The sequence below is a fragment of the Pyrus communis genome, chromosome 12 (assembly GCF_963583255.1).
Source record: "Pyrus communis chromosome 12, drPyrComm1.1, whole genome shotgun sequence".
NCBI lineage: Eukaryota > Viridiplantae > Streptophyta > Magnoliopsida > Rosales > Rosaceae > Pyrus > Pyrus communis.
In genome coordinates this window covers 3536657-3607962 of record NC_084814.1, presented here as the reverse complement: position 1 = coordinate 3607962, position 71306 = coordinate 3536657, and the positions used below count along the sequence as shown (strand labels likewise).

The following is a 71306-nucleotide window of genomic DNA, read 5'->3' as shown; positions in this document are numbered from 1 at the left end:
TTGAGTTAATGTTAAACTTCCATTAAGTATAAAATAAGATTTTGTGGTATCAACTAGTGTAAATATTTTAAATTAAAGATCAAATTTATTCATTACATTCTTATATGGTCAAGGAGTGTAGCTATAAAAAATCATTAAAGTCGGAGTGAAAATAACCGTTAAATTGTGATTTTTCATTTATAACCGTCGAAAACTTTTGTTCCGTTACGTAATCTCTGAATTTGTTATTTACGATTTTTTACAAATGCAATCTCGGAGTGTGTACAAATAAGTTTGATGGTTGGATCATTGAAAAAAGTTTCGTAAAATGCATATCACATCAAAACGGTAGATTAAACAAACACTTAGAGTTAATATTATACTTCTATTAAGTATAAAATAAGATTTTGTGGTATCCACCAATGTAAATATTTTAAATTGAAGATCGAATTTGTTCATTTGATTCTTATAGGATCAAGGAGTGTAGTTGTAAAAAAAAATCATCAAAATCGGAGCTAAAATAACCATTAAATTCGTTTATACCCGTCAAAAATTTTTGTTTTGTTACCTAATCTCTAGAAAAAAAAAATTTTGCAATTTTTTACCTATGCGATCTTGTAATATCTGTAAACAAGTTTGACGGTTAGATCATTGAAACTAGTTTCATAGAATGCATATCTCCGTTAAATTTGCCTAAATTTTGAAGTGGGAAAAGTAATTTGTGCTAAATTTTTATTTATGTTTTTCAAGTATTGATTAGACAATATTTAGTTTGTGTGATGACATTTTCATTGTACAATTATCTTTTTGTTTTTTTATCACATATTTTACATGGATTATTATCCATTAAACCAAACAATCATTCATGTAATTTTTAAAAACATATTCTATTTAAATACATATTATTTTTTTAAATCGTAACAAAATTTTTTAGGGGGAATTTAAAATTTTGGGAGGGAATATTTTTACTAACCAACAGTAATGAAAATTTTCTGTCGGTTTTTATTTTAAAAAAAAATGTTCTGTCGATTTTAACAGACAGTAATGAAAATTTTCCAAAATAAAAACCCTCCATCTCTTCCTTTCGCCGGTCCGTTCTCCTTTCCCCCCTTCATTCCCTCTTTTCTCCTCTCCTCATTTCCTTCTCCTTCTCGTTTCAATCACCATGGATGAACAATTCGAGAAGCAACATTCTGAAACCAGTATGTTTTAAATTATTTGTATTACGTTCAATTTGTGTTTTAAATAGAAATTATAAACTTCTTAACTTTCTTAAATAAAAATATCAAAGCATGAGAAAATCCCGCATACAAAGGAAGCTGTTGTATGAGCCCAAATACAAACACAGGAAGAAAGGTAGCAATATAAAGGAGAGACCTTGTCAATTCCTCATCGAGATGAATCAAGAGCACAACTGTAGCAGTGAACGAGAGCATGGTCGTCACTAGCGAGAAGAAAAGAAAGGCAAATCCTAAAAGCAGCCTGAGCGGAAGAGATTGATGGAAGTTTTTGTACTTAAACTGAGATGTCAAGATCGAGAGAAACGTGACAAGATAATACAATGAGCTGATGAGCGAGACAAGGTCTATGATGATGAAGGTGGTGAAGAATGGAAAGTGTCGAAGAATAGGAGCACCGCATGAACTGTAACCCCAAGGAGTAGTGTAGGCGGTCGCACAACTTGCACAAATTTCCTGTTTGTCTTTTCTTTTCTTTTTCAAATATATTTATCTATCTTTCCAATCCCTTTCTTGTTGTTGGGGGTCAAACTTCTGCCTAACTACATATATTCAGGTTAGCTACAAAACAAGAAACAAACTTGAAGAATTGAAGAATATGGTGTACCTTAGAGGAACGTTGCACATCCCAAAGTTGGAAAATGCAATGAATGCAGGGGAGGCCAACTTGAAAGGGAAAGAAATGATTCAGAAAGTGGTTTATATATTTTTTTTATCATTAATATATTTTCTGTCAGTTTTATCCGACAAATAATGCTCTTATTTATTCATTATTAATAAATTCTCTGTCGATTATATCCGACACAAGTTCTGTCGGTTTTAAAGTATTTTCAATCGGAAAATTCATTTCCTGATTCTATCGCTATTATATTCGCCACTGCATCTATTCTCTATCGGTTTTAGAGTATTTTTTGTCGGTATTATCCGACAAAGAATGCTCTTATTTATTCATTATTAATATATTCTCTGTTGGTTATGTCCGAGATAATTTATGTTGGTTTTAGAGTATTTTCTGTCGGAAAATTCATTTCCTGACGTTGGCAATTCCGTCGCTTATTATATTCGCCACTACATTCATTTTCTCTCGGATTTTGCTTAATATCCGACAGTAATATTGTAAGATCCCACATTGCCCAGGGGTGTGGATCTTGTAAGCCTTATATGTATATTCTCATCTCTACCTAGCACAAGACCTTTTGGGAGCTCACTGGCTTCGGGTTCTATCAGAACTCCGAAGTTAAGCGAGTTCGGGTGAGAGCATTCCCAGGATGGGTGACCCACTAGGAAGTTCTCGTGTGAGTTCCCAGAAACAAAAATGTGAGGGCGTGGTCGGGGCCCAAAGCGAACAATATTGTGCTACGGTGGAGTCGAGATCGGGATGTGGTGAGGGCATGGGCCGGGATGTGACAAATATACGTTTCTTGTCGGTTATCATAGAGACACTAATAAATGGTTTCATAGTAGTGATATGTAAATGAGAGGTGGTAAGTTCAATTCTCATGGCAAGTGAGTTTAATACCCAAAAAATGATGACTTACTCATTGTATGGCTTAACCTTAATTTTCGATCCCTTGGCTAAAAATATCATTGTATACATACCAAGTGTGTATTAGTCACTGTATTTGCCTAGTTGAATTTTGGTTTGTTACGTTGCTTTCATAACATATAAACATACGAAGGTGATAACAAGAAGGTATAATACTTGAAGGGAGTATTTCAAGAATCAAATAACAAGATAGAAAAGGATTTAGTTTATACATAGGATTGTTTATTGTCACTTCCCAATTTGTTAACTACACGTCAATTACTAAAACACCTCACGAATACTTTTTAAACTACACATTGACTCAATACAACCACTTAAGTTGTCCAGACTACTCATTCACAAAATGGTCATCAAAAACTCGTCTTTTTCTTTAGTACTAAAAGAAAATGCTCAAATAACTTTTTATTTGTTTATTCTCTTCTGCACATCTATGGTTTTGTCAATTTAGGATTTAGGTTTTTGTGAATTTTTGGGTATTAGGTTTCATAATGGCCTTAAAAAGGAAAAAAAAAGAGAGAGAAAATTATATATCCTCTATAGTTTTTCTATATCGTTTATATTAAACATTTGTGCCTTTTTAAAATTTGATTAAAGTGCTTTGACCAATAGCGTGACGACCCGTCCCGGAATTTATGGAACATAATGGCATTTTGGTAATTTCTCTTTGTTGGGCTAGATATTTTGAAGTGTGCTTTTGGGTCTTAAAAGGTGAGCCAGGTGGGGCCTACTCTGATTTTGGTCCTCCAGTCTCTCTTTTCCCTTGCCTACCACGTGTCTATTCTCTCCCCGTAAAGTCCTCTCTCTCTCACCTCTCTCCTAACTCGCTCTCACTTTTCTCCCTTCTTTCTCGGCAAGCATCGAGATGGTGCCATGGGAAAACCCCACTTGAAAACCACCACAGCCTCGGCAATGCCCTTAACTCACCACTTGGACCTCGTCACCTTGAACCCTGGACAAAGACTTGGGAATCGATCGTGGCAATGGCCACATTTCATGATCTTTGATGAGTTTCCATCACCTCCAATGTGGGTGAGCTTCTATAACACTTTAAACCTTTTCATTTTTTCCTCATAGTTCATTTTTGATAGTATTTGTGTGTTAAAACTACGAAGAACCACCTTGGAGAGCTTTTCGCAGATTTCGTTGAGAACCTGTGGGTTTCAGACAGTTTTCCGGCCAACTCCGGCCACCACACGTCTTGAAATTAGTATGAATCTCTTCCTTGTTCCTTGGGCTTCAATTTGGTATATTGCATAATGTATTTTGATTAAGTTTTGGGGCTGAATGGAACTTGGAAAGCTCCGGCTTTCCTCTTCATCCAAACCAGCCAACCCGGCCTGAAAATAGGTCAAACCTGACCCGCAAAACCCAGCCCAAACCTTAGGCCTATGTAACCAAGCCCAATTCACTTAGCCCAGGCCCAACCCACCTAAACCTAACCCAAGTCCAAATCAATATTGGCCCAAAACCCTCGGCCTAACCCAGAACCCTGGCTAGTGAGTGGGCGCATGTGAGCACTTGTCTTGGGTGACGCGTGGAGCACATGTGCCTTCACCGGAGATACAGTGCTCCACCGCCGTCCATGGCGCCAACTTTTTTGGGACCTAAATTAGCGTGTGATCATCCAGGTCGCCATCCCATGGCGGTCCGTAAAGGCACGTACGGCGACGCATGGGGGTACCCAAGGTCCCCTTTTATATTTTTCGACGTCCTAAATCCGTTTATGACATTTGTTTCTATATATGGCTTCGGTCGGGTGATCTAGTTGCCTATGGGTGAATTATACTTATATTTGGCTTCTGCCGGAAGATACTCATATTGGCTTCAGCCGAACGTGTGTATATGGCTTCGGCCGAGCATGTGTAGGTGGCTTCGGTCGAAAGAGTTTTGTATGCCTTTGGGCAAATGAAGAGTTCTATATGCCTTCGGGCGGGAGATGATACCACTACTAGCCACATTATATACAGTATATGTTTTATGAAGTTTTATGGCATGCTAGGGTTTCTGGAAAACCTATTTTATTACGCTATATGAGTTTTCATAAACTTTGGGTGTTAGTACGTTGTTGAATAACTATGTTATTATTACTTATATATCAACTTAGTCCACTTATGTTTTGTTTTGCGCCCTCTCAAGACTTAGAATCGAGGCGTACAATCATGTATCCTAATATGGCTTCGTCACCTTCGGATGTCGGCCAGCACGTGCCTACCCTAGTGTTTGGAGAATATCAGGGTCGGGCATGTCACATAGCCACCTCAAGCCAAATTACATGTCATTATTATATTTTTTTTAAATTAAAATAATTTTTAAATTTATTTTATTTGCATGATGCACTTTTCCTTATTTGGTAGAGATATAAGTAGTAATTAAAATTTTCTCTTCTCCATAAAATCAGTGATCCTTGTCGTTGAAATTTGATACGATATAAGCTACTGTAACTTTTAAAGTGTATCTCTATTTGTAGCCGTTGAATCAAATTTCAACGGTACGATTCCCGGATGGTGAAATGCCCTTCTCTGTCAAACGATTCAATCTCTCCTCCTCTCGCCTAGCAGCTCACCAGCAACTCACTCTTTTCAATCGACTCTTGCGCAAGTTCCGCTACATCCAATAATGGGTCCCACTCTCCTCCTCTATGGAGACACCTCCTTAACTCCTTCGTCTTCTTCACCAGCTCAGCAATCCTCGATTACCATTTTGACAGCTCTACAGGGTTTGCCCGTTTTGGAGCTTGCTATAATTCTCTTCAATTTGGTACCCTTTGTTGGGTTTCTTTGCAATAACCCATTTATTGGGGAGGACAATTTAGTCATTTTAAGTTTTACAAAAATCTTATTTTTGTTATATTGTTGTGCATGCACATGCTTTTTTGTCCTAAAATTAAGAAAATAACTCATTTCTATCAATTTCCCAAAAAAAAAAAAAAAATCCGGCTGTCATTTTATAAACATAACAAAATGTGCAGGTAGGCGGATGCGAGTTTGGAAGTACTATTCCAGTGGAGGCGGGGACGAAGAATCCCCTTAAAGTAGACGGTTACGGAGGAAAAATCACCAATGGAGGTGGCACCACCGGCCCCGCTACGCCCTATTGCCATCCCTATTTCACGTTGCTTAGAACGAATATAGGTTACAACTAAACCAAGATTTTAAGACATGGAGGCCAAATGCAGAGAGTGACCGGAATGGATACAGGAATTTTTCAGATCACACACTGCAAACGAATACTTGGGGAATTTGAACGACTCCAAAGAATTATATTGCCACCCTCTCCTTTCCATGATAAACAGGAACAACCAAGGTCCTGAAAACATTATTCCATTTCCTCAAGTTTCCTCATGACACTTGGAATATCTAATCCAAACGGAAAATGATCCAAGCAAATATCTAAAGACTGCATAGAAATGACAAACCGGCATTGCCACTGTAACATATATAAATCAAAATCAATTACTCTACTGCAGAATCATATTGGAATAGAAACACCACAACACAGAAAGACTGAACCTGCTCGATGTTAATTCCCCAAATGACTTGAACTTGGGTCCTCAATAACGCTCTGCTACCTAAACAGAATTCGATCTCCATGGAAGACTGCTAGATATTCATATCCACCCGCCGCTATTCCACATTTGGTAACGCTAAACCAAGATACAACAGCAAATTCAAAGTTGCTGTGGCAGCCAGAAAAATTAACTTCTACCTTTCCTCGTCAAATACCAAACTTGGCTTAAGTTTTACATCTAACAAAGGGTCTGTACATGAAGCTCAGTCTACAGATGGCGTCAAGGACATTATTCTCAAAGGATTAATTCCTATAAACACTATCACATAAATCATGACCTTTACGATAAGCCCACAAAATTGTGCAACGCACAAACATTCAAAGGAGTAGCAAAGATGCATTTCATGAAAACTCACAGTAGCTATACATATACAACCTAACAACGGAATATGCAGAGGTTATTCTATCCTTCACAGATCAACAATTAATCACCTTACAAGAAGAGTGCCTTAAACAAGAAACTAATAACTAACTGAACAAATAACCAAAAGAAAGAAAAAAGGCAGAGTGGAAACCTTCCGCCAACTTTGCAGATATAATGGAATCAAAACATAACTTGGGGGCAAACTATAAGTTTGACAAACAGAAAACAAGCTGTTTTTCTTTTTCTTACCATTCTAAAACTTTCTATTTCCACATGGGGCAGTAAAGTAATCAATCTCATAATTATTTATCTATAAACACTTCAAGATAAAAGTCATAAATTGTTCCTATGTTTGCATAGGAAAAGTCCTAAAAAAAGTTACTCTAATCTCCAAAGAGAATATGTTTGTGAGGTATTTGGATATCACCCAGAAGAATCCAGAACACATCATGTCAAATGCATATCCAGATCCTTAAAGGCACCCTTCTGAGAAGTATGCATCCTGCATCAATCTCCTCAAACTAACCGACACCTAGAGCTTTAGTTCACCAATCTTCTCGGAAACAGGATACAGAGAATTAAGAGACAGACAGATAACTTCTCCTATAATAGGCTAGAAATATGGTAGGAATACTCAGCTTAGAGAAGCAAAGGATGGGTCATGGAATTGGCCAGGGTAATGAGTGCTAGAGAAACCAGTCGCACTGAAAAGAATTAACCCTATTATCGTTAATTTCTCAACTGTGCTGTCATATAGCCCATTTGGGCAGAACTGTAGAGCGGGGTGAAGCATGGATTTCAAGCAAAGGAAGTAAGCCAATTGGAGAACAATTGGATATACTTTTGATATATTTTTGCAAAGGATTTAATATGTTTGCTGTTGACTACAGAAACTCAATCGCATTCCAACTTTTCCATTTCACTTATAAACCACTATTATGTTATCAATCAATGTGGCTTTGCACTTGCCCGGTAACAGTAATGTCTCTTTTTGTATTTGAAAGAGGGTAACCAGAGAGGCGAAATGACATAAGATTGTTCCTGTGCAACCTAGTCGCTTTGCTAGACCCAATCTCTTCTTAGCTACGTCGCACTGTGGGAAACGCTCACAATTCTGAACTTTGGACAGCTAGCAAACACGTGTAGGAATCCTAGACACAACGAGCATATGGTGCTTCTACAATTGGATATTCTATTAGCCTATCAACTGATGGAAAACATGAAAATTTTACGAGCCAGCACATGGTGCTTATACAACACAGTTAAAAGTCAGAACTAACATGAGTAGAAGCCACCAGGGGAATTAGTGTCAAACCTATAAACTATTTATATATATAAACGACATGGTATATTTGGGCAAGACAACGGGAAGCCATTACTGATAACAACACACCAAAACAACACGAGGGTCAATCCCTCCTCTATTGACATGCAAAATCAATACACAGACTGACTGTTAGCGAATAGAAACAGATCCAACATAGAAACTTATTTCAACCTGGATCCACTTTGTTTCAACAACCAGCTGATAATTCTTCTCTATTTCCTAACCCTATAACTCATAAATCAAAGAAATAATCAGAACCCTACTGCATTCTGATTCTAGCATTCTACATTATCCAAAAACAACTAAATCTTACGTCAATACAATACTATACGTATGCTTTTTAGAGTTCAACACTCTGAAGTCGACACGAAACCTTAAAAGGCAACCTGGAATAGCACTTATTACTAGTAAAATCAAAGCACCAAGATACGCTATATGCACTGAGTCTTAAATGAACCTTCCAAAACATACGACAAAACACTACACGCCTAATAATAATTAATAAAAAGCGGCGCATATATGACAACAAGTTTGATCAGAAAGTAACAGAATAAATCGAATCAACTGAAAATGTTTCTTGCCAACAAACAAAGTAAAACATAGGGCAACAACCATTTCTTTTACCCTGTTTGTCCAATAAAACCCACATTTCTAATAAAAAGGAAGAGTTTAATAACTAAAAACTTCAGGCACTTTCCAATTCTCAGCTAGCATGATAAAGACCATGGATCACTAGCCAAATACAGAAATAAAAATGTATTGATATAAAAGACGCTCTAAACCTAAATTCCAACTTTCCAAGTTATGGTTTATGAAAAGGCACTTTTCATGAGAGATTTCCATCTATTATGTCTCCTTTTTCCCATTTTTGGATTATGAGGATTCCAACATACACAACGAAACATGGATTATACATAAAGTTACTGATAAAATTTGAGGTACAAAGTACCTTAATGCAATTCATTCAAGCCATATTAAATAACAGAAGAATAAATTACTTCAAGAACAGGGGGAAAAGTATCACAATTTCAATAAATTCAACAGAGACCAAAAAGCATAAAAGAATAAAAATGAAAAAATCATTAACAAAAGGACCAAAATCCATTAACTAAAAGGTGCCTATGGCACAAACCATAACAGTTTCTAGGAAAGGAAAGACTTTAAAGCCTCAGATTACATCTTGACTTTCCTAAAAAGGCTAAAACCTCAGCACAGTATTTCGAGAAGTACCTTCTCCGCAGCATTGGTGGATGGAATATACACGATAGACGCTGAACGTCATGTCATCTTGTTGTCAAGAAGTTAAAGCTAAAACCAAGAACCAACCTACTCAGTTCAGCATTGTACCCCAACTGCTATCTAAACCTAATGTGCAACCACCGGACGAAGAGGCCACACCGCCCTTAAACTTGATTTGGGTTCTCCGGACAACTCTCAACATCTTCTACGTTAAGGTCACCCGCATCATCCCCATCACAACTTACAATTTTCTCACTTCATCGTCGCAACTAAGAACCTCGTAACTATCCAAACCAGTGCTCTCCACCCCATCTTTCTCTCTCTTTTGCACAATGTCACAAAAGAAGTCCGTCAACAGAGTCTCATAGCCAGGCATCTTGGCGTACCCAGGAAAGTAATTAATGTCGATTATCAAGTAGCGGTTGCCAAACCTTGCATCCCGGATCACATCAAAGTTAAACAAGTTCAACTTCATTGCCTGCTGCAAGCCTCTTGCAATATCAGTGATGAAACTCTGCGGGGGCATCTCAGTATCGTCCAGCTGCATCATTTTGTAATACTTGTCATCAGTCCTCTCATTGTTTGCAAGATTCGATATCTGCGAGAACGACATCAAGCCATCCAAGCTCCCTAATTTCTCTTCTTCGGAAACATCCGGAAGCGACTTACGCTTCACGCATTTCACATACTCTCCAACCACATACACCTTGAATATGACGCCGCCATGGTTCACAAACTCTTGAAGCACAATTGGGGGCTTGAGGTTGTCGAGACCGTCATGGTTGAAAACCAAGGCCATTTTGTGCGACTTGGCGCTGCCGTCCGCCACCAGCGGCTTCGCAATCACCGGAAACTTCAGACCCTCCCACGCCTGGCGATCAAACAGCGTTTCCTTGTCGTATATCACAATCTGCTTCGGAATCCCAAACGTGTTGCTCTCGTGCTCGATTTTCAGCTCCGAAACCACCTGCAACATGGAAATCCGATTGTGCAGGCGCTCGATCGCCTCCGGCGCGTCGAGTATCACCGCATTAGGGTTCTTAGCCCTAAACTCCGCCAGCTGCAGCTTCCAGTCGTCGCCGTAGAGCTTGTGCAGCACGCAGTCGAAGGGCCCCTGATCCGCCAGCGAGCGGTCAGTGTCGATCCGAACGAGATCGATGCCGCGCGATTTGGCGAGGTTGACGAGCGATTCTTGAATGAAGCTCCGCTGCTTCTTGGGCGCCAAAGCATAGCCTACGCCGAACCTCCGCTCCGCCATTGAATCGCAACACAACGAATCCACAGAATGCTATACAAAACGCTCATGTAATCCGCGGATACAAATCCCCAGCTCCGTACACGAAACCCTAATTTGGTAGTTTCTTCGTTGTTTTGGAGCTTCGAAGAAATGAAAATTGCAGAGGGAAGAGAGAGATTGAACGGGGAGGAGAGAGAAAGAAGTGTGGATATATATAGATTCGACTAGGGTTAGTAAGGAAGGGGATGGGTAAACTAACCGGGGTTAGTACAGAGGGGAGGGTGCACACGTGGCATATTCTGTGGAGAAAGATGCGGATTCGCGTTGGGGAAGAAGCGCGTGTGAGATGGAAGACTGGAAGGTTGGAATTGAGCTGAAGTGACGGGTGGAGGGAGTCAACGATGTTGACTTGGAGATTCCTCGAGTAAATGAAACGAGTGTGTCAGTTGGGTCTGTACATGCTCTCTATGGGGCCACTGGCTTCCAAATTACAATGAAGCCGTCCGTTCATTTGTTTCATAATTAAATATTTTACTAGTTTGTAATCAAGATAAGAAAAATGGAATTGACCAGGAATTGAATTAACAACTCGTTTATTTATTTGTAATCAACATAATAACTTGTTTAATAATCCGTAAACAAAATAAGAGAAAAATTGAGAAGGAAATAAATTTCGGAGAAGTTGAAATGGGAAAGAATCAAAATTATATCCAAGATGTTTACTAAATTATCTAGAATCATAGTAAAAATGCGATTGATTTCTTATAAGATATTTACTGATGCACATAAATTCTCGTAACACATTCATAATATCCAATTGAAAATAAGTTTTTGAAAATAATAAGATTTGGGTAAATTACATTTTCATATCTCAGGATTGGGCCATATTTCAATTCCTTACAACATTTTCAAAACATTTCATTTTCATACCTTAAGTACTATTTTATTTCAAAATAATACATCTATTACATTTTTCATCCATGGATCCGTTAAGTGTTGACGTGGCTGCCACATATATGCCACGTGGCAAAAAAAATAATTTTTAAATTTTTTTTTAAAACCTGAATTTTCTCAACAAAAAAAAAAAAGGTAAATTACATTTTCATACCTCAGGTTTGGAGCATATTTCAATTCCTTACAACATTTTCAAAACATTTCACTTTCATACCTTAAGTACTATTTTATTTCAAATTAATACATCTGTTACATTTTCCATCCATCGATCCGTTAAGTGTTGACGTGGAAGAAAAAAAAACAAATTGCAACACCCCCCCCCCAAGTTCCCCATCTGCAAGAAGAAGAAGAAGTGAAGAGGGAGAAAAGAAAAGAAAAAAAAAACTGCAAACCCAGTTCGTCCCCCCCCCAGTTCCCCACCTGCAATAAGAAGAAGACGAAGTGAAGAGGGAGAAAAGAAAAGAAAAAAAAAACTGCAAACCCAGTTCGTCCCCCCCCCCCCACCCAGTTCCCCACCTGCAATAAGAAGAAGAGGAAGAAGAGGAAGAGGAAGAAAAAAAAAAACTATAACCCAGTTCGTCCCCCAACACCCCCTCCCCCGCGCGTCCGCGACCCAGCGACCAACCTCCCCTCCCTCCCCCCTCCCCCGGGACCCACCTCCTTTGCACAGAGACCTCGAATCACACTTAATCTCGGGTGGTTTTGTGGTAGATTCATCTTGGAGAGTTTGAGATGGGGATTTTGAGTTTGAGATGATTTTTGCACTGGTTTGTGGTAGATCCACCTAATCTCAGGTGGGTGATGGGGGATGGGAGAGAGGGGTAGCTCAGGTAGGATTTTGGAGTGGGTGATGATGGATGGGAGAAGGGGGTGGGTCGGGGATGGGTTTTTTTTTTTAATTTAATTCAGGTTTTAAAAAAAAAATATTTTGCCACATGGCACACATTTGGCAGCCACGTCAGCACTTAACGAATCTATGGATGGAAAATGTAACAGGTATATTATTTTGAAATAAAACAGTACTTAAGGTATGAAAGTGAAATGTTTTGAAGATGTTGTAAGAAATTGAAATAGGCTCCAAACCTGAGGTATAAAAATGTAATTTACCCTTCTTTTTTTTCTTTTTTTTTTTTTGAGAAAATTCAGGTTTTTAAAAAAAAAATTAAAAATATTTTTTTTGCCACGTGACATATATGTGGCAACTACATTAGCACTTAATGGATCCATGGATGGAAAATGTAACGGATGTATTATTTTGAAATAAAATAGTCCTTATATGAAGAAGAAGGAAGAAGCACTTTGACTCACTTGGACCGATTGTAATTTTCATTCCTCTTATTCAATTTCCCTTTACACAAACACACGCCATTTATGATGATTAAAAAATAAATAGTTTCGATTATGACATGTATAAAGAAAATTTGTTAATCAATAACTCGTCAAATTGTAAAGTTCAACGGAATTTTGTTTGGTTTTTGGTGGTTTCTGAAATCTTGATAATAAAAAACATAAAATAATTATTAATCTTTCTGTCACAATCTATAAGTTACATTCATATCAAACGGGATAATAAATAATTAAATATGTGCAATTTGGTGATGGGACTTATCCAGCCATCTCCCTCCTATGAGCTCTTCAGCAAAGTAGGCATAAGGCATGTGTCCTCAATAGGTGAGTGGCCTGTTGGGCTAAGAAAGGTGACGAGCCCAAGAAAAGACATTGGTTGGTCTGGGTGGGGCTTGGGCCTGCAGGCCCAAGATGTGTTTTACTAACTCGCGAAAGTACAATTATCAATTCATGCACATGTTTATTGTGGCTTACACAACATCATTACATGTCACATAGCATATGCTTTTCAGTCAATTATTGGATTATCTGAGAAATGTTCTTCACTTTATGATAAAAGATTAGTTTTTTTTTTTTTTTTTTTTTTTTTTTTTTTTTTGTAAAACAGTGGATGTCCACTCAAAGAATTAAATAATGGATTTGGATCCTCTTCTGACTCAAAAATATGAGTTTTCTGACTAAATCACATGGGCCATTGGATTTTGATCCAACGACTACAAACAGGGGGTCCCTCTAAAAGTTATAATAATTGCAGTCGTTGGATCAAAATCCAACGGCCCATGTGATTTGGTCAGGAGGCTTAGATTTCTGAGCTCAGGAGAGGATCCAAATCCTTAAATAATGGGCAAGTTGTCCTTCCATTGTCTATTGAAGCTTGCTGCACATTACTCCTATTTTCTATATAAATACAAACCCCACACAACACCAAAGTGATAAGTTCACGGAAGAGAATGTGAAAGAAGAAAGAGGAAAGAAAAAGAGAGGCAGAGGAGATGAGAGAATAATGATAATTATCTTTGTCCTCTTATTATTCCAAATTATACTGAAAGTACTACTGTTGCTTCGAGAATGTACTCCAGTCACATTAACTGTAGAGGAACCTTGTAAATTTTGTGTCTTATTTCATTTATTCCACTGCACACACCACCCCCATTTTACAACACGTTGTCAGCACGAGAAGCTTTTATGTCAGTGGAAAGGTGAAGCATTATCTACCTCTCACCTCCGTTAGCTAAAATATCACAGAATAAAAAGTATGTTCATTTTCCATCTCTCCCACCGCACCAGAAGCTCTCTAACAAATTCCGGTGAGAATTGAAATTTACAACGACTTGTAGTCATCACGAGATAAGAAAACTCCCACCTGACAACTGGTTTTCAGAGATCCAAAAGAATCTCATCAAAGTTGGAAACCCAGATTGCATCGTTCTCAATGAATCTCTAGGACTCACGATAATTCTAGCTTTGAGTTTTACACTACTTGGCCAAGCGCCCATGGCCGCTGTCTTTTGATGGCGTTGCAATCCTCTGAAATAAAGCTTGACGTTTCAGGCCCTATTACTCTCTCTCTCTCTCTTTCTCTCTTTCTCTGAATTAAGCTGGAAATGTCCCCAAAGCTCCCCATTACCTACAAGAAATTGAGAGATAATTATGTAGGATGGCTTCTGCTCAGGGCAAAGAAAAGCTACCAGCCATAAAGCTCCAGAATAGCTACTTTGATGTGTTGGAATTGTTCACAGAAAAAAAAAAAAAAAAAAAAAAAAAAAAAAAGGGGGAAATGGGGACAAAGGTTTGAACGGTGCACGGCACCATGTGGAAAAAGCAAAAATAATAATAAAATAATAAAAAAGGTTTTGGTGCTTTGGCACTATGTGGAAAAAGGTCAAAGAAAAAAAAAAGGAATTTGATACTTTTTGTTTTATGTGAATGGTATTGTCTTGAAACATTTTCACAATTTCTATTTACTTTAAAATAATTTATTTATCATAGATGGTTTTACTGCCTATTGCTTTAAGTTTTTAATTTATGTGAATGGTATTGAATTAAAGTCATTGTCACAAGCTTTATTTACGTATATCCAATTTATTTACTATGGCTGGTGATAAGCCGATATTATACCATATATTTTACCCTTATCTTAGTATTAATATATTAGTTATTTTGGTAGAATTTTGATACTTTATTATATATTTTCAATGTAGGATATTCGACTTCCTTTGGAGCAAAAAGTGATTAAACAGATGAATTTTTGGAGTGATTCTAATTGGAGAATGTTTGTGAGTCTTTTAAGATAATTGTTTCAAAATTTCAGATTTTTCTACTAAGCCGTTTGACTGTGGCGATGAAATAAAGGCCCAGCATGTAGCTTTTCCAAATTGATGTTTTTGGACATTTTTGGTATTTTGGAGGTCAAGATGACATATTTTGAGGAAGATTCATTCTGAGGAATTGTAGGGGGCGTCTCCAGCTTTCAAAAGAGACCTTTTGGGACCAAATCGTAGTTTATTTGGTTGGTCAAAGGCCTGATTTCCTGATAAGTCTGAATTTCAGTTTAAATAGGAAACCTTTTATTTTCTGTTTTATTATTTTATTATGTTTCCTAGTTTTATTCTAAGACTTTTTAGGGTTTTATTTTGTAGTAGTATAAATAAGACTTTTTACCATTAGGGTTAGAAGGGAAGAGAGGAGGACACGCACAAGCCTTTGACAATTCAAGTTTATTTTTTAGGTGTTTTCTTTCCATGTTCGTAATAATATTCTGTTTTATGATTGTTCGGAACTAGTTATTTTGTTAGAGCGAAGCCTTGAGCCTTAGCATGAATATGTGATTTTATTAATTTGCTTATGAATGGAAGCATGTTTGCTTTGAATTATTAATCACCGTGATTAAACTATCTAATTGTCTTAATTATTCGCGACCATTACGGTTTTTAAACAAGTAATTTGATGCAATTTCTGTTGGAACATCACCCTGAAATTGAAGAGGGCTTCTTATGATTAGTAATTGTAAGTTCACCTAAGGCGAACATCACGCTCTTAAGGGTTGCATGGTTTTCCAAAGGGTTTTCACAAAACTTAATAAGTCTTGCATGTTTATATTTAATCTGAACATCACAGACGGGTTGCATGTTAGATATACGTTTTCGCTTGAACATCACGAGGAAAATATGCATTAGATAAACCTAACCTTCAAAGCATGTTTGTGGAAATTCATAAGTAATTGGTAAAATTGCGTAGGATTGTTAAGGGGATGGCTGAACCCTAGGCTTTGCCAAATTGATTTTCTTTTAAATTGTTCTCTAGTTAATTTCTTTAATTGTTTTATTTTAAAATTCATTTTTATTATATTAAATTCTAAAATCAATATTTTCCAAACTTTGTTTTAAGTAATTAATTGAGAGTTGGTTTTATACACAAATTATTCATTCAATCATTGTGGAAAACGACCTTACTTGAGCTGCTATACTACAATAACCTTGTTCTCTTGCAAGTATTTTTTAGTGTTTTTATCCCTACTTTTGCAGGTGGTAAAAATCCTATCAACTGGAATTACCGCCTATTGCTTTAATTTACTTATTGTACTTCTCTTTTGTTACGATAGGTAGATACAGGACCTGAAGTTCCTTGATCAGATCAGAACCTACAGTTTCTTGATCCTCATCATATAAAAATGATTGGACCTGAAGTTCCATCATGAAAAAAGATCAGGCATGAAGTCCCTTGATCCTTAAGATCAAGACATAAAGTTCCTTGATGAGTACCGTAAGTTTGAAGTGTTGCAGTGTCTTAACTTAATTGTAATAAAAATCATAAGAGTCTTAATCCATAGACTATTAAATAAGGACCAGAAGTTCCTCATGTCCATACTCAAAATGGTTTAGTAGAAACATTTATTAAGCGGATGAAATTGATTACATGAGCTCTGCTCATGAAAACGAAATTGCCAGTTTTATACATGGAGACATGTCATTTTACATGATGCATTATTAGTTCGGTTGAGACCTATTACCAACCATCAATACTTCTCAGTACAACTCGTGTTTAGGTACTAACCAAACATTACACATTTACAAGTTTTTGGTTGTGTTATCTATGTGTCTATTGCACTATCACAACGTACTAAAATGAGGCATCATCACATTTTGGGAATTTATGTTGGATTTGATTCACTATTTATCATTCAATATTTGGAACCCTTAACTGGGGATATGTTTACCGCGTGGTTTGCAGACTATCATTTTGATAAGACAATTTTCCCGCTGTTAGGGGGAGAAATACCATTCCAAAAGAACGATGAGAAAAAACCAGTCCAAAAGAATGAAGTAATCAATGAGAAAATGAAGTAAGAATAATTCAACGATGCAACGATGTGCCAATCAAATGCCAGATGCATTTAATGATGTAAAGAAAGTGATGAAATCACATATACTTGTATGATCCCACATCAACCAACGTAGAGGGGGTGATGTGCCTTATATGTACATGTTCCCCTTCCTATAGCACGAGTTCTTTTGGAAACTCACTGGCTTCGGATTCCATCGGAACTCTGAAGTTAAGTGAGTTCGGGATAAAGCAATCCTAGGATAGGTGACCCACTAGGAACTCCTTGTCTAAGTTCCCAAAAACAGATCCGTGAGGGAATGGTAAGCCCAAAGCGGACAATATCGTGCTACGACGAAGTCGAGTTGGGATGTGACAAAATGATATCAGAGCCACTATACCGTTTGGTGAGGATGTGCAGGCGAGGACGTCGGGCTCCCCTTAAGTGGGGTGGATTGTAAAATCCCACATCGACCAACAAAAAATGGGTAATGTGCCTTATATGTACATGCTTCCCTCCCTATAGCACGAGCCATTTTGGGAACTCACTCGCTTCGGATTCCATCGGAACTCCGAAGTGAAGCGAGTTTGGGCCAGAGAAATCCTAGGATGGGTGACCCACTAGGAAGTTCTTGTCTGAGTTCCCAGAAACAAATCCATGAGGGAACGGTAAGCCCAAAGCGGACAATATTGTGCTACGGCGGAGTTGAGGCTGGGATATGATAGAATAAGTTTCCCTTGAATATAAAATACTGAACTTTGTATATGTCAGGCATAGGATGTAGGGCTTGAGTATACAAATTGGTTGAATATAAAAATAATGAAATCTTGTATATATCAGGCGTCGAGGGAAGGGCTGGAATATACAATTGGGCGTCGAGGGAAGTGCATGTCTAATAAAGTGGAAACTGAGAGTTTAATTACAAAAATTGGGTTTAAGGGATGAACGGGAGTTAACTCATATTCTAACGTATCTGGAGCCAAGTGGTATAAGCATGGTATGGGATGTGCAGGCTTGGGTGCCTTAAGTATGTATTGACGGGATTAGAAAGGAGTGAGTACATTCATCCATCTCATCTGCATATATTTCATGCATTCGAAAGAATTGTTATAATTTAATTATCATTTTTGTTAGTGGTTTTTGTTTTGAATTAATTTGTGTACTATTCTATTTCAGTTGCATATTCGATAAATTTTTATGAAAGATTTTGTTGATGTATGGTGTAATTGTTATAATTTTATTTTATTTTCACCATATCTCGGTTGTAGAATTTATTTCTATAGCTAAGATATGGCTCACACCCTAGCTCATGAATAGTCTTTATTCGCGGGTCGAGGCGTGACAATACTTACTGCAAATGTGCCTACAAGAATTGATGTCCATGTTGGACCAAATAATGTGGCAGCAAATGATTTATCTGTTGCACGCCTGAAGCGTGGCAGACCCTTAAACTCAAAAGATTCAGTCCTTTGAAAGAAGAAAAATATGACACTACTAAACTATTGCATCCTTGAATCATAACTATTGCATACCGGAAGCATGACAATCGCCACATGGATACACGTTCTAGAAAGGACAATCTGCAATCATGGGAATATTAAAATGTCTTATGCATGAAGCATGATGGATGTATCGGTTCCAATGACTCAACTCTCGGAAGTGGACATTAAAATCCAAGCTCTATAACGCTCAAGATGAGGTTATGATCCCCATTCTCTAAACTATGACTATCCTGGAAGAGATAGTGTAATACCCTTGAAGAGGCAATGGATATCCAAAGAAATGAAAAGCTTTTATGCATGCGCATGCACATGAAAATATGGGATCACGGATTGATGATAACTAATGGTAATTTTGGTTTTTACAAGTAGCTACTAAATTCATCAATGAGCTATGTTGATATTAAGTCATGTTCTTTTTACATCGACAAAAGGAAATATTATTAGCCAAAAATGGAGAAGGGCAATTCCATTACAATTTTGTAAGAACATGGAAAAATGGACCTATATACTTGAATACAATACAAATAACTAAAAGATGTTGAACCAAGGAAGTTACATATGAGCATTTGTAATACAGTAAAATACACTCATATGATATGACACAAGGTTACTAATTGAAACCAGAAATTATACTCTGGTAAACGAGTTCATATGAATGGAGAATTATATAGAAGGGTTGTGAGTCACCCACATCATATCTCCATAAGTAAATCCCTCAAGCATACATGGGAGCAAACTGCTCTGTATAAATTCCAAAGGAAAATGTGTCATGAAGTGTAGAAAATCCTTGAAGGATTCAAATTGCTTGTAGTAAGCTCCGGAAGGGTAAAGCATAAATTATGTACTCAATACCAATGGATGGTATAAATTGCCTTAGTGAGTACTATCATTATGATATTGTTGTAACATACTAAAATCTCTTGCAAGAGTTGATATTATTAAATTGGGACTCCTAAAGAGTCTAGAAAGATTATAAATTGTTGAAAGGAATATTGTCTTGAGCTACAGATCGAACAACATGTCAACACGAATCTTATCCATAATGTTTATGATATTAAAGAACCATATGGATTAAAGATTATGAGTTGAATACTCAAATGATTAACCAATATTTAGACACTAAGAAAGATCATTTATCTTCACGAAGGAAAAGATAAATTGATATTTGGTCCAGAAGTACCACATCTTAGTGAAGTATATGCTTTACTGTATTTAACATAATACATTGAATGAAATAAAGCTTATATATTGATATCTTTGAGAAATTACAGATATGTGCATACACATGAGTTAAAACAAACAAACAGGATGAAGCCTTCATAAAGGTTGCTCATGTGAAGCCTCAATACTCGACAGCACCCCAGAAGTAGACGGCACTGGAGATTGATCATGTGGCGCCCCAATACTTAGCAAAACACCAGAAGGATAAGGCATCAGTTGCCTTCGAAATCTAGCAATGAACCTCTGGTGATCACTTTGAATCCGACTTTCGAATTCCAGTAGCTGGTCAAACTTTTTTTTCATTCTCGTTGAGTAATTATTTGCAAGCATGTGTAACTCTCTATTCTCGTGCTTAAGCCCTCTAATCTCTTGTTTAAGACTTGCCACCTTAGCCATCAATGACTCAACTTGGTGAGTTTGAGCAAGTAGGCGTTAGCCCATATTGGATACAAAACCCGAAAATTGAACACTAAAAGCCAAAGAGTCTTGAATAGCCAGTTCATCAGACTTCTTTGAAAGTATTCTGTTATCCTTAGGAGTGAGAAGATTCATAGCTACCACTGTAGCGGTTATGTTATTCTTCATCACAGAATCCCCAACCATAAGACGACCATTTTCAGAAATGATGAAGGAAAAATGAGGTCAAATAAAATCTCAGAAGTGCAAGAAGGGGAAAATTCTACAGATAGTAGTTTTCCGAGCGTGCATTTTGAGCACAATTGATGCCTCTATAAAAGAAGAGGCAACAGGGCCACTTGTTCAAAAATTGAAGAGGCACCGCTTTCCGAATTTCAAAAGCCATATTTTCTTGAATAAAGTTCGTTGGCATTTTTCATACGCAATCTCAGGTTTTTGGATATCACGTGCAACTTTGTCAAAGATCTCTAACAGAGGTTAAAATGCATGAATCTTACTATTTCAATTACCTAATAGTTGCCGATAAAAGTAAAGGAATAACACCACTACTTGCTATTGGGAAATCCCTATTTATGCCGACCTCCGCACTCTATGGCTACGCAAACCTGCAAAAAGGCCTAACTTTTCCTCCTTTCCGAGAATGCATTTTCAACTAATCATCTCGAGATACTCAGTTTTTTTTTCCTCTCTGAGAATACTTCTTCAAACAAGTCACACCAGAGTAAGAGTATCTCATATTATTAGGTTCGAAAGCAAAGGTATCTCATATCACATTTCCCCTTGTCCTTTTCTTGTTGCTCTTACCTGTAAGACAAGAAGAAAGAGAGCAATCAGTCGGCACTTGGAATCAAGCTTCCAATCTAGAACTAATTGCTTGGAATCCTTCCCTCATTGCTTACCTAGCATTGCTCTTGAGTAGTCATCTTCAACTGTTGATATACTTCCAGAGAAGATACCATTCCTACATCAAGGACAAATGTTGTGAGAGAAGGTGCCACACATGCATGGGGGAAAACTAGGGAAAATACCTCTTCTGCAAGGGGAACAGATAAGGTAAGTGAAAATGATACATCGAAGCTCATGGAGAATCAACAAGCGCAACAAACACGTGTCGATTCATCCCTGACAGAGCTAAAGATCACTTGCCACGTGAAGCTCCTCGTGGTCCAATTTGATTCAAGATTAAGCCTCGACAGCCTTTGAAGAAATCACAACTCCAATTCAAGATCAAGTGTTCCCCACCCTTGAATCAAATTTAGCTTCAGATAAATGAAGTAAATTTAGATCTTTGGAGGAAACCAAAAGACCCTCCAGCCCAATTCAAGACCAAGCTTATGGAAAGTCAACAAGCACAACAGATGTGGTACTACACATTGGGGGAGCATCCAAAAATAGATCAAGATTTTAACGAGTCAATTGAAGACTTGTGGCCATCCAAGGGGGAGTGTTGTAAAACAGTGGATGTCCACTCAAAGAATTAAATAACAGGCAAGTTGTCATTCCATTGTCTGTTGAAGCTTGTTGCACACTACTCCTATTTTCTATATAAATACAAACCCCTTACAACACCAAAGTGATAAGTTCACGGAAGAGATTGTGAAAGAAGAAAGAGGAAAGAAAAATAGAGGAAGATGAGAGAATAGAGATAGTTATCCTTGTACTCTTATTATTCCAAACTATAATGGAAGCACTACTGCTGCCCCGAGGATGTACTCCAGTCACAGTGACTGTAGAGGAATCTCGTAAAATTCGTGTCTTGTTTCATTTATTCCATTGCACACACTGCCCATTTTACAACATTTTTATTATATATATATATATATATATATATAATTAGGATCGAGAAAGCCACTCATATTTTGACGCACACTTTGTAAGGCTGCTATATAACTGCCTATATTTATACTCATCATACATATATCATCATTGTAAAAAATTAGACATATTTAACTATTAAAATAGTCATTTGTAGCGAAGAAAATAGATAAATACAATTTGACAAAAATACACTAAATTGAATCCGACGATCATATGTTTTTAAATTAAAGAAGCATCTTATAATGTAGAAACATGCCGTTCATTTTGAATGTGTTCAGGATTTCCCATAACCAGAAAGAATGAGTAAGTAGTTATCTTTACAAGGTTTTTATCGGTAAGAAGTAATTGTTTTTGTTTTTCAAAAAGGGGATCAGATTGCGCTTTCGTCCACGGCAGTCCACCATTCTGGGGGTAGGAAGACTTGCAGAGACATTTCCGCCTCTCCCTGGCCACCATCGTGTGATTCACCAATGTTAGAGATCGAATCCAGGATGTTTCATGTGAAATAAAAGTTTGAAATTCGTCTCCAACCACTAAGCTACTCTATGGTGGTTGGCAACAGGTAATTGGATTGACCTCGGATCTTGCCTTTTGATTTTTTATTTTATTTAAAGCTTTAATTTTCCCTAATCATGTAACTAAATTATTGACGCCCTAATTAAAGCGTGAATACAAACACACCACACAATTTTCCCTATCCTACTACTATAAATAAAGGCACAATGGGGTGATACAAACACACCACACAATTAAATCACTATCTCCTCTCTCTAATTGTTGTCGCCCCCCCCCTCTCTCTCTAAACCTTTAGATAGTTCAATTAAATAGGCCTACAACACGTTATCAACACGCTCTTGCCAGAAGTTGAGGAATTGATGAATCGTAGGAAGAGGTTATCTTCCACAAAATTCAAAGGCTTATATTTGCTTTCTGCTAATCAAGTATGCTTAAAACAAAGGAAGATATTTGAAATGTCCACAAAGCATGAGAACATTCCCCATGATGCATGAACCACTGTATGTTTATATTTTCCTTACGATATATATATTTCATGCATTACATAATTAAATTACTATGTGGAATTGTGAGTCAAATCATATAAATAAATTATAAGCAATTTAGGGTTTCCTAAACCCTAGGGATGTCGAAAAAAAAAATTTTGAGTTAGGGCACGGTGCAACACACCCACCGCACCATCACTGTGGATCACCTTGGACTGACCACAGCAACCCATTGGGCTCGTTGTCCTTGGACCACAGGCCCAAAGACCCCAGACTCGACCTGCAGGCCTACAGTTATACTTGGCGTCCCACTTGCCCCGGCCCGCATACCACAACCTTCTTGGTTACTGGGCTTGTGCCGCAACCCAATAACTCAGCCCTAGCTTCGGCTAGGCCTCACGTGACCCAAACCCGCAAGCTAGCTTCACTGGGCTTGCTTTCCACGCGAAACCAAGGCCAGCAATCTACTAGGCCTGATCTATGCCCTCTTCCCCCTGTTCACCCTAAAGCCAGAAGCTATTACTACTGGGCTTACCCATTTGGCCCACGACCTAAAGCCACCCATGGGCTGCTATTTGATAAGATTAAAAGCACACCACGAAGTAGCACACAAATGTCCTATTGATTTTCCTTATTAACATTAAGATTTGTCAATTGTAGCATATGAAAATAAGGGTCTTTCCCGCAGAAGATTGTTTTATCTAACTACTTCAAATGTCACAAAAACTGGGTTACTGTCCCTACTGACCAGCCATTAAAAAATAATTATTAGACCGACATATACTAATCTAAAGTCAACGAAATTTTATATGCAGACACTAAACACACATAGCTACACTCACATAAATTTTTGGGATTTTTGGAGTTGATTTGCTATTTAAATTAAATCGAACAAAAACAGAATAGAAACATATTTTAAGTAGTTCACAAATTAAGAAAAACGAGTTAGGGGAATTACTATCCACCACCAAATAATCATACAAACATGTTATGTTTCATTCAAATTCCTTTCATTTTCGGATGAAGATGCTTAAGTTGGCTCAATGTTAGAACTCAACCTATTACTCTTTCTTATGTGGTATGTTAAAAGAATGGCGTTTTCAACTTAACTTAGTCCCTAGCATGCAATCTAGAATGGCGTGTTCATAGATTTAACAAGTCGAAATCATTAAGAACGAAAAGAGCTTGAGTCATCACAAGGCATCGTAAGTACTAGCGTTGTCTTACTTATCCTAGAAATTGATTCACATGTTAATTGCAATTAACAAGTACTTCTCTAGAACATATGTAGGTCCTCATTCGACAAGGGCAGGCACACACATATTCATAGCATTTGAATCCTAGATATGCTTACTAAGTATGCATCCGTAGAAAACACATAAAGAATTCATCAATGAGACAAGTAGTGAACCAATTTTCATCCATTCATAAAAGTAATTCAAACGAAATGTCATAACAAACTTGCAAACATATTCAGGGCTTCAAAATAGCCTCTAACTACTAAAAATTAGTTACACATAATCCTTAAATAAAACCAAAAGAAAGACATGAGTTTGAGAAGATAAAACCGAAAGAAGAGAATGCCAAGATTTCCTCCTTCCTCTCCTTCCTTCCCGAACGCAACAGCCTTGCCTTTTTTCCTTCCTTTCCTTCCTTTTTTTTTCTTTGCCGCTGCAACCTGCAGCCTTTTTGTTCTTGCTTGCTGCCACAATTTCTTCTCCATAACTCAGCCCACTAACAGCCATTTAGTGATGACAATAAGTGAGAGAAAATGGTAAAACAATTGTAACTCTTTGGGCAGCGTTTATGACAATTACTCCCACTTAATCCTCATCTTTAATTCCATTTCATCTGATATTTGAATAGGTGTCTACTGGCTTGTTCTTGGTTGCATCAGTTTTGGCTGCTAGTTTTATTGGATTTATTGCTTTCAATGCTTTCTTGTCAGTTACAAACTGCTCATCCTCTTGGGAACCTTTCAGTGTTAAAATGGCCATACCTTCTTCTAGAAAAATGATATTAACAATCCGCGAAATGTTCCAAAAAAAATAGACATTCGTAGCTTTCCAAGCATATAAGGCTCATTCTTTAATTCATTTTGAGCTGTCTGCAACTTGCTTCCAAAGTCAGCTGACCTGCACAGGTAGTTTTGACGAATTTGTTACTTAAAATCCCACTTGTGCTATTTTTCTTTTCTTTGCTTGACAAATCCTACAAAACACAAAAACAAAGTAAATAACTCAAAAATATAAAGAGCTAACTAAGAAAAGACAAGTGAATTTGATAAAAAATATATATATATATATGAGCTTATCACTATTGCAGCCATACCCGAGCCCCTTACTCATGCCACCCAACCCAAATTTTCTCGGGCTATGTTTTTTTTAACCCAATGCTATTATTTGGCATTTTTAAATAATTTTAACCCAAATTTTATTATTATTTTTTGCTTCTATAATCGACCATGTATAGCTCGATTTATTGAATTAATTAAAAGTGACATGCAATCCATTAATCTGATAATGAATCCAAAATTATTGACCCGAAGATCACTTTTGGACATTAACGATTCAATAATTTATTTTTATACTTTGAACTGTTGACAGACTTTCGTAGTAATGAAGCTCTCACACTTGAGTTCCCGTAGAAACTCAAATCCACTACACTTAAATTAGTATATTGAATTCTGTGTTTCTTGCAGGAACCTCCCCTTTTTAAACTAATCGTTCATAAAAACTAAATTGAACCTGTAATTTCATATTTAGTGCCTTTGAAACCTGAAGTTTTCATTCAAAACATACCACATGAAACATGTAGTTTTCATGCATAAATTAAACCAATACATGTATATAGAACATGTATGTTCTACGATATATGTCTACGGACTACCATATGACTAACCATATTTTTCCTTCTGTTTTAAGGACATGTCAAACTTAAACAAGCTCGATTTCACCTCTTTAGAATTCTCCAGAAGAAACTATCTGAAGTGGGTTTAAGACGTGAAGCTCTATCTTACTACAAAAGGTATTAGAGCCACCATTGAGGCACCCGGCGACAACAAACTTGTCTACGAAGCTCAAAAAGCTAATGCAAGAATCTTCATTCGAAGACACATCCATGATGCACTGCAGACCAAGTACCTCGCTGAGGAAGACCAATACACCATCTGGCTTGCTCTAGCTGACCGTTTCGATCACCAGAAAGACAGATACTTGCTGAAACAAGCCACAACTGGTAGGATCTTCATTTCCAAGACTTTAAGTCCGTGAATGAATACAACTCTAAAGTTTGTAGAATCTGTTCACTGTTGAAATTCTGCAAAGTGGAAGTTACCGAATCAAACCTTCTGAAGAAAACATATTCAACTTTCCATGCCACCAATATTGTTCTTCAGCAATAATATAGGGCACAGAAATTCACCAAGTTTTTGGATTTGATCTCTGTTTTACTTTTCGCTAAAAAACAAAACCAGTTTTTGATGAAGAATCATCAAGGTCGACCCACTGACTCGAACGCCGCGCTTGAAGCATATGCGACTAATTCTAACAGCCACAAACAATGAAAGAACCATTGTGGTCGTGGCAATGGGTGGCAAGCCCAACCACGAGCCCAAGGTCAACAGAGTGCCGCACCTAAGGGAGGCAACGTGACCCAGCAGCATCCACCACTTGCCCCCTAAGGCCCCAAATTTCAAGAACGAAGGAAAAGCTCTCATTCAGCCTGCTTCCACTGCAATGGACATGTGATACTGCTGTGGATCAAGGGATCATTGGTCACGCGTATGCCGAGCTACCCATAAAGCTATTGCCAAGTATCATTCTCATCGTGAGTCAAACTTTGCATATATGGAACATCTGGAAAATGCGACTACATCTATAGAGATATCGAATTTTCAGGAGGCGTCAGCTCCTATGGATGAATAAATTAGACATGTTTTTAGAGTGTTTACCCCTAGTAGCCAAACCCACAAAGAGTGGCCAGCCCCTCTCCCCTACTTTTCTAGGTTTATGGTTTAATTTTGAACAATTTTTATATGTATTTGGAATAATTTGTTTGGTTTTGGTTTGTTTTGAATTATGGATTGTTATGTGATGGATATTATTTTCTCGAAATGCTTAATTGAATGAATGGAATTATATTTATGCATGTGACCAATTCAATCAGTTTATTTCTAGTGGGGAAGTTAGTTGTCTGGCAGATAGTGCAACCCTGCACACTATTTTACTAACTTAATACCCAAGAAAGCTCATTTGACAACTCTCTCAAGCCCATCCAACCTGATTGAAGGATACGGAAAGGTCCGTATCATGTTGTCCAATGGCACTATCTTAAACATTAAGGAGACACTCTATTCTCCACGTTCTAGAAGAACGTTGCTAAGTTTTAGAGATATTCGAGATAATCAATATCATATTGAAACCACTGAAGATAATGGTTTTGAATTTCTCTGTATCACTTCATACGAATATGGCTAGAAGCGTATTCAAGAGAAGTTGGAACGTCTGCCGAGTGGATTGTGCATCACAACTCATAGCATAGAAACCCACAGTGTGGCTAGCCCTATGCCTGAGTTCCAGCATACTTTGTTTCTTTGGCTTGACCGTTTGGGACATCCTGGACATGACATGATGTGCCATATCCTCAAATTTTCACATGGGCATCGGTTACCTCCCTACGTTAGATTCCCGCCATGCAAAGTGTGTTCTTTAGGGAAGTTGAATACTCAACCCTCACATACAAAGATTATTCACGACCCCCCTAAGTTTCTTCAGAGGATTCAAGAGGATATTTGTGGACCTATCCAACCAACATGCAGACCATTTAGATACTTTATGGTGTTGGTTAATGCATCGACACGATGGTCACATGTTTTCCTGTTGTCCATATGCAACATTGCGTTTGCTAAACTCCTAGCTTAAATCATTAAGCTAAGGGCTCACCACCCTAATTATCCGATTAAGTCAATTCGACTGGATAACGCTGGAAAGTTTACATCACAGACTTTTGACGATTATTGCATGTTAGTAAGGATTGATGTGGAACATCCTGTAAAGCTTTCATAAAGCGCCTTCAATTGATAGCTCGAACTTTGGTTATGAGAACCAAACTGCTTGTATCTGCCTGGAACTATGCAATGTTACACGCAGCTATATTGGTCGACCTGAGCCCACCGCTACTCAACCACATTCACCGTTATAGTTGGTCACTGGATACAAGCCTACCTTCTCGCATTACGGATGTTTGGGTGCACTATTTATGTGCCAATAGTGCCGCCACTACATACCAAAATGGGCCCTTAAAGAAAAATGAGAATCTATGTTCGATATGATTTGCCATCAATTATTTTCTATTTAAAACCCTTCACATGAGATCTCTTTACTGCACATTTTGCAGATTGTCACTTTGATAAGACAGTTTTCCCGTCGTTAAAGGGAGATAAATATGCTAACGTTCCTGGAGAACGCCGCGAATTATCTTGGTATGCTCTCACTATGTCTCATTTAAATCCCCGCACTGCCCAGTCAGAAACTGAGGTGCGACAATTTATAAATCTTCAGAGCATTGCTCAAAGCATGTCGGATGCTTTTAATGATCTAGCAAAGGTGACAAGATCACATATACCCACTGCAAACGCACCTGCAAGGATAGATGTACCTCGCGTACGTCAACAACCTGCCTTGGAAGGCCAGACTATCCACGAAAGTAGGGAGGCCGCACCTTCCACACGACAAGGTACATTGGCAGCTAGCCAATCATCTGCTCAAACTCTGAAGCATGGCAGACCCCTTAGTTCAAAGGATTCACAACCTCAAAAGAGGAAATCGGCACCAACTAGTGACCCTAGTTTGAATCTGACCATCGCTCACTTATCCGTTCTAATGCATAAAGTTATTCTAGATTACGATTATGCTTCAGAAGAAACATGTCGACCTCCCAAGAATTGTGAGATTTCGGTCCATTACGCAGCATTGGATGAGGTTTGGAATAGGAATAAGATGATCGTCAATGATACATTTGCGTACTCAGAAGGTACTGACATCATGCTTAGTGATGACATTGAACCACGTTCCGTCGATGAATGTCAACGTGAAACCGATTGGTCAAAATGGAAACAAGCAATCTAGGTCAAACTTGATTCGCTCACAAAATGTAAAGTGTTTGGGCCTATTATTATACACCACCATGCGTGAAGCCCGTTGGCTACAAGTGGGTTTTCGTGAGGAAGCGTAATGAGAAAAATGAAATAGTGTCATACAAAGCACGCCTCGTAACGCAAGGCTTCTCTCAGCGCCCTGGGATTGATTATGATGAGACGTATTCCCCCATAATGGACGTTATAACGTTCCGCTACCTTATTAGTCTGGTAGTTTCCGAAAAACTGAATATGCAGCTTATAGACGTGGTAACCGCGTATCTCTATGGGGATCTAGATACGGAAATATACATGAAAGTTTAAGAAGGACTTCCATTAAATTGTTCAAATAGTTCTAGACCACAGAATACTCTCTTAATTAGGTTGAGGAGGTCACTCTATAGATTGAAACAATCCAGGCGGATGTGGTATAACCATCTGAATGAATATTTGACAAGTCAGGGTTATGTGAACAATAAATTATGCCCATGCGTGTTCATAAAGAAGTCACAATTCAAATTTGCAATCGTTGCAGTTCATATCGATGACATAAACCTCATCTAAACTCCAACAAAGCTTGGGGAAATTGCGACGCACTTGAAATCGGAATTTAAGATGAAGAATCTTGGGAAAACTCAATATTGCCTCGGCCTGGAGATCGAGCAATGTTCGGATGGAATCCTAGTACATCAATCGAACTACACCCAAAAGGTGTTGCATCATTTTAATGAGGATAAAGTGAAACCTTTGAGTACACTCATGGTCGTTCAGATTCAAAATGCTAAACAAGATCCCTTCTGTCTAAATGAGGATCAGGAAGAGATTTTGGAACCCAAAGTTCCTTACCTAAGTAAAATTGGGGCTGCTTTATTGTACTTGGCTCAATGCACTAGACACGACATCTCATTCGCTGTTAATTTTTTGGCAAGATATAGCAATGCGCCCACACGCAGGCACTGGAATGGTGTTAAAGACATTCTCCGTGACCTCAAGGGTACGACGAATTTGGGCTTGTTCTATACCCGTGAATCTTCAAGTGTTGCCGCCCCTTATGATTCTCAAATTGATTCCCACCTTGTTGGTTACGCAGATGTTGGATATCTGTCTGACCCACGTAGGGCACGTTCTCAAATGGGTTATGTCTTTACCATTAGAGATGCCACTATATCTTGGAGGTCTATCAAGTAAAGTCTAGTTGCGACTTCTTCGAACCATGATAAGATTCTCGCCCTACATGAAGCATCGCATAAGTACTTTTGGTTGAGAATAGTTATGGAACATATTTGAAGCACTAGTGGTCTTACTTCCATCACTAACCTTCGTACAACCATTTTTTAAGATGATGCAGCAAGTATCAAGCAGTTAAAAAAGGGATACATTAAGGAGACAACACCAAGCACATAACGCCGAAGTTCTTGTACTCACACCAGCAACAGCAGCATCAGAACATTGAAGTCAAGCAAATTTGTTCCCAGGACAACCTGGCCGATCTCTTCACTAAGTCATTGCCCAAGTCTACTTTTCAAAAGCTCGTCCAAGGAATCGGTATGCGTAAGTTATCTGAGTTGAATCGCTTGTAGTTCTCTTATTTAGAAGTTATGTCTAACGCAGGGGGAGTATCTAGAAGCATGCCTACTTGATCTTAATGTTCTCTTTTTCCTACGATTAGGAGCATTTTTCCCCTGGATTTTTGCTACCTAACGAGGTTTTAACGAGGCACCCATCCTGGGATGATCATACTTCGTTGAGTTCACTACCTTCGTCATGTTTAATGTTTATTTTAGACATTATGCATACTTCTCACTTTTCTTCTTAGTCTATGGGTTTTCCCCATACCCTTGGGTTTTACCATAGCAAGGTTTGGTGAGTTTTACTACAAATGCATATTTCCTTAAATTTGAAACTCACGTACACTCGTTGTGCCGATGACTTCATCAACTATTCTACCTTCTCTACTGAAGATCTGATGTGATTGTTTGTTGAGTATTTACACACTCAAGGGGGAGTGTTGCAGTCATATTTAGAATATGAATGTGATTGTGTAAATCCTAGTAGATATAGGAATGTATCTTATATTCCTATTAGGAATTGATTACCTATTAAGAGTTGTAATCCTAAAAAGTTAAGGTTTTTGCCTATCCTACTACTATAAATAACAATAGGGTGATACAAACACACCTCACAATTAAATCACTCTCAACTTTCTCTAATTGCCGCCGGCCCCCTTTCTCTCTAAACCCTTAGATAGTTCAATTAAATAGGCCTACAACATAAAATAAAGGGTAAATTACATTTTACCACCTCAGGTTTGAGGTCTATTGCTACCTCATACAACATCTTCAAAACATTTCATTTTCATACCTCACGTACTATTTTGTTTCAATATAATATCTCTGTTACATTTTCCATCCATTGCTCCATTAAGTGCTGACGTGGCTGCCACATTTATGCCACGTGGCTAAACAATTAATAAAAAATTAAAAAAATTAATTAAAAAAAAGTAAAAAAAAAAAGAACCCAGAAACACATTCCCCCCCCCCCCGACCCACCTTTCTCTCCTCCACTCTTCACCTCCCTTCCCATCCAAAAACCCACCCCCACTGCATGTTCTTCTTCTTCCACGTTCGAGCGGTCCCTCACTCTCATAAGTCTCTCTTTCTTCTTCCTCCCATCATCTCTCTCGCTCCCACATTTTCTTCTCCACCTAAGAGTCTTATTAACTGAAGATGGTGTTACGGAGGTCCTTGAAATTAGGGTCCCAATGTTTGAACAAATTGAAGAACGAGAGGTGCTGGGGACGAATGTGCAAAGGCTATTGGATCATCTGTGGCCCTCGATGATTACCATTGTTGAAAACGACAAGAACTTCACCAAGGGAAGTCGAGTCTAAAACAGGGCTCTTCGATTTGAAGGCTTGGGGTTTGAAAATCACCAAGCACAGACTTGTGTTTATTCCACGAGAAACATTGGGTCATGGTGGTCGTCTGACATCGACGGGGAACGACGGTGAAGCCGTTGTTGGAGTTGTCTGGGTGCGTCGGGAATTGTCCGAAAAGACGATGAACAGTATGAGCAACCACTGGGGAGGTGGGGGTCGGGTGGGATGGGGTGGGTTTTTGGATGAGAGGAGAGGTGAATAGTGGAGGAAAGGGAGGTGGGTCGGGGGGAGGGAATGGGTTTCTGGGTACTTTTTTTTTATTACTTTTTTAATTAATTATTTAAATTTTAAAAAAAAATTATTAATTGTTTAGCCACATGCACAAATGTGGCAATCACGTGGCATAAATATAGCAGCCATGTGGCATAAATGTGGTTGCCATGTCTGCTCTTAACGAAGCAATGGATGGAAAATGTAACGGAGGTATTATATTGAAATAAAATAGTACGTGAGGTATGAAAGTGAAATGTTTTGAAGATGTTGTATGAAGTTGTAATAGACCTCAAACCTGAGGGGGTAAAGTGTAATTTACCCTAAAAGAAATAAAGTATTGATTTTATATTGAAATAAAATAGTTTGTTTTTTGCTATTTAGGTCCTTTTATAGTAACTTTTATATGACAGTTGAGATTATTGAATAATCCAAAAAATAAACGGTGCAAAATCCCTTAGAGTTAATCTTTATTATTTATTTTCTAGACTGCTTTGCAGTACTGAATAATTAAAGATAAACCCTTTTATTTTATAGTGTCAGAAAACATTAATTTAAGTCACTTATGCACACTATTATTTTTTAACAAACGATATTATTTATTCTATATTATTTATTCTAAGATCATCTCCAACTCTTGGGAATAAAGCTTAAAAATTTAAGTTAGATAATTTTAAACCATAACCCAAAAACTGTTGTTTTTTTTTTTTCCTCCAACCCTTACGGCTTAAAATTTTAACCCAAGATTATTAAATAATGATTTTAGAATTTTTTTTTTTTAGTAAATTTTTTGAAAATAAAATTTATGTAAATTATCCTATTTGTTGCAATCATATTTGGAATAGGAATGTGATTGTGTAAATCCTAGTGTATGTAGGGATATCTTTTATATTCCCATTAGTAGTTAATATCCTATTAGAATTGTAATCCTAAAAGGGTAAGGATTTAACCTATTCTACTACTATAAATAAAGGCATAATGGGGTGATACAACACACACACCTCATAATTAAATCTCTCTCTTCTCTCTCTTGTTGCCGTCGACCTCCCCTCACTATTCCCCTAGAATAGCTCAGTTAAATAGGCCTACAACACGTTAGCTCAGTTAAATAGGCTTATAACATGTTATCAGCACACTTTTGCCAGAAGTTAAGGAACTAAAAGATCATAGGATGAGGCTTTCTTCTAAAAAAATTCAAAGGCTCTTATTTGTTTTCTGCCAATCAGGTATGCTTAAAATAAAGGAAGATATTTGAAACATCCACAAAGCATGAAAACATTCCCCATGATGCGTGAACCCTTCTACGTTTATATTTTCCTTCCATATACATATTGCATATGTTTCATATATTTGTCTATATATATATATATATATATATATATATATATATACATATATATATGTTTCATGCATTACGCAATTATATTGCTATGTGGAATTTATGAGTCAAAGTATATAAATAAATAGAAGCAATTTCGGGTTTTTAAACCCTAGTTATGTCGAAGAACAAAAAAAACTGGGAAATTGTGCGACACGGCCGCCGAACCACCGCCATTGGCCTGAAGCCCAGCTACGTGGAGCATATCATGGAATGGTGTCGTTTTGACACTTTGGACCACAAGGTAGCAGCTTTTTGGGCTTTGATGCCCTGACCTGGACACCCCAGGCCTTCGGCCTGATAAGCTAAATGGGCTTGAAGTCCCTTAGCCCAACCAAGAAAGCATGCAACCTTCTTGCCATGTTGTCCCGCAAAGTCCTTGGCCCAACTCCAACAACCCAGTATTGCTGCGCTTTTATTTGTCCCATGATTTGGCCTGCCCGCAGCAGCCCATAACTAACTAGGCTTGACCTAGTGTTCAACCCACTTACCCACAACTTTTGCTACTGGCTTGGCTTACCCCGACCTGAACCCAGCTTCGGCTGGGCGGGCTTCCTAGACCAACCCACGACCAGCTTCTTGTTGGGCCTGCACCTTTGTCCAAAGCTGCTGGGTTCCTCATACCACAAGGCCCAAGGCATGCAGCCCTCTCATGACCCAATCTGCCTACAGCTAACTCTGTATGGCCCATTCCCGTGTCTTTTTTTAACTCGATGCCAATTTTGGCATTCCCGCGTTATAAATCATGTCCAAAAAAAATTTTGGGGCGTTTTGGTTTATGCTAATTAATTCTAATTTAATTATCACTTGGTTTATCACCAACCGAAGCTAATATGATCTGTTTGTCATTATTTTGCTTCCACAATCAACCCCGTTTGGTCTTGATCTATTGAATTAATTAAAAGTGACCTGTAATCCATTAATCCAAAATTATTGACCTGAATATCACTTTTCGACATTAACGATTCGATAATTTATTTCTATACTTGGAACCGTTGACATCCTTTCGTAGTCCCAAAGCTCTCACACTTAAGTTCTCGAAGCAACTCAAATCCACTACACTTAAATCAGCATATTGCATTCTGTGTTCTAGCAAGAACCTCTCCTTTATGAACTAATCGTTCATAAAACTAAATTAAACCTGTAGTTCCATATTTAGTGCCTTCAAAACCCGAAGTTTTCATTCAAAACTTACCACATGAAACCTGTAACTTTCATGCATAAATTAAACCAATACATATCTATAGAACCAGATTGTTCTACGATGTATATCTATGGATTACCATATGACTAACCACGTTTTTGTTGTACCCTCCGTTTTAGGGACATGTCGAACTTGAACAAGCTTGATTTCACCGCTCTGGAAGTATCTAGAAGAAACTACCTAAAGTGGGTTCAAGACGTTAAGCTCTATCTTACTGTAAATGGTATTAGAGCCATCATCGAGGCACATACGGACAACAAACCTGTCGACGAAGCTCAGAAAGCTACTGCAATGATCTTCATTCGAAGACACATCCATGATGCTCTGCAAACCGAATGCCTTGCTAAGGAGGACCCACGCACCTTCTGGCTTGCTCTGGCCGACCATTTCGATCACCAGAAAGACATTTACTTGCTTGAAGCAAGACACGACTAGCAGCATATTCACTTCCAAGACTTTAAGTCTGTGAATGAATACAACTCTGAAGTTTGTAGAATCTGATCACTACTAAAGTTCTGTAAAATGGAATTAACCAAATCAGATCTCTTGAAGAAGACTTATTCGACCTTCCATGCCATTAATATTGTCCTGCAACAACAATATAGGACACAGAAGTTTACCAAAGTTTTAGATTTCATCTCTGTTTTACTTTTCACTGAAAACCATAACCAGCTTTTGATGAAGAATCATCAAGCCTGACCGACTGGCTCGAACGTCGCGTTTGAAGCACATGTGACCAATTCTAGCAGCCACAAACGACGCAAAAATCATCGTGGCCGTGGCAATGGGCAGCAAGCCCCACCACGACCCCAATGTCAGCAGATTCAAGGCCCACCCAATGGAGGAAATGTGACCCAGAAGCGTCTACCCCTTACACCTAAGGCCCCACACTTCAAGAACAAGGGAAAAGCTACCGTTCAATCGGCTTCCGCTAAAATGGACATGTACTATCGATGTGGATCAAAGGATCATTGGTCACGCATATGCAGAGTTACCCCTGAGGCTATTGTCAAGTATCATTCCCGTCGTGAGTCTAACTTTGCACATGTGGAACATCTAGAAGATGCTACTACATCCATGGAGATATCAGATTTTCAGGAGGCATTAGCTCATATGGACGAATAAATTTTAGACATGTTTTAGGTTTTAGCCCTAGTGACTAGACCCCACCCCCCTAATTTTTAGGTTTATGGTTTAATTTTGGACAATTTTTCTAAGTATTTGGAATAATTTGTTTGGTTTTGGTTTGTTTTAAATTATGGATTGTTAATATATGGATATTATTTCTCAAATTGATTAATTGAATGAATGGAATTATATTTATGCATGTGACCAATTCAATCAATTTATTTCTACGTATGTTTAGTGGGGAAGTTAGTTGTCTGGCTGATAGTGCTACCACACACACCATATTCCGTGAGCGATACTACTTTACTAACTTTGTACCTAAGAATGCACCTCTGACAACTTTCTCAAGCCCATCCAACCTGATTGAATGATACAGAAAGGCCCGTATCATGTTGTCCAATGGTACCATTAAAAAAGCCTTCTATTCTTCATGTTCCGGAAGAACTTTGCTGAGTTTTAGAGATATTCAAGATAATCAATTTCATATTGAAACCACTGAAGATAATGGTTCTGAATTTCTTTGTATCATTTCGTACGAATATGGCTAGAGGCGTATTCACGAGAAGTTAGAACGTCTGCTGAGTAGGTTTTACAACACAACCATTCACGATATAGAAGCCCACCATACGGCCGGCCCTGTGCTTGATTTCCAGAGCACTTTGCGGCCTTGGCATGACCATATGGGACATCCCGAACGTGACATGATGCGCCATATACTTAAATCATCACATAGGCATCATTTACCTCCCTACGTTGGATTCCCGCCATGCAAAGCGTGTTCTTTGGGGAAATTGAATACTCAACCCTCAATTATAAAGATCATTCACAACCCTCCTAAGTTTCTTCAGACGATTCAAGGAGATATTTGTGGACCTATACAACCAACATGCAGACCATTTCGATACTTTATGGTGTTGGTTGATGCATCAACACGATGGTCACATGTTTGCCTATTGTCCACACGCAATGTTGCATTTGCGAAACTCTTAGCACAAATTATTAAGCTATGGGCTCACCACCCTGATTATCCGATCAAGTCGATTCGACTGGATAACGCTTAAGAGTTTACGTCACAGATTTTTTTACGATTATTGCATGTTAGTAGGGATTGAAGTTGAACATCTTGTACCCCATGTTCACACCCAAAACGACATTGCAGAAGCTTTCATAAAGCACCTTCAATTTATAGCTTGGACTTTGGTTATGTGAACCAAATTGCCTGTATTTGCCTGGGGCTATGCAATATTGCACGCTTCTATGCTGGTTTGCTTGAGGTCCACCGCTACCCAACCTCATTCACCGTTACAGTTGGTTATGATTTGCCATCAATTATTCGATACTTAAAGCCCTTGACAGTGGATCTTTTTACCACACGTTTTGCAGATTGTCACTTTGATTAGACAGTCTTCCTGTCGTTAGGGGGAGATAAGCATGCTAACGTCCCTGGAGAACACCACGAATTATCGTGGTATGCTCCCATTATGTCTCATTTAGATCCCCATACTGCCCAGTCAGAAATTGAGGTGCGACAAATTATAGATCTTCAGAGCATTACTCAAAGCATGTCAACTGCTTTTACTGATCTAACTAAGGTGACAAGATCACATATACCCGCTGCAAACGCACCTGCAAGGATAGACGTACCCTGCGTATGTCTTAATCATGCCTAGGAAGGTCGGACCTTCCACACGGCCCAGTAGATTGGCGTTTAGCCAATCACCTACTCCGACCCTGAAGCATGGCAGACCCCTTGGTTCAAAGGATTCACAACCCCAGAAAAGGAAAACGGCACCAACTAGTGACCCTAGCTTGAATCTGACCATTGCTCACTCATCTATTCCAATGCATAAGGTTATTCTAGATTACAGTGATATCTTAGATGAGACAACCCGACCTCCCAAGAATCGTGAAATTTTGGTCCACAACGTAATATTGGATAAGGTTTGGAATCGGAATGAGATCATCATCGATGATGCATTTGCGTACACAGTAGCTATTAACATCATGCTTAGCGATGAGATTGAACCACATTCCATTGATGAATGCCGACATAAAACGAATTGGTCAAACTAGAAACAACCAATCCAAGTCGAACTCGATTCGCTTGCGAAACATAAGCTGTTTGGACCTATAGCTCCTACTCTACCACATGTGAAGCCAATGGGCTATAAGTGGATTTATGTGAGGAAGCGTAATGAGAAGAACGAAATATTATGATACAAAGCACGCCTCGTAGAGCAAGGCTTCTCTCAATGCCCTAGGATTGATTACAAATAGACGTATTCCCCCATAATGGACGTCATAATGTTCCGTTACCTAATTAGTTTGGTAGTTTCTGAAAAACTAAATATGCAACTTATAGATGTGGTAACCACATATCTCTATGGGAATCTAGATACGAAAATCTACATGAAAGTTCCAAAAGGACTTCCATTGACTGGTTCAAATAGTTCTAGACCGTAGAACACTCTATCTGTTAGATTGAGGAGATCACTATACGGATTGAAACAATCCGGGCAGATGTGGTATAATCATCTAAGTGAATATTTAACAAGTCAAGGTTTTGTGAACAATGGATTATGCCCATACGTGTTCATAAAGAACTCACATTCCATATTTGTGATCGTTGCAGTTTATGTCGATGACATGAACCTCATTAGAACTCCCGCAGAGCTTAAGGAAATTGTCGTTCACTTGAAATAGGAATTTGAGATGAAAGATCTTGGAAAAACTCGATATTGCCTCAACCTAGAGATCAAGCATTGTTAGGATAGAATCCTAGTAGATCAATCGAACTACACCCAAAAGGTGTTGCGACATTTTAATGAGGATAAATCGAAGCCTTCGAGTACTCCTATGGTCGTTCGGACTCTAGATGCTAAACGAGATCCCTTTCGTCCAAAGGAGGATGAGGAAGATATTTTGGAGCCTAAAGTTCCATACCTAAGTGCAATTGGGGCTTTATTGTACTTGGCTCAATGCACTAGACCCGACATCTCCTTTGCTATTAATCTTTTGGCTAGATACAGCAATGCGCCCACACGCAGACACTGGAATGGTGTTAAATACATTTTCCGCTACCTCAAGGGTACGATGGATTTGGGCTTGTTCAATACCCACGAATCCTCAAGAGAGCCACACTCCCTCGATTCTCAGGGTTGATTCCCTCCTTGTTGGTTACGCATATGTTGATATCTATCTAACTCACATAGGGCAAACGGGCTATGTCTTTACCATTGGAGACACCACTATATCTTAGAGGTCTACCAAGCAAACGCTAGTTGAGACTTCTTTGAACCATGATGAGATTCTCACCCTGCATGAAGCATCACGTGAGTGTTTTTGGTTAAGAGCAGTTATGGAACATATTCAAAGCACTAGTGGTCTTACTTCCATCATTAACCTTCCTATGACGATCTTTGAAGACAATGCATCATGTACCAAGCAGTTAAAGAAAGGATACATTAAGGGAGACAACACCAAGCACATAGCACCGAAGTTTCTTTATTCTCATCAATAACAACAGCATCAGAACATTGAAGTTAAGCAAATCCGTTCCCAAGACAACCTGACCCATCTCTTTACCAAGTCATTGCCCAAGTCTACTTTTCAAAAACTCATCCAAGGAATCAGTATGCGTAAATTATCTGAGACTCATATTCACCCGTTGTGTCACTGACTTCAACAGTTGTTCTACCTTATCTGTTGAAGATCTGATGCGATGCTTTGTTTGAGTATTTACACACTCAAGGGGGAGTGTTGCAGTCATATTTGGAATAGGAATGTGATTGTGGAAATTCTAGTGTATCTAGGGATATCTTTTATATTCCCTTTGGTAGTTAATATCCTATTAGAGTTGTAATCCTAAAATGGTAAGGATTTAACCTATCCTACTACTATAAATAAAGGCACAATGGGGTGCTACAACACAAACCTCACAATTAAATCTCTCTCTTATCTCTCTTGTTGTCACCAACCTCCACTCTCCATTCCCTTAGAATAGCTCAGTTAAATAGGCCTACAAATCTAATTTATTTTTATGAACATTTTAATCTAAAAATATTTAAATTTCGATAAGTAATCTAAATTCATACAAATACATAGTTATTTATAAAATTTTAAGTTAAATTTGATTTAAATCATTTTTAAAATAGTTTTAGACGTTCGATTTAATTTTGGGCCGACAAATTTTTTTTTACCATTAGATTTGATCTCATTTGACCATAGCCGTTAGATTATAAGTAAAAAAAAAATATATATATATATATGACAGTTTGGTGGGTCCAGAATAATTTAAACCAGACTTAAATCCTGAAGGGAATCTAGCCCAGAGATATATTTTCTCCCCGAGACTTATTTTAGCTCAATGGTTGGAGATGGTTTTTTTTTTTGGGGGGGGGGGGGGGGGGGTGGGGGTGTTGGTTTTAAAGCTTATATTTTAATATTTATCCCATGGGTTGGAGATGGTCTAAGGGGAATGGGCTAGCAATGTGTTTCGAATTCACCTTTGGCGAGAATCGACACTAAGAGCTCTCACTTTCAAGTAAAGATGAATACCACTATATCGTAGTACGAAGTGGCCATATGCACACTATTAATTTGGTTAAAAAAAAAATTAGGGTCCTTGTTAAATTATTGTGATTAATACAGTATAAGACTTAAATCGAGAGAATAGCAACTAACTTTTTATTTAGAGTAAACCGACAATATCCCCTCAACTTTCACCTAACTTTCGACTTACCCCCTAAACTTTTAAATTGGAAAATTAAAGACTTAAACTAAATTTTTTTTTTTTTTTGCCGATTTCCCTAGTGTTGTTAGTTTTTCATTCATTTCATCCAAATTTCTATTAAATGAAAGCACGTGCACAACATGTGAGGGTGGTTCAATCACTTCCTTCTTTAAAATAATTGAAAATCCTAGATTTCTAAAATGTTGACCTGTGCAAATTTATGTGATTCTATAGCTTTTGTGTTTGAAAGTCTAGCGAAGTGACGTTTTTGTTTTCAAATGAGAGTCATGTGGTGTACACGTGATAAACGTTAACGTTAATTTGGATAGAATCTATGGAAAACTAACTGTAAGGGAAATCGGCCAAAAAAATTAGTTGAAGTCCTTAATTTTCCAATTTAAAAGTTCATGGGGTAAATCGGAAGTTAGATGAAAAGTCAAGGAAAAAATCTACAGCTTACTTTAAATAAAAAGTTAGTTGCTATTCTCCTGATTTAAGTTTTATCTAAAAGCCAAACTAGAAATTGTTGTACCAAAATTGCTTTAAAAGAAAAATATGACCTATAAAACGAATAAATTTTATCAAAAACTTCATAATTGAAACCTTTTTAAACTATCTTACTTTTCTTTTAAAAAAAAAATCATACGAATCATAAATCATTTATGTATTCAAATATACTGAACAAAATCGAGGAGTTGAGTACCAAATATCATATACATAATTCATCTATTTATATGATACATTTTGATGTTTGAACTTCCTCGAATCGAATAATTATTATTACTTGTATTGAAAATTAAAAAATTAAATGTTTTAGATAATAAAATTTATACAATAAAAAGACAAGGTATTTATGTTTTTATAGGAAAATGTTATTGGCACTCCATTCCTCATTCTACACTCCAAACTTTCTATATTTAGAAAAAAAAATATGCTTGTGATGAGTGTAAAATGAGATTTTTGAAGTGTCAATAACACTTCTCTTTTTATTTATAGAGATACAAGTATTATTATTTTAATGGTAATTAACATCGTTTTCCAATTTGCATGTAACTTGTATTGGGAAGAATGAGTTGGTTTAGTAGGAACCAGCGAATATCCTTTCTTTCGTTTTTGTCCCTCTTCCCTCTCTTCCCTCTCTCTTCAAGACACCATAAAACAGCAGAGGAGAGAGAAGAAAGAAGAGAAAAGGGGCTCCTTGATTTTCATCCTCTCTAACTTTTCCCGAGAAAAATTGCAGAAAGAGAAAGAGGAAAGGGAAATTTAGAGAGAGAGATGGAGAAGAGAGACGACAATGGGGTGGACGTGAAGGTGGTTGGTGGGGGAGTGGGACCCAATAATAGTAAGTTCCCGTTGAGCTTCTGGGAGGTGGCTGTGGCTTCCACCGTCGTATTGGGCTTCTTGTTTGGCCTTCTGGGTGTTTACCTGACCATGCCCGCATCGGATTACAGCTTCCTCAAGCTTCCCCGTAGCCTCCAGGAGCTTCAAATCCTCAGGTACTTTTTTGAATAAAATTTCTTGTAAATTTCCCATGAATCTGAATTGGGTTTTTAGGATTGAATTTTCCAGGAAAAGCCACGAATTTTAATGGGAAAATTTGTGGGTTTCTAATGCATGTGATATCAATCTGGGATTATTATGTTAGTTTTTAGTTAATTATGGATTTTTACCTCTTAATCCAATTAATTGCAAACTAATTAGGAAAAAAATCATGTCTCAAAATTTATTTTTTAGGAAGAGACCTGATTTTTGCATGGATCCATATTGTTGAAGCATTTTATTTTCTCAAATCGTTTTCTAGGAGTTGAAATTAATGAATAGAATATTGCTTTCTCCTTATCTGCATTGGCCTTTTCTTTTCTTGAACGTTATGCACCAGTATTCGTCTGAGCCAGTTTTGATTCGGGCTTTTGATTTGTGTTCTGAGGAATTTGATATAACCGCGTGCAACTGTTACATTAGTTAATTTTGTTTTTCATTGGTTATGGTATCAATGAAGGATACGGGGTACTGCATTAGTGCCACCTTAATGTGTAAGGGAGGAGAGATTAATGCTGAACATGGAATGTTGCATTATTGTGAGCTTAAACTTTTAAGTTTGATGACTCTTCTACTCACATTTTGCGAAACGTTTTAAATTGCATTGTCGGAAAAAGTTATGAACTTGGTTGAGTGTAGCCGTGTACTCCCCTAGTTGATGACTGATGCGTTGTGTTTTGTTCCAGCTGCGTGTGCTCCATTTATAGATAAATTGTTGCATATGATTTTAATGGTATTATGCGGTTCTATTTATTTTGTTTTCTGTCATTGTCTTCTTCTGGTTAGAGTTCACCTCGAGGACTACACAAGTGACTACACCGCGCAGGTTCTGTTAGGGTACTGCATGGTTTATATATTCATGCAGACTTTCATGATCCCTGGTACTGTATTTATGTCCTTGCTTGCCGGTTCCCTTTTTGGAGTCTTCAAAGGTGTAGCTTTGGTGGTGTTTAACGCCACTGCTGGTGCATCTTCTTGTTATTTCTTGTCAAAGCTGATCGGGAGGCCCATTGTCATCTCTCTTTGGCCTGACAAGCTGCAATTTTTCCAAAACCAGGTATATTCAAATGTTTTCATATCTCCCATTGATACTTTTAACTTCCAAAATGAGTGAATCATTTATTGTTTTTCTTCCAGGTAGCTAAAAGAAGGCAGGGACTGTTGAACTATATGTTGTTTCTCCGATTAACTCCGACCTTGCCTAATACATTTATTAATCTTGCTTCACCAATAGTTGATGTGCCTTACCATATTTTCTTACTGGCAACTTCAATTGGTCTGATACCAGCTGCGTACGTCACTGTCAGGGTATGTATCCTGCACTTCAAAAAGTTGATTAAATATTGAAGTTTAGTTGTTGTCTAAGAACATCAGGCGTCTATGCAACACCTGAAGGGTTCTATGGCCAAATGATCCAAAATAAAAATCAATGTCTTGTTTTCCCTTTTTGTCATAGAGGAAGATAAATACAATATACCTTCCTCTCGACGCCGTCTCAATCCACATTTTGACTACTGCAGAAAAATATATAATTATCTGCGTGGCCTCGTCTACGTATGCTCTACTCGATTGTCACTGGTTGTGCCTGTGTGCTTGACTCTGTTTTCGTGCTGCAGGCTGGATTAGCTCTTGGAGAGTTACGATCCCTTGGGGATCTCTATGACTTCAACTCGATAGCCACCTTGTTCTTCATTGGAGTTGTCTCAATTACTCCCACGCTAGTGAGCAAGAACAAAGCATAGTATTTCACTTACTGAACTTTGCTTGGTGTACATGAGGACCTTGTTCTGCTTGCAGCCGTTTGGGTAGCTCCGTACAGATGAGCATCAAGAAATTGCAATACAAAGGTATTACTGCCTCGTTATGTAGAAGGCGTGTCCGTGTCCTTGGATGGAATTTGTTGACTGTCATGTTTCATTCGGGCTGTGGGTTTGGGGTTAAATGTGTATGTAACTACGATTTCAGTGGTAAGATGTTATAGGGTATGTGTATCATCATCAAGAAAAATGTGAAGGCATTCTCTAGTCAATTTCTGACTTGACGCAGCTCTAGTGTTGAATAATGAAAGTTCCAATATGATATTAGTATTGTTTTTCATAAACGTAACGACTAAGACGTAGGGATGAGGTTGACGTAACGGCCTTTCGGCAATGTTTACAATTTCAACAGTTTTTGTCGACGCAGGCTGCCTGGTATAACCAAAGAAAGGCAGCATCATAATAAGCACTTATGCTTAAAATGCTTAGCGGGTAAGCAGGAAGAACATTTGTTCTCACGATTCCTTGTCAAATTTGGCTTAATGATTGAGTAGAAGTTTGAAGTTGGGAAGGCATTAAAGCATCTAAAATTGCTTGGCATGGAAGCTCAGAATTGTAGAGGAAAAGCATTAGTTTCTTGGCGGGGGTGGTCTTCAATCTGTTGCCCAACCCAATAGGCCCAGATTAGAATCGACTCATTGTCACCCAAGAAAATGGGCAAACCAACTCACCCAAACTACTCTTAGGCGGGTTGGGTTAGGCAAGTTCAACAAGCTCGGCTTAATTGGTTTCTTTCATATTCTGAATGTGAATACAAAGAGAGGTGGCGTTCCCATTCATTTTCGCTTCACATGCCCGTCTTGATTTCAAATCAATTAAAAACGAAGATCAAATTAAACAAGAGCGTGTGGGAGAATAAAAATGGTGTGTGTTTATCATTCCCGGGAATAACGTTCTTTGTCAGCCCTAATCTTCCAATCTAACTGTTACCACGGATTCTAATCCACGTCTCTATCAAAAGATTGGGAACCAGTGCAAGGAAAATAAAATGGGAAAATTATATGGAAAACCATATCACCAATTTGACAATTTATAACTTGTACAACAAATAAAAATTTGGAAAACGTACACATTTCGTAATGTTCGTGTATATTCCTACCTATATTTCATGAATTTCTTTTTCTGCTGGGAGCTATCTGGAGTCCGGCTATCAAGCTTACGCTTTGTACCCGTTTGTTTTGAAGCAGCGCCACCTTTAAGTGTTTCTTTAGCCTTTCTCGCAGCAACAGATGGTCGTTTATCTTTCCGTTCTTTCGGCTTCACTCCACTTGGTGATTTTGATTCAAACTTATCTGGTCTACTGCCTTTTGCATTGAACTTCTTTTGGACACCAGGCTTACCTGCACGCAGGCCCTGGTAAGATGCCTTTGAACTCGACTTGTTAAAATCCGGACTCCTCGAGTCCACAGCTCGCTTTTTGGCTGAAGAATTAGCTTCTGATGCTGATGAGGGGTTCTTTCTCTTAGTTGGGGTGGACTCTGGTTTTGCATGAGACAGCCTGAGCTCCCGATCCCCAAGCTTCAAGTTTCGCTTCTTAACGACCAAATTTGCAGTTTCCTGGATGCCCAAATTGACAGACAACACATAATGTACCATATCAGATGATACAAATTGAAAACAGGTGTACCTTGAGAAACTACAGCATATAGAAATTTAGCTACAGAGTTTCACATGATGATGGCACTCATAGCAAACAAAGTAATTTATTTAGTTTAGTCAACTATGCACGTATTCAATTCCAAATACTCTAATTTTGAAATGAAATATTCATGCTACAAGAAGGTTCGGGATAAAATATAATCTTACACTTACAGAAACTATTCCATCAATAATTTCTTATTTCTATCCTCAGTCCAACTTGAAGATAAATACAAATAAAGATAATGGCAGGAAACACCTTAGCATCCCAATATGCATATTTAAAGAATTGATTGTAGTCATTCTTTTGCTAAATTAACGTCATTACGTACTTACCGCCAAACTGCTATAGTGACAAATTTATATTTTTACGGTTGAAAAGACAAATGTTTCACCTATGTTCCAGGAGACAACCGGGGGTCCTATTGACTTCCCCATGAGGACTATCATTAAAAAGGTAGAGCACGCCATCCAAGAAGAAAATGAATAGAATCAACTAAGCAACCACATATCTGAGTTCAAAATGCATGACATTGTAACAAAGAATTATTGACGGTAAATGGGGTTTGATAAACTGTTGGTGAAAATCACATACCCTTGTTCTAAATAAAACATAAGCAATGCCCTTTCCGATACCATAATTAGGATCCCTGATTATGCGAATAGCTTCAACGCTGGATCCAAGATTGTTGATACCACAAAACAACTGATAAACTTCTTCATCCTGTAAAAGAAAAGAAATTGTTGTCCACATATTGCAACTAAAAGTATGCAACAAAAAAAGCAAATTGGGAGCTGGAAAGTTCCCAAAAGAAGCAGAAAAGAAATCCTAGCGGAGCAATTCACCTTTACATCAAATGGAAGGTTACCCACAAAAACTGTTCTCGTGTGATCATAAACAGTAGCACTCTCCCCTTTCAGCTTCTTACGAGGTGGGCAAGCCCTGTCAACACGGATATGATGTCCTTCAACCTACATCAACATGCACAACAAGTCAAGGTACAAGATCAACAACTTCAGCTTTACTGTAAGAAAGAGCTTGTGCAGAATGATACCAATCACCCAACTTCATGCAAATAACATACCACAGCCATGTTATGGGACAAAGAAGCCTGTGCCGATTCCTCAGTTTTGAAAACAATGTAGGCATTAACGCTGCAACACAAAATCTGTTATTTCAAAAGCAATTGTAAATCGCTTAAATTTGAAATTTTCATGTCAACAAGTATCAAAGGTCTAAAATGTACATCATTTTACGTACTTTTAACAACTTAAAGTCACACCAAATTAAATAACAAATTGGTGACTGAGGGGGCCAACCTTCCAATGTAAGGCTTTATTTGAGCTACGATAGATTCCAATAGTACACCTAGAACCTATAGCCCCAACCCACAATCTGCTTGTAAATTGGAATCAGGGCCTTACGTGCTTCAAAAACGCTTATAAATGCAACAAGCAGTTCCTAAACCAATTGATTAAGTGATGCGAAATGATTACCTGTCAGCTTTATCATGGATTTGTTTTGTGAGTATTGCTCCCTTTCTGGGCCTTTTGGTCTGAACAAAAAGAACCAAATGTACAAAATCAGCAACCAACAATACATTTATATCCACAGTTTGCAAACAAGAAGTCATGAAACTCACATCCAAAATTGGCACGGATCGAATCCTCACAGACTCCACCTCTCCAAATTTAGTGAACTCCTTCATCAAAGCTTTTTTCTTGACCTTCAAGGGCAAATTTCCAACAAAAACAGTCCTCAAGAGCTTACTCTCGTCGTCGAAACCTTCGTTGGAAACCAACATATCAGCTGGATTATCAACTGTCTTCCTCTTCTCTCCAACAGTCCTCTTCTCCTTGTCCCCATCCTCCTCGCCCTCCTTCACGCCGTACTTCTTCACCTCATATTCTCTCTCAACTTCATCCCTTTTCCTCTTCCTCCCATCCTTCTTCTTCGCCACCGCATTCGTCGTCTCGGAGGGTTCATCATTTTCCTGTCTTGACACCCCTTCTAACTCAGAGCCCAAATTAGGGTTTTCAGAATTGAGCGTTTCCGGCAGTTTATTTTTCTTTGGTTTTTCGCCCTCCAACTCCACAGGACCCTGTGGAGCTTCTTCGTTAATCAACCCGGAAGCCGCCTTTTCTTTGTTCTTCCGCTTCCGTTTCTGCACCTCGCCGTCCCCGTCATCGCCATTGTTCTCAGACTCGCCATTATTGGTGTTCTCAGCAGGTTGAGAAGGGGCAACAAACCCAAACCCAGATTCCTGGTTCTTCCTCCTGAAGGGGTTGCTCTCGGAGAAAATGGCAGGGGCGGCGTCGTGGCTGGCGGCGTCGCCGAATAGGGTCTTGAAGACGTCGGACTGAGCTGCTGAAACGGCGTCGGTTTCTGGGTCCTTGGGTTTCCTCCTACCCATTGTATTTGGTTTGAAGGAACTTTGAGAAATCAATCAGGACGCAGAGAGAAACGCAAGTTCTTTAACTTCAAGGCGTTGCAGGCAGAAAAGGGAAGCCGGGCTTCGAAACCCTAGAGTCCTCTATTTTTAAATCAGGAGGGAGTGTTTGAAAGCGGTTGCAAGAGAGTGGGCCGGATCAAGTTAAAACTTTCATAAATTGGGTGGGCTGAGAGATCAAATGGGCCCAAAGATAAAACAGCATACACAAGTTGGTGCATTTTCACGAGAGATTTTTGGGTGTATCTGAAGACTGAAACACCATCGTGTGTTAATAAAACCTATATGTGAGAAATATCAACCTTGTCTTCCTCTCATATAGTAAGACATGAAAATAATGCACCACATGGCAAGTGATTTTCCTCTTCATATCTTCCGCTAAAACCTGGAGGGGCGAAAAATAAGGGTGAGTGGGCTTAAAAAAAAAATTTGTAAAAACCTTTTCGAAAACATAATAACCCCTCGCCGTAAAACGAGTATAGTTTCCAAAATATACATACTAAGTATAGTATAAAAGTACTTACCAGAGTTAGCGGTATCTCAAGAATTCAATATGGCACAATATTTCATAAGCGAACACATGATATCCGTAATCACATAATTTTGCATATGCAAACATATCATATCGAGTGCTCATCGACACATGCTAACACACGAGTTCATATAAAGATATTCTGACATGAACAAGACTAGGTGTAACAATGATATACGCTCTAGTACTACAATCACGTGAAGACTAGCGCTATGCGCAGCACATACGAGTTCTAATTGCCTATAACAATCTAGGACAGGACTGGCACCTACAATGGATCCAAAGTGGGCATGCGATGAGATGTGCACATATATGTGAAAGGCTGGTCGTGGCCCTGGTGAGTACTAACATTGGTGCAGCAAACGATGAGCATATAACATAAATATAGTCATGCCACAGTGATTTGATAATTCTAGTCAACATAATATTATTCATAGCCGTAAAGTTAATTAAGGCATCCCGTAAGATGTATAATGATTTCCTAATTCTCAATGTTACGTCATTTCCTATATACGTTAATTTAATTACAGCAGTCATATAGAAAATTCATTATTAGATGTATATATGGAAACTAAATAAATATATGTATATATCAAAGAAAAGACCCACTCATAGATCATGTCTTCGGGTCGAACCCGAGAGTCCTTGCGATGCGTTTTGCCTAGAAATAAAACCATTTATGTAAATATGTAACGTAATAATGTGTAAACACATTTTCGTACAAAGTACGGCTAATAAAGAAACTATTTTAAAACTATCAAATTTAGAAAAATAGACTGCGGATTCAGATTCGGCACGTCGAGAAACCTAAGGAGGGACCTCGAGTTCCTCCACGCGTTGCCACAAGGTGGCTGAACTGGCAGTCATGCGCCACACGCGCCGACCACCATCACGCTTCCACTCTGCCCACGCGCGCCACGCGCCTTCTTCACAGTCCCAGATTTTGCAAGTTTTCTTCCCAACTTTCAAAGCTTATTTCGAGTTCGATACTCAACCAAATTCAGTGATTCAAAAGCCAATTTGAAGCTAGGAATGTAGGGAACAAGACTATAACATTTTCGAGGGCCATATGTCATTGAAGATGGTTGGAAAAATCCTTTGAAAGTGGCCCAACAGCCTTGGTTCTAAGCTTCCAAAATTTCTGGGAAAATCCTCCATTCGTCCTAACAGCTTCTAAACCTTGAGATTGTTCACTGATAATGAAAAAGGTAAGGGAAAGAGGGGTCTTAACGCTTACCTTGGTTGGGATCGACAAGAACTCATCGGAGAAGATGGTGAACAGTGGCAATGGCCACTGTGCAGTGCAAGCTCCACACCTGGGTTTGATGTTCAGGGTCTGAGCTTAACAGAGATAAGGAAGGTCAACGAGCGGTGGTGGTCTGATGGTCTAACTTGCCGGAGTAATCAAGTGGTGGTGGTTCGGTGTTATTGTGCACGGTGAATGCAGAGAGAGTCAAGAATCTCACAATATGTTGGTCAACGAAAGTCAACAATCTCGCCTCTAGGGGCATTTTCATCAAATCACTCATTTAAAATTAATTAAATTGTAAACTTAGGGACGGGTTGTCACAAGTGTGACTTCAATTGTTCACATTTAATATTTTAGGACTCGTTTTGAAATGCTTTTAAAATAACTGAAAGTGTTTTTAATGAAAATACTTTTGAAATCAATCTTTAATAAAAATCACAGGGCTCGTTTGGAAAGTGTTTTTAAAATGATTGTAAGCGCTTTTGGGAAAAAAAAAAATTTTAGAACCAATTCTTGGTAGAAATTTAAGAAAATCTTGAAAAAGCACTTGAAGTGCATTTAGAACCCAAAAATATTATTTAAAAGCGCTTTCAGTCATTTTAAAAGCAATTCCAAACGAGTTCTAAATAGATCCTACAAAAACACTTAAAGTACTTCTTGCAAGAGCACATAAATCAATTTAGGGCCAGTTCATAGATTTAAAGAGACCCAGGGCAAGGCCAAGAATAATGCCCTTGTATAGGTCCACATAAGAAATATCATTTGTTTTTTATTCAGACATATGAAAAAAGGGTCCCCGTGACTTAACTCTTAACCAAGGTTTTAAAAACATTAGGCGCTAGTTGGACGGCAAGTAGAAGCCTAGTGCCTAGACGGCTAGACGAGGTCTAAGCGAGGGGAGCTTAAGTGAATTAGGCGGATTTAGTAAAAATAAAAATAAAAATTAATTAATTAATTTTTTAAAGGACCAAATTACTAATCATTCCACCAAGTGACATTCCACCAAGTGACTGTAGCTCTCCTTCATCACCAGTGAAGTATTGAACAGTCAACCTTGACAACCGCTCTACTGAATTCTAAGTTTCATCTTCAAATTATGGCTCTTGGAAACTCAACCTTAGTCAACGGTTAAAAAGCTGTTTTTCTTTCTCAGGTTGTCCTCCTTGTTAGTTCTTTCCCACCGCTGTTGGCATAAACATATGCTTGTAAACTAATTTTGGTGCCCCTCACGATTTGGGGCCCTGTGCAGCTGCCTGTTTGCCCTGCCCCAGGGCTGGCCCTGAATCAAGTTCATCAAAAATGCTTTCAGTTATTTTAAAAGTACTTTCAAACAAGCTCTTGTTTGATGTCCCAAAAGTTCAAAACTTCAAATTGAATACGAAGCCGTTAGCATGAATGAAGGCAAAAGTACTACAAAGTCCATGCATTCGATAAGATACAGAAAAGTGACAGATTAGAATACATTATAATTTTATTTATAAACATTTACAAGGAAAGCAGACAAGCAAATGAAATTAACACATTCAACCTTCACTTAGCAAGCTAGAGATTTCAGCCGGGTAAGTAAGCACATTCTACATATTACATACATATGCTATGTATTTAGCACATATACATGTTTATTTCTTGTTCTTCAAGTTAAGTAGTGGTTATAGTTATACTTCGACAGTAAAAGCCTTTCTCATAAAACTGGTACCTCCCGTCTTCTTTTTCTTTTGCCGTTTTTACCAACATCAGGAACGTTGGGAATTGAATTCCCGGGGACGCGAGTGGCGTGGTTGAACTCTCTTTGTCGAATTCGCGGTCTACTTCATCCAACAGAGTTAAAATGCAGGAACCAGAGCCGGCACAGATGATGCTTGAGTTCCGTCGTCGATGTTGATTTCTTCATTGTCGTCTTCGTCTTCCTCTGCTTCCCACATGAAGCTAGCGAAGGACCCCAACACCATGCTGCATTAAACATAACATACACAGACAAATCAAACTTTTTTCTTACGCTTAGGAAAAGACGACGCTTCCAAATTGGGCAAAGCTCCGAGCGCTTTATTTTTTAATCTTATTTACAAGTTTAAACAAATGATAGAAAAAAAAATTTAAGAATTAAAACAAGCAAATATTCAATTTTCGGTGAATTTAAGTTAAGTAGACGTGACGCACTTTAAAGAGTATATTGACATAAATTTATAAAGATAAACTTATTGTTCTGAAAAATAGTTTATGGAATTAAGTTTGGAAGATAAAATAGTATAGTTTCATTCGCAAAATTAGTGGTTTATGGGTAAAAGAATTGACGATATAATACTACATGGAAGTCACGTGATTTAAAATGTCGAAAAATTGGACAGAATTGTTTAGAGATTAATATCGAAAAAGAATAATTTTAGAGACTTAATCTATGCTCGAGTAATAATTCAGCGACAAAATCGACAATTTATCTTTATTTTTAGAGAAAAATTGATATAAAATCGAAAAACAAAATACTAAAAACATCGAACATTTTTATTTGTTGAACTAAAAACACCAAACTAAATTCCTTGCTTGGGTAGATAATCTCTCGTATATTATCTACCAAGCAAGAGAGTTTGAAAAAAAATAAAAATAAAATAAATAAAATAAAATAAAAGCCACATACCAATCGTCAGGGGAGGCAGAAACAGCCTGATCAAAGTAAGATTTAGCCCGTTCCTCATCTCTCTGCGTCTCCCAGATTAGCTTTCCGTAGAGCGACAACAAATCACCGTCTCCCGGACTCTCCAATATCGCCCTACAATAGCACTCCTCCGCCCCCACCGCATCCTTCTCCACCTAATCCAAATCATTCAATCATTTTTATCATCTTTCTTTTCTCATTAATCATAATTAATGTGCAGATCAATTTGATAATTTGATTAATTAATCAATTACCTCGTGCAAGAATTTCCCGTAGTTCCTCAGCAGCAACGGATCGCCGGGGTTTGACTTCAGCATCTCTTGATAATACGCTCCGATCTTCCTCTGCTCGCCTTCCTGCACCGTTACAGTATTCCCTCCGCAATCGCCGCCGCCAGGAACCAGCTTCTCCGTCGAAATTCCACTTCCCGCCAATTTACCGGCGTAACTCGCCGGCAGAGCTCGAAATCCGTCGGACGCCGATTGCAGAACGTCGCTCTCCGACAGAGATCTCCGGATCATCTTATCTCGGCGGCGATTGACGTCGAAATGCAGGGAGATCATGGGAGATCCGACGGTGCTCCTCTCGCCGGAGAAAACGCTCGAGAGCGAGTCGTTCCGGGCTAGGGACACTCTAGGCGAGCCGGAAACGGCCGGTGACCGGAGCGCAAAAGAACCGGTTCGGATCATGACTGCTAATTGAAGCTTTTGCCTACTTTGCAGTGTCTGAGCAAAGTGTGAGACTTCGTAGTTTTTCTCTCTGCTTTTTGCAGAGAGATCCGTGAAGTGAAGGCCTGTATATATAATTCACTTTGCGCCGTTGGATGCGCTGACGGGGTTGACTTGGGGTGGTACGGGATGATGACACGTGTGGAATTTGCACGTGAGGCTGGCTAGTGAGTAGTGAGTAAGCCACTCCGATGGGGAAGGCGGGAAGATCGTGAATCAGGTAAGGAACGAAGCAGTGCCAAGTGCAGGTTTCACGACAAATCTTTGTGGGTCCCCTCCGTGTATTCCAAACGTGGAAAGAGGCCTTTCATCAAAGTCTACCGAAGCACATAATTCGGACTTTTGAAATTTGATCTAACGATTACAAATAGAGATCCATTTTAAAAGTTATAATAACTTTAGTCGTTTGATCAAATTTCAAAGGTCCAGATTGTGTGTCTTGGTAGATTTGATCAAGGGGATCCAAAAAGGATCCCTTTCCTCCAAATGTAATAATAAAATTAGTTAGACACTTCGAAAATTTATTTTCAACTACTTGTAATATGATTTGGTGTACATAGTTTTGTTCCGAAATACTGAAAATGTTCTCCTAGTATCATCGTCTAGTTAATAAACCATTAAATCATCTTCAACAAAGATGTTAAGTGTAAAACATCAAAATGATATTCGATGACTTATGGATCAATTTGACATTTTGTACAATCATTTGGTCCACCCGATATATTAAATTAAAATGCTATTCTATAATTTTTATCATCTCTTTGTGGTACAATTATTAACATAGCCTATAAAATACTTGTTTATTATGAATTGCATCCCACTTATTAAAAAAATTTATCAAATCAAACAAATTTTGTTTTTAAGCAACCAAGTTTTGTTCAAAAAAAAAAAACCCGATGGTAATGGGACAGACAGGAGGACCCCTTCCTAGATTATCCGCATCTGACCGTGTGATGAAAAGTAACTGAGATTTCACGTTACCTATTTTTTGGTCGCTCAGAAGTTTTGGCATAAATTCTGTGTTCCCATCCCAGCATATGGTTTTGGCATAATTTCTGTGTTCCCATCCCTGTCCCATGCCGTTGGTTTTTATAAAATAAGGTACAAGAATTTGCCAACACTCACATAGGGTTGCAACTTGGATAGAAATATTCGACTCTGACCGATCGTGAGCCGATAAGTTCTAAAGTATCTTGTCCAATCCAAATTCGACATCAAAAACCTAAAAAATATGAGAAGAATTGGATACGAATTGAAATGTATTTGAATATTCCGAATCTCAGAAACTTGTCTAATTCCATTGCATACACTTAATTATGTTTTAAATAGGTATCCTTGCTATATATTGTACAAAATACTCAAATATAAACCAAATCGGATATTCACATTCGAAACTTTTCAAATGAAAACATATAACTCCCTGAATATATATTATGTAGAGAGAGCGTGGTGATGATGATATATTATGTAATCTTGGCATGGATGAAGCCAAATAACTCCCACAACTACGAAATTTCGGAATTGATCTGATCTCGAAAGTTCAAATTTGCCAAGAGTATATTTTGAGATTTTGATCCCAAAATTGTGTGATATTCATATCCAAAACTTTTTGAATTGGAATTAAAAACATGCATTTCTAATCCTAAAGATCTAAAAATTAAGAAAACACTCACATTAATAACGAGTTGTGAACAATTAAAGTGTCGCATATTTAATTTGAGACAACTATTTTAGGAGAATTTTTTCAATGTTTCTGAACACGAGTCAGTCGATATATTTCATGTTATAATTTAAAAGAAAGTGACTAAATATAATTTTTATTTAAATCATGGCATATGGGATACTGATTTATGTTTTGAATGGATGGATGGAAAAATCTCTCCCACTTTAGGTCATGATTCATAAAACTTACATAGTACATGTACAATATTATTGTGAAGTTTCTTGTTAACAAAATAAAAATGTGTAAACTTTTGTTTAAACATATTTTACTTTTGACACGAGACATCACGCGACGCTATTCTGATGTCATGTAAGTTCTTGTCTCGTAAAACACTTGTAAAGATTTCTAACCGTTAGGTAAATCGTCTAATTATTATTACTTTGTTACTTTTGACAAACAGAAGAAGACAAATGCACACCAAGAATTTCGTATATAGCTAGAATGACCTTTACAAATTGCAAATGCTAATTCGTTAAGAATTAATCGAATTGAAGCTATAGCATCACCATTCGTTGGAATCAAAATATCTGCGAGATTCGGGTCCCAATTTGTGTCGATTAAACAAACAGTTGAAATTTCCAAAATAATACATTCTCAAAGAGTATCTAAATTGATAAAGAGAAGAATAGTAGTGTCACTTGTAAAGAAAAGACAAGAAAATTGATCGACTTTTAACGGGTCAATGACAAATCCCAAAATCAACTTAACAAAGTGGGGTTTATCTTATCTCTTAATATAATATTTCAAGTTGATAAGATAAAGTATGTACCAAGTAACGATTCCTTTTTATTATGACAGCTTGCTTTGTCGTGATTTTATTATTACACTATCGTTTAATAATCATTTCGTTTTTATTTCTAGTTTTCAGATAAAAAATAGAGGAGTCGTTTTCACTGACATATTTTCATTTGATATGTTCTTCATTTCTCCCTTCTAGGCTTCAACCTCTCACCAACTTCTGTCTTACCCTAACAACTAGAAATGAAGGAAATGGTTCAAACCAACAGTTTTCGATTGCTCATCGAATTATTGTTATATTAAGTAACTTCAACAAAATTAGGGTTTAGGGTTTAGGGTTTAGGGTTTAAGGGATCGTGTTTGGACCTATTTTTCACACCATATGAACCCAAAAAACAACCTGTTGTCGGGTGTAAAAAATGCACCTCTAGTAACTTCAACAAAATTAGGGTTTAGGGTTTAGGGTTTAAGGGGTTGTGTTTGGACCTATTTTTCACACCATATGAACCCGAAAAACAACCTGTTGACAGGTGTAAAAAATGCACCTCTAGTGTAAACTTGGTATCAAATTTCTCTAGTGTTAGCAACTGTCAACTCAGTGTACATATTGCCAATTAGTACTATGGTCTAGTAGTATTCCTCTTCCCTTATAAGTGAAATGTCCTACATTCGATTCTCGTCAGTGGCGAATTTGAACCACATTATTGCTAGAACATTGTGAGGCTTAGCCTACTCTCTCACCCCTTTAGCGTATATCGTTTGTTAAACTATGTGCACATAATGATTCATATAATCTGCAGATGTTAGTCTCAAGTGTTTCTTGTGGCACAAATTTGAGAAAACATTGAAAAAGGTACAAATATCTTGATCCCAAACCACCATCCAAAAAATATCCCACTGGGATGTAATGGTAATACAAAAACAAGGTCCACTATTATACGTTGATTTAATCTTTCAGTGGTAAACCCACGATCGATCTGTAAAACTAACAGCCATACTTATCCGGCTTCATGCAAATCGGGCCGACGGATAACTCTATGAGTACAAGAATGTACCTGATTGTTTGAAGTATACGAGTATATTTAGTAACATAGACATTTCTCCTCTGTTTGCGTTTCATCCTCCTCATCGAAACCTAAATTTCAAGATAATAGACTACAATTAAGATCAGAAAGACACAACTTTTGTAAGTGAATGGAACCACCCCTACTATGTAGTCAAATACAAGCGTGAACAACATTGATTGCAACCTTATATGTCAGCCATCAAATATATCAGCATCCATGTTTGCATGATTGTTAAGTTGGCTAGGAACATGCATTAGCTGCTAGAATTTTGAAGTCGTTGACGACTTGTGACAGCAGGGAAGTTGCCAGATTAAGATAAGCCTCTAATGCAGGGCTGCCTAAGCAGGGCCGTTATAAATGACGTTGGCCAGATGTCAACTAGTTTTCACGTTGGGAATAACGAATTTCAGTTGTGTGTTAACTACTCCATTCTGCTACAGTTGATAGCCATGCCACCCTTAAATTGGAGGCTTATCCTCAACTGTTATCTACTTAGCTAATAATGCCCTTAGCTTCACAACAATGCTAATATGGAGTGTGAGGCCGATAACGATACTACATGTAAGGTTGCTTTAATTGCTCAGATCTCTTTGTATTTAGGATGTCAAAAAAGTACTATCAATAAAACCGTCAATAAAAGTATACGAACCTCCAAAGACCAAGCCTACTGATTCTTCTTTAGCTTGGATGTGGAAGAAGATGATCTGAGATCTTGACTAGAAGTTCTAATTATGAAAATAAATGTTTCCACGAGCATGCCAATGACCAATCCAAGAATGCCTCCAGCAGCATTCTGAGATGAGAAAAATAAGAGCGGCGTCAACTTATATAGTACTGTAAATAAGAAAAAGAACATGCAGATAAAATAGGAACCAAACAATAATCACATATTACAATGCCCAGAAACCAAAAAATAGTTTAATAAAATAGAAACTACTCTCTCGAATATACATACCATGACGGGACTGTGGTTAAACAAAGCTCTGAATGCAGCATATCCTACCAAATAGCAGGTAAACATGGTCACCACAACATGTAAACCTGTAGAAGTTTTGACTGTTTTAGCACTGGAGCATCCAAAACATATTTTCAAAGAGAATAAAAATTCTACAGAAAATTTACACAACAAACACAATTAAAAAGGAGAAAAGAAACTAAAAGATTATCAATCATTCGCTAACAAAGGGATAATAAATATATTTTTTTTTTTCTAAACATAACAATAGATGCTTTAAATTAGAAAAATAAACCACTCAACTCTATTCGGAAATAAGAGGAATGAATTTTAAACAGAGATTCAAATATGTAGTCAAACTATTTCAATGAATTCTTAACACAAAATGCTTCCCATGAAGCAAATGTTCTAGGCTAGGGAGCCTGTACTGCCTTCCATTCGGTTCCAGTTTCACCTAAACCAGAAAGAAATCTCTAGTTTTGTGAACTAGTTCCAGTTTCACGGTTCACCCAAACTGGAAAGAAATCTCTAGTTTTGTGAACTAATTCGATTCCATTGTGATTTCATGTACTCCTTACATAAATAATGGTCTACTATCATGTTAATTTAAAATGCAAATGTATCCAATACTTTTATGACTTGGTTCGGAAATTATCACAGAATACTCACCCCACCCAATGCTCTCCCTATTACCAACAGCCAGTAATTTCCCCATATATATCCGAGATTCAAATTTCTCAATCAGTCACCAATTTCCTTTCAATATCATCTGCTGGGAATGTAATGGCAAGCAGAGAGTAAAAACAAAACAGCAATATGACAAAAAATAACGGTCATAAAATTTCTGGCATTAATACACAGGAAAGAAGAAATTATTTCTTTCATCATTCAGGTGCTAACACATTAGAGTAATCCCACATAAACAAACTGCCATAGAACACCAAACTGCCCAGTCAACAAAACCAGCAAGTACTTTGCACACCTGTACAAATAATTAGAACTTTGGTACAGATCACACATGCCCGAATACATCCTACGACTCACCAAAATTTCATTATTCTTTGAAATTCCATATAAACATCCTTGTATTATATCACAGTTTTGTTCGCATTCCCCTCAAATCCATTCACATAAAAATCAATTTCCATCAATGGACCAAAGCAATAACTACAAATTGAACTCTTCCTGATAAGATCATTGAATTAAAGAAACTTACGCCATTATCACAAAACTGAAAAAGTCCAAGCTCAATGTATTTGCCACAGTAATATCATTCAGAAACAAGCAATAAAACATTATGTTAGACATGTATAAACTCTTTATCTTACCAAAGCCGAGTTGATCCTTGTAAGAAGAGAAAGGCTCAGTGGTTTCTTTCTTAGGGGTAATATCCTTCACAAGTTCTGCATATGCATTCCTCTCCAAAACTTCAGCCAGCTTCTTAAGTCTAGCCTTCAACTCCTCACTCTAAACACAACAAGAACAATTACATTTCATTTGGAATCTCTGGAAAATACAGGAAAAAATAACAAAGTTCAATTGCAAACAAAACAAAACACAAAGGGGTGATATAGTGTTTTGCGTTTCACCTTTTCTCTGGGTTTGGGGCTGGTGAGGACAAACTCGCATCCAGAGAAGAGTCGGGCCAACTGCGGTCGGGTCGAGGCATCAGATGCAACCCAAAGAGCTCGGAGAGACTTGTACGGTACACTGGGTTTGGAGGATAGATTGGACGCAATTTGCTGGAGTTCATGAGAGAGGTCTGGGTCTGTGGAAGCTGAGGTGAGGAATGAGAGGATGGGTTCGGTGGTCGATACGACCAGTCCAGGTGGATTCATCGGATCACTGCTCATTTTCCTGTGATTTTATAAAAAGACCATAGGGCTTCAATTTATGACCACCTTTCCAGACAGTATTAATAACAACGGTGCATTCTTTTTCTTTTTACTTAATTAAGAATTGTATTGTAAGAACAATAGATTATTCAAATTATCATCAAAGACCCAGCAATTACAAAACACAACTGTCCAAGTGAATAAAAAAAGTAACCAATGAGCAAGAACATGGGAATTCAATTACCTCGGCAAGGTGTTATGGAATCGAGCTCAATACTCCAAACCTGCACAAATTCAACTGAAAAGACAATCAGAAAATGATTTCGACAATCAGAAAACAACATTCAATACCAACATTCTATTAACCGGAATTCGGGAAAAAGAAAACAAGATTCGACAATGGGGTCAGCGAGGATTTGATTGAAGCAGAGGGAAATGCGACCTCACCGATCCAATTGGTGGTGGAGACTTATCAATCCTGACCTTGGAGGAGGAAGAGGAAGAAAGAGAAGGAAAAGCAGGGCTCTGTAAGTTGCGTTTTCAGGTCTTCCTCGTGAAGACAATGGAGATGGAGAAGGTAAAATTTTCAAGTGGTCTTACAAGGTCTGCAATTATTCTCTTCAAACTAAATCTGAAACGTTGGTTTTTATAACTAAAGAATCAAAGGCCAAGATTAGCTTGAACTGGGTCATGTTTACATGTGTATCTATCCACATGCAAGAGAGACTGTTTGTTTGAAATGCTTGAGAAACATATTTGATGGGAATTGATTCCCTCATTCCTTTGTTATGTCAGTTATTTATTATAAAGGACTTGAAAGGGCTTACACAGCTAGATCCACCTTGTAAGCTCACTTTAAACCATCAATTTACGGACCTAGGGTTAGCCAAGTTGGTTAGAGCAGCATCTCCGTCTACACTAAACTTGAAGTTCTCTGATCTTAATTTAGATGAATTTAATGTTGGATATATACCATTTGTGAAATAAATAAACAAACACCATCAATTTGTTTTCCTTTTCTAACTTTTCTTGAACAAACTCACTTCAGCAACCATCAAACACCACAAACTCACACAGCCATGATACTTGGTAAATCAACTATAATCTCTCTTTTCATTCGAACCATGTCGACATATTTCTTTAAAATTTTCAAAGGGAGCAGAACAAAGAACAACTGGTATGATACATAAAAGTAAAACGAAACAAGTTTATAATTTGTATCTTCCAATTGGCTAATCCATGACATACTAAAAGTAAAATCATTTGAATTATAAGGGAGACCCATGCAAGCAAGTATGACAAGTTTTGTGCCTAACTTAAAAGATATCCACAACTCGTAAGCACTAAATTGTCCATACATTAGCATATTTAATGATTGCGATGGATATATTCATAGAAACTAACATAAATAGAACAGACACTAAATTCCCATCAACACATGAGAATTGAGAAATTATGATTAGTACTTGATCAGTTAAAACTACTTGAATTGAAAATAATAACAAGAGAATGAAAGCTAAGCTTTGTAAACATGTAATTGTAGCGCTTGTTATTTACAGTTACGAGCCGAATACATGAGAACAAAAAGTTCATACCCATCCGCGAATCTACATGTGAATTTTTAGCAAAAAATTCCAACTCCCCATTCCCTACTTTGGTTGGTAGAGAGCCCAATAAAACCAAGACCATTTACCAACCCCTTGATTCTCTGGTAACAAAAAGCACAATACAATAGCATTAACTTTATCAAGATTCCAAATACTTCAACGTATGAGAAATAGCTCAGTTAATGGTCTCTCAAGATCGCCACTGAGTTTGTTTAGATTCAAATAACGTTCAAAAATGGCCAAGGCAGATACATGGTTACTACTAGACTCATTTGACATATAGGAGGAGGAGGCAAACCTCAAGGATGGCCACCATTGAAACAATCTCACCAAAAACCAAAAAAACGAAATCGAAAGAAACGAATTCAGGCGACCAATCAAAATCACAACTTGGAAACGCCAAAAGATGATAAATTTCTCAAATTAGATCCGAATTCAGCACCCAAATAACCAAATTAACGAATAATCAATTGGGTACCTGGAAGATGAGAAGATGGACAATATCCAGATGGTAAAACCCAAAATCCAACCGAAAAATAGAACCCTTGTGTGCCGGTTAGACGCGTCTTCAGCCCGCTGTCTCTACTTGCGATTCGGCGGTCGAGCATAAGATCAAGGAGAGTTGGAGACGGCGATGATGGCAATGAGTAAAGGGAAGGAGATGATGAAGGGGAAGGAGACGATGAAGCACACATCAAAATCATTAATTATAAACTGATTAACTAATAAATATATAACATTGCAATAAATTCGTAGGTTTATCTATATGACTTTGTAATGTTTTAACGGGCCACGTTATGTCCAATTGAATGGGCCACATTGTGCCTTATTTGGACCTAGTTTGGTACTGAAGTGATTCTGAAAAAAGCTGGTATCAAAAAAAGCTGGGAGCTGTTTTTATGTTTGGTAAACATTCAGCTTCAGCTTTTTTTCACAGTTTTGGGTGAAAAAAAGCCAAAAACAAGAAGCTGCAAAACCCAGCTTTGAAAAATCGGCTTTTTTTCACATCTGTTTTACATAAAAGTTTACCAAACACTATAATACTGTTTTTTTTTTTCAAAAGCACTTTTACAAAAAAGTTTACCAAACACTCTGCTGCTTTATTTCACAGCCGCTTATTCTCACAGCACAACAGAATCAGCTTTTTTTCAAAGCACAGCAATACCAAACCAGCCCTTGGTCTACCAAATAGGCTCTAGAAAACACTAATTAAGAAGTATTTGTAAATGAATCCTTAGACCATTCTTAAATGAAATGTAAAATTATAAGAGTCAAATTATAATTGATGGTTAATGTGACAATCTAAAGTTTTACGTCAAATTTTCTATTTCTTCAACCGAATTGTCAAATATTATTATATTATTTAAATAGAGCTTGAAATGGTTATAATTATTAAAACAATGTTGAAACAAATTTTTTATTGGTTGATATGTTAGTGGAACAAGGAACCCACCATTAAAATGAATTAAAAATAAATTTGACATTGAAGTCAAATTTGACTCCAAACCACAAAGCCTTCAAATTCAGTAAGCAAATAACACTTCGATTAGTGAGACTTCTGATGTCGAATATGCACAATGGCATTCCACTTAGGATTTTGACATCTCCTTTGAAGATACTCTTACAAAGAGTCATTTGCAAATCTGATTTACATGAGTCTTGTATATGCCTCTATAGGACTCATGTGGTACATTCCTATTGCGTCTTATCTAAACCTTTGTAATATATTCCTAACTAACTTGGTCATCAATTAACGATCAAATAAACTGATTAACTAATAGATATATGACATTGCAATAAATTTGTGAGTTTGTCTATGACATTGTAATGTTTTAATAGGCCACGTTATGGCCAATTTAATGGTCCCCCAAACATGCTTTAGAAAACACTATTAAGAAGTATTTGTAAATGACTTCTTACATGTAATTAGTTGTAAATCTTATTCACATGAATCTTGTATATGCATCTATAGGACTCATGTGGTACATTCCTAATATGTCCTATCTAAACCTTTGTAGTATATTCCTAACTAACTTGGTCTCTATCCATCGGGATTTGAAAGTTCCTAGAAAGGTTTTAACATTGTTTGTACCACACTTTACCAATCCCGAAACTAGAGCATCAGTCAACTTTATACCTTCAAAGCCCATTGAAAAGATTCGTGTTGAGGCACTCCTGCTAAAGGAACCAATCCCGAAACTAACGAGCATCAGTCAACTTTATACCTTCAGAGCCTATTGAAATGATTCGTGTTGAGGCACTCCTGCTAAAGGACAAGAGTTTCTCTCCAACCAGGAGGCCAATCACAATGTGACAAGTGTCAACATCAAAATAAACTCTTAGAGTCCCACATTAACCACGAACGAAAGCATGCAACTCTCCTCAACTATAAAATGACACCATTCTCCTACAATTATTCCCTAATGCCATTATTGTAGTACCCATTATTAGAACCTACTAATAATGATTATGCTTAGACCATTTTACTACGTAAACTCTACATTACTAATGAGATCTCCTCTACCCTCGTGGATGTAGTACAACTTAGAGTGAACCATGTATAGTTTGTATTTGTTTCGCTATCTCTATCTCTTACATATTACCCTCACTGAGTGACCAGAGCAACCTTGCAAAGGTCATAACTTGACACTTTACGTTATTTTAAAGTTAACCTGTTTTGTGCATCAACAAATATGTTTGAAGATACTTGAGAGTACAATACTTGAATAGGTGAGTATTGTATTCTTGAGACTATCAATGCGCATGCCACTATCAAGGCGCATGTCATCACTAACAAAGAAGTCATGTACTTTTTCCAAATGGCAATGATAGAAAGCAATCATTCATATGCACCATGATGAGGGTTGGATCCTCATCAATTTCTCTTCCCATAACAACTAGAATTTAATCCACTAATGCTAACGCTCTATTTAAAAAATTCATGTCCTTTTTGATAAATTTAAGAAAATAATATTGTTTGCTTTTGGTTTTAAATTATTGTATTGTTTATTTTTAATGTTTCTATACAATGATATGTCTGGTCTAAAGAATAAGGGAATAAATTGGTATCGAACTCATCATCTACGATATTCAACCTTATAACCTCTCACTTACAAGAGAAATATCACTAGATCGTAGTACAAAGCAACTAGTGTATTGTTTATTAAACAACGAGTTTTGATGAGGAATTTAAAATGAGAAGATGTCATTTTAGTATTATTTTTCAAGGAAAGAGGCCATTTCCCAAACGTCTCTCTCTTGAAAATATTGTTCAAGGGTTATTATTATGTTAAATTGAGTACCATTGCCTCATAAAATTCAATGCTTGAAAGGGTTTTTAATTTTTTTTTTATTACAATCGATATTCTATATTAAATTATAGCAAGGTAGATGAAAAGTTTGGATACAAAACATATTGAATTGAAGAAAAAGACTCTAACTACGGCAATCACCGATTGCAATACTCCAAAAAATTATATGCTTCAATGCACGTGGCTTGCGAATCAACTCCGTTCCTTTTAAAACGTTGATTTAATTTTACGAAGTTTCAACACAGAGAAATATTTTAGGGTAGAATGCAATCACTCAATTTTCTTGGTGCATCCGTGACCAAAATTCAAACTTATCTTTCATCCATTCGGACACAACGCAGACAATGGCCACCGATCCAACTTTTCCGCATCGAAAAGTAAATGGTCGCGTAAAGTGTCAGACCAGACCTGATCTATTTGTTGACCCAAATTTTGACTAACGGATTTGGTCTATTGTGCAGTGCACCGAAACTCCCAAACGGCAGTGTAATTTTCTATTGATCTATTTTTTAAATTTATAAATAACAATATTTACTTTAAAGGAATAAAGATTTGAGGCAGATACTCAATGCATCAGCCACTAAGTATGCAACTCAACATAAACATGTCATCGCCTTCTATATGGGTTGAATATGAGATATTTTATTTGTGTAATTGTAACACAATAATATATTTTATTAGATTAGATATTGGATTAGTCACCGACGAGGTTTCACCGACGCCGTCATGTCATGGCTCAATTTTTTTTTACCACTGTAATAAAATGACACTTGCTTGAACGGATGAGTTGGAAGTGATTTAAAAATAAATATATAAATAAACAACTACAATTGTTGTATCACGTAGGTAAGGAAGGACGAAGTAGGTATGTGAATGTATAACTACATGTGTGAAGTTTAATGGAGACACATGTTCCCACCAAACCCCATATAATAGCAACTACCTCCCAACTAGAGTTAATCCCCTCTCCCCTCCTCTCCACGTTCTTTGAATGCTAGCCACCCGTCCATCTATGCCTTCCCTTCCCTACTTCTCTTGCAAACCAATTTTAATTTTCAATCGTCAGATTAATGACCAAATACTAATATGTGTGTTTAGAAGATAAGAATAAGTGTGTGAATATCACTTTCTTATAATTATTTGTAACAACCAAGAGTGGGTAAACAATCCCAATGTCAAGACATCCTAAGCATTATCAGAACGAGATTGAAAATAAAAGAGTATAATTAAAATTTTAAAGTAGTAAATAAAATTTTGTAGAATTTGAGTGTAATCAACCAATATTTTTGAAATTTGGTTTTAAAAAAAAAAACCAATATTTTTAAAATTTTAGGTGAATTCCTTCAAAATTTTAGGTATAAGCCTGATTTTTAAAAGCCTAAAGTACACTAGAAAATTCCACCAAATTCATCAAAATGCATAACTTTTTAAAATATTTTAAAAACAATAATTGAATATATATGGTGTTTTATGAAAGAATAATGTTAGGGAGATTAAAATTCTTAACTCTTTTTTTTCTTTAACAAACGATATTATTTATATTAAGGGATCATGAGTGAGCTAAGCCTCATAATGCGCTAACATAATGTGGTTCAAATTCGTTTTTTACCAGAATCGTACCCAAAAACTCCCACTTACAATTCAAAATAAATATCATTAGATCATAATACTAAGCGACGCTAAAATCTTTATCTAATTAAGTACACCCCTAAATTTAAAACTCCGATACCGTATTAATCAAACTGCTAAATTGTAAAAACGTGAACTGTCAAGCAAATAAATTAGCAATAATCGCGATCTCTGGAACGTCAACAAGAGCGTGACGAGCGCAATACATACTTTCTACAATTGTTGCTGGCTCTGTGGCGCTTGGTAAGTAACGTGCGGGACTACTTGTCGTGCCTATATATATAAACTTGATTCCTCTCGATCTACCCGGAACCTGCAACCTCCCTAATATTGCCAGCTCGGACCTTCAAACCCCAAAAGCCTCTTTCTCTCCCTCTCTCGTACAGAGAGACACAAATGGCAGCAGCAGCAGCAGTATGCGTAATGGATGCATCAGGTCACGTAGGCGCCAGCCTCACAGAGCGCCTGCTGCAAAAGGGTTACACAGTCCATGCTGCTCGCCAGAGGCATGGTGGGTTTTTAAATTTAGCTTAATGAAGCTTTTTACTTTTGTTTAGTTCTGGATTATTATCGTTAATTAACATTGTTCTTGGGGTGTGTTGGTTAATTAGGGGAAGCGCGGTTGGGTGGGATTTGTTGTGACAAAACGAGGCTCAAAGTTTTCGATCTGGATCCGTTCGACTACCAGAGCATGCTCGACGCTCTCAAGGGCTGTTCCGGCTTGTTTTATTCATTTGAGCCTCCACAAGATCAGCCTGACTGCGATGTATGTACCTTCTTTCTCCCCAATTGACTCACTTGATAATCTTTTTGTTTTCGTTTTTTTAAGCTGAAAACTGAAAATAAGGCTTTCAGGTTTTTTTCTTCAATAGAACTAAAAGATGAAATGTTTAGTAAACGAACCCTTTTGTTAATCAACTGCACTACAAATTCTGTGTTTAATTTGCTGATCTTCTCTGTGGGATATTTTATTTGAACCGTTGAATCTCTTTCTGCACCAGCTTACTCTTTACACTCATATTGTTTTTAATTAAACTTTCAATATCTCTTTAAATTTATTGCTTAAATTATCCTCACAAACCTAATTCAAGGATGTAAATTTATCTTTACACTCATTTAAAAAATAAAAAACCAAAATCAAATGAAAAGAGCTTGGAAACATGCGAAAACAATGATGCAAAGATTGTAGCTGTTGGTGGTTTGGCTAATTATTAGAATTTAGATTGCAAAGCAAAGGCTAATATTATCAGTAGGATATTCTACAAACGCATACATGAGGAACTTAGCTAATTAATGTTGTCTATTATCTAACTGTAACTCTCGAATTAAGTAGTAGCAGATTGATATGTAATCCACCAACAAAAGCAGGATGTTATGGTTAGATGTAAATTAAGAAGTAGAAGACTTTGGTAAATGGTGTCCAAAAAGAACAACAAATACTTGGTAAACTTATACAGCTAATAGTCAATAAATCAATAATTCAACTCTCCATTAATAAATTTATATTTTAGTTGATGGATTGAAAATTTTAAAATCACCCTCCATCCGTTAAAAAAAAAAGCTTATTTTTTCTTTATGAAAGCGTCTTAGGGTTTTTGCCAGAACAAAACGCACGTTAAAAGTTACGTAATGGTTAGAGTTTAGTTACTGATTATGGGTTTATTAATAGGAAAACTAATGAAAATGGTTTGAAAACTTTGAGTTTTAATGATAAAGACAAAATAAAAGGTAAAGTGAATAGTATCAGGATTGACTTTTTAGTATAAAAATGTGGTTTTTCGTTAAAGTGAACAGTACCGTGGACTTTTCGTTAAAACTCCTTTTATTAATATCTTATTTTTCTTGTTAATTTTATCTTATACTTAATGGTAATTATGCAATAAGGTAATAAAGCTATTTCACATTTAAAGTTTAAGTTGGGTGTAGAAAGAGGTTAAATGTGTTCAAATAAAATTTATCTTTCTCTATTCATTTTGTGTTAGTGTTTTAAACCCTTTTTCCATAACAAAAATTAAAGGATAAAAATAGAGAATAAATAACGAGAGTTATTATCAGCAGTCTAAACAAATTATTAAGAACAATTATTACAGGATAGTTCAGTAGTTAGGGACAAATTTCAGGTTAAGTTTAATTTTTTACTCTAATAAATCACACAATAGTAACTATGAGGAAGTGAAATGATTATGTGAGTCTTTCCTATCTTTAAAAAAAATAAACTAACATAACAAAGTTACTAACTAATCTTTTTAAAATACAGTTATTATACACTCGACATTTTAAGATGATCGCGTAATTGGCTAATGAAGTTGTCACTTCGTCCAAAAAAATAATGATTACATAATTAGTGTATGGAAATGATTGGAGGTGCTCTGTTGTGGCAAGAATAGAAGTTTGAAAGTGATATATAATTATATATCATTTGCTTTTCTAGATTTTGTATATATCATGTGACCAATAAACCAAATGAAAAGGAGCTTATTTGGTGAATAAGAAATAAAGAGGAACTTTAGTCAAAAGTCGGATATTATAAATGATGCAGTTAACCTTTCTCTGATCCGATAAGGGATCCAATTTTCATGCAATCTCCTGGGTTTGGCCCTTATTTTTCTTTTAAATAGTAAACTGATTATTAATGATCAAATACGAGTTGGTACATTAATATCAGCAACAAGACTATTAAAAAGCTAAGTCGATACATTACCATCATCAGCTAGATTATAAACGAGAATGCTAAGCAGATTTTCTTAAAAGTGAGACTCTCTATGTACTTTCTGACACTTCATTTTTTTCGCATAATATTTTATAATATTAATAAGAAAATTTAAATTTAGATTATGAAGTAGCAGAAAAAGTATAAGCTAAGTCGGCTCCCAACTACCTAGGGAAACACTTCCTTCTCTTCAAACACCATACACTGTATCTATATATCTATTTTTTAGTTTTTATTATTTTTTATTAAAATATCAACATTACCGGGAGGTGGAGGGAAATAGACGGTATGTTTTTTTAATAATTAGATCAACGTAACACAATCAATCAGCCTCTTAATTATTATTTCTTGAGAACTAGTCAAAAGTCGGACATCATGTGTTGATTGTTTTCTCAGGTTTTGAATGTTTTATAAGAAACCTTTTCAATATACTGGGTTGGATTCAATCAATTGAGGAAATAAAAAATTCGAACAGTAATAAAAATCAAATATAACTGAAATATTTGTAGCACTCATGTTACGTAGCATTAAATTTACAACGGTTTTTATATATGTGTTGCGTGCAGGAATACATAGCGGAAGTAGAGGTTCGGGCAGCGCACAACGTACTAGAAGCATGTGCAAGAACTGAAACAATAGACAAAATCGTGTTTACATCTTCCGCTGCTGCCGTCTTTTGGCGAAATGATCGCAAATCGACGGTTCTCGATTTGGATTTGGATGAACGGCACTGGAGTGATGTCAATTTCTGTCGTAGTTTCAAGGTAAATACTATATCTTTACAATTTTTTGAACTCATCAATTAGTCCATTCCAACAAAAGAAAACAAAGAGTCGTTTAGTCAAATGTGTGTGTTTGTCAAATGATTATACGTACATGTAACCGCAACAAAAATACAAAAATACAAACACAAAAAAAAAAAACAAAAAAACAAGAAGACTTTTTGGTACGGGTTGGTGGCCCGATGCGCAGCCACAACTTGGGAAACTAGGAGTTCTGCCGCCGCTTGCGTGGACCATTTCTAAGTTCTAACTCTTGATGAGATGTGGTCGCCACACGCATTATTTGGACATGAGGATTCCAGTATGCAGGAAAAATGGATCATTACGCTAAATGTCATATAATACAACGGATTGAATTTTTTTTTAATTTTCAACCAATTGTAGTATTATACTTTCAAGCTATATTCCAACATGTTAAAAAATATCTCGTCGTTTTCAACGGTCATAAATGACTCATGCATGTAGATGTCGACGCGATGCGGTTCGTGAGCCCAGTGTTGATCAGTAGTTAGAGTGTTGTGAGTCGGTAGGAATGTGATCCGATCCCACTTTCAACCTGAACCAACAAATTACTAAACTTCACTTATCCATATGTATTTGTTGTTGGACAGTTGTGGCATGCATTATCAAAAACCCTAGCAGAGAAGACAGCGTGGGCCCTTGCAATGGACAGGAGCTTGAATATGGTGTCTATGAATGTAGGGTTGTTGATGGCTCCGGATTTGTCCATCACCAACCCGTATTTGAAAGGAGCGGCTGAGATGTACGAAGATGGCGTGCTCGTGACCGTCGATACTAATTTCTTAATCGATGCACACATCTGCGTTTTTGAAGATGTCTCGTCCTACGGTCGATATCTGTGCTTCAACAACATCATCAATCGGGCTGAAGATGCTCTAGAGCTTGCTCGGAAGTTGACTCCTTCTGCCCCTTCAAATCCACAAGGCCAGGACCAAGATATGAGTATCCCTCAACAGAGGATAAGCAACAAGAAATTAAATAAATTGATGGTGGAATTTAAGAGCAAATCTCAAGAGTGTTGAAGGGCGATTTGCTTATATTATATATATATATATATGTGTGTGTGTGTGACATGTTGGTCACCTAATTAAAGGCATATATTATTAAGAAAGCATGTTTTTGTAAGTGCTATATTTATTTGTGTGCTTAATAATATCGTTTGTTAAAAAAAAAAAATATATATATATATATATCTTATTTCTTTTATTTTTTTGAAGCTGGAAATTTTCATGTTGCTTGTTTCAGAAGTCAAAAGAATAAATTGGAGCATTAATTAACCTCCGAACTATGACCAAATTGTAGCTTTGATTTTTTAATTAAAAACCAATTAAAATTGATATACAAAAATTCTTGCAAAGTTTAGCATGAAGGACTAATGTTCCACATTTTGTTAAACATGTATAAAGCTACAATGCAATCATAGTATAAGAACTAATGCTTCAATTTTCCAAAAAATAAAAAAAATCAAAGTTTTTGTAAGTTGCAATGATGGCTACGTAGTTCCGGTCTCATTCATCTCTA

The 71306-nt window shown here is 37.3% G+C and overlaps 7 protein-coding genes across 11 annotated transcripts; 3 read left to right on the top strand and 4 right to left on the bottom strand.

Annotated features, from left to right (window-relative positions):
* Positions 1 to 8997: 8997 nt before the first annotated feature.
* On the bottom strand, positions 8998 to 10666 carry LOC137711139 (inositol-tetrakisphosphate 1-kinase 1-like). Its single transcript, XM_068450348.1, has one exon. It carries the CDS (start codon positions 10516 to 10518, stop codon positions 9502 to 9504), a length of 1017 nt encoding a protein of 338 aa, XP_068306449.1. The 5' UTR covers positions 10519 to 10666; the 3' UTR covers positions 8998 to 9501.
* A 19163-nt stretch (positions 10667 to 29829) lies between these two features.
* Positions 29830 to 30402, top strand: LOC137711323 (secreted RxLR effector protein 161-like). The gene has a single exon (XM_068450553.1). It carries the CDS (start codon positions 29830 to 29832, stop codon positions 30400 to 30402), a length of 573 nt encoding a protein of 190 aa, XP_068306654.1.
* An 11515-nt stretch (positions 30403 to 41917) lies between these two features.
* LOC137710993 (uncharacterized membrane protein At4g09580-like) lies at positions 41918 to 44424 on the top strand. The gene is made up of 4 exons (XM_068450181.1): positions 41918 to 42300; positions 43130 to 43400; positions 43481 to 43651; positions 43960 to 44424. Exons 1-4 carry the CDS (start codon positions 42080 to 42082, stop codon positions 44083 to 44085), a joined length of 789 nt encoding a protein of 262 aa, XP_068306282.1. The 5' UTR covers positions 41918 to 42079; the 3' UTR covers positions 44086 to 44424.
* A 715-nt stretch (positions 44425 to 45139) lies between these two features.
* Positions 45140 to 48306, bottom strand: LOC137710866 (uncharacterized). Its single transcript, XM_068450019.1, has 6 exons — positions 47442 to 48306; positions 47296 to 47354; positions 46884 to 46953; positions 46645 to 46770; positions 46394 to 46522; positions 45140 to 45717 (listed from the first exon to the last, which is right to left on the bottom strand). Exons 1-6 carry the CDS (start codon positions 48210 to 48212, stop codon positions 45256 to 45258), a joined length of 1617 nt encoding a protein of 538 aa, XP_068306120.1. The 5' UTR covers positions 48213 to 48306; the 3' UTR covers positions 45140 to 45255.
* Positions 48307 to 51475: 3169 nt separating this feature from the next.
* On the bottom strand, positions 51476 to 53445 carry LOC137710972 (uncharacterized). The gene is made up of 3 exons (XM_068450152.1): positions 52934 to 53445; positions 52662 to 52834; positions 51476 to 51979 (listed from the first exon to the last, which is right to left on the bottom strand). Exons 1-3 carry the CDS (start codon positions 53366 to 53368, stop codon positions 51853 to 51855), a joined length of 735 nt encoding a protein of 244 aa, XP_068306253.1. The 5' UTR covers positions 53369 to 53445; the 3' UTR covers positions 51476 to 51852.
* A 3226-nt stretch (positions 53446 to 56671) lies between these two features.
* LOC137711667 (uncharacterized) lies at positions 56672 to 62052 on the bottom strand. 5 transcript variants are annotated; one of them, XM_068450927.1, is made up of 7 exons: positions 61811 to 62052; positions 59970 to 60009; positions 59480 to 59747; positions 59219 to 59357; positions 57891 to 57934; positions 57585 to 57728; positions 56672 to 57003 (listed from the first exon to the last, which is right to left on the bottom strand). In XM_068450927.1, the coding sequence occupies exons 3-6, from the start codon at positions 59741 to 59743 to the stop codon at positions 57600 to 57602; spliced, it is 576 nt and encodes a 191-aa protein (XP_068307028.1). In that variant the 5' UTR covers positions 59744 to 59747; positions 59970 to 60009; positions 61811 to 62052; the 3' UTR covers positions 56672 to 57003; positions 57585 to 57599. The 5 variants fall into 5 exon arrangements, with proteins under 5 accessions (XP_068307028.1, XP_068307026.1, XP_068307027.1 ...); XM_068450925.1 differs by lacking the exon at positions 59970 to 60009 and adding an exon at positions 61321 to 61433 and having other exon boundaries at positions 57891 to 57976; positions 61811 to 62050; XM_068450926.1 differs by having other exon boundaries at positions 57891 to 57976; positions 59480 to 59749; positions 59970 to 60023; positions 61811 to 62050.
* Positions 62053 to 66567: 4515 nt separating this feature from the next.
* Positions 66568 to 70991, top strand: LOC137711028 (cinnamoyl-CoA reductase-like SNL6). The gene is made up of 4 exons (XM_068450222.1): positions 66568 to 66783; positions 66884 to 67038; positions 69549 to 69746; positions 70376 to 70991. The coding sequence occupies exons 1-4, from the start codon at positions 66669 to 66671 to the stop codon at positions 70805 to 70807; spliced, it is 900 nt and encodes a 299-aa protein (XP_068306323.1). The 5' UTR covers positions 66568 to 66668; the 3' UTR covers positions 70808 to 70991.
* Positions 70992 to 71306: the final 315 nt, after the last annotated feature.

Excerpts from the sequence above, each read along its gene's own strand:
- LOC137710972 (XM_068450152.1), bottom strand. The coding sequence starts at position 53,368 with ATGATCCGAACCGGTTCTTTTGCGCTCCGGTCACCGGCCGTTTCCGGC. Across the intron at positions 52,835-52,933 it reads ACGGGAAATTCTTGCACGAG|GTGGAGAAGGATGCGGTGGG; the intron begins GTAATTGATTAA and ends GATTTGGATTAG. Across the intron at positions 51,980-52,661 it reads TCTGCCTCCCCTGACGATTG|CATGGTGTTGGGGTCCTTCG; the intron begins GTATGTGGCTTT and ends TGTTTAATGCAG.
- LOC137711139 (XM_068450348.1), bottom strand. The coding sequence starts at position 10,518 with ATGGCGGAGCGGAGGTTCGGCGTAGGCTATGCTTTGGCGCCCAAGAAG.
- LOC137710866 (XM_068450019.1), bottom strand. The coding sequence starts at position 48,212 with ATGGGTAGGAGGAAACCCAAGGACCCAGAAACCGACGCCGTTTCAGCA. Across the intron at positions 46,954-47,295 it reads ATCCATGATAAAGCTGACAG|CGTTAATGCCTACATTGTTT; the intron begins GTAATCATTTCG and ends TTTGTGTTGCAG. Across the intron at positions 46,771-46,883 it reads TGTCCCATAACATGGCTGTG|GTTGAAGGACATCATATCCG; the intron begins GTATGTTATTTG and ends ATGTTGATGTAG.
- LOC137710993 (XM_068450181.1), top strand. The coding sequence starts at position 42,080 with ATGGAGAAGAGAGACGACAATGGGGTGGACGTGAAGGTGGTTGGTGGG. Across the intron at positions 42,301-43,129 it reads CAGGAGCTTCAAATCCTCAG|AGTTCACCTCGAGGACTACA; the intron begins GTACTTTTTTGA and ends TCTTCTGGTTAG. Across the intron at positions 43,652-43,959 it reads CTGCGTACGTCACTGTCAGG|GCTGGATTAGCTCTTGGAGA; the intron begins GTATGTATCCTG and ends TTCGTGCTGCAG.
- LOC137711667 (XM_068450925.1), bottom strand. The coding sequence starts at position 59,743 with ATGAGCAGTGATCCGATGAATCCACCTGGACTGGTCGTATCGACCACC. Across the intron at positions 57,977-59,218 it reads CAAGGATCAACTCGGCTTTG|GTTTACATGTTGTGGTGACC; the intron begins GTAAGATAAAGA and ends AAACTTCTACAG. Across the intron at positions 57,729-57,890 it reads TTAACCACAGTCCCGTCATG|AATGCTGCTGGAGGCATTCT; the intron begins GTATGTATATTC and ends TTCTCATCTCAG.
- LOC137711323 (XM_068450553.1), top strand. The coding sequence starts at position 29,830 with ATGAAGAATCTTGGGAAAACTCAATATTGCCTCGGCCTGGAGATCGAG.
- LOC137711028 (XM_068450222.1), top strand. The coding sequence starts at position 66,669 with ATGGCAGCAGCAGCAGCAGTATGCGTAATGGATGCATCAGGTCACGTA. Across the intron at positions 67,039-69,548 it reads AAGATCAGCCTGACTGCGAT|GAATACATAGCGGAAGTAGA; the intron begins GTATGTACCTTC and ends TGTTGCGTGCAG. Across the intron at positions 69,747-70,375 it reads ATTTCTGTCGTAGTTTCAAG|TTGTGGCATGCATTATCAAA; the intron begins GTAAATACTATA and ends GTTGTTGGACAG.